This window comes from Acanthopagrus latus, chromosome 6, assembly GCF_904848185.1.
Source record: "Acanthopagrus latus isolate v.2019 chromosome 6, fAcaLat1.1, whole genome shotgun sequence".
NCBI lineage: Eukaryota > Metazoa > Chordata > Actinopteri > Spariformes > Sparidae > Acanthopagrus > Acanthopagrus latus.
Window position 1 is genome coordinate 10,796,163 of NC_051044.1, and position 56,091 is coordinate 10,852,253.

At 42.0% G+C, this 56,091-nt stretch overlaps 3 protein-coding genes across 3 annotated transcripts in view; 1 reads left to right on the forward strand and 2 right to left on the reverse strand.

The window, feature by feature from the left end:
• Positions 1-11,538: 11,538 nt before the first annotated feature.
• st7l (suppression of tumorigenicity 7 like) lies at positions 11,539-30,233 on the forward strand. The gene is made up of 15 exons (XM_037102064.1): positions 11,539-11,833; positions 12,226-12,308; positions 13,592-13,751; positions 13,836-13,890; positions 14,066-14,181; positions 14,384-14,462; positions 14,751-14,839; positions 15,556-15,656; positions 15,799-15,913; positions 16,054-16,126; positions 16,217-16,319; positions 23,326-23,476; positions 23,971-24,063; positions 24,162-24,301; positions 27,160-30,233. Exons 1-15 carry the CDS (start codon positions 11,581-11,583, stop codon positions 27,253-27,255), a joined length of 1,707 nt encoding a protein of 568 aa, XP_036957959.1. The 5' UTR covers positions 11,539-11,580; the 3' UTR covers positions 27,256-30,233.
• Positions 30,234-36,987: 6,754 nt separating this feature from the next.
• Positions 36,988-47,195, reverse strand: LOC119021785 (protein Wnt-2b-A-like). Its single transcript, XM_037102283.1, has 5 exons — positions 46,563-47,195; positions 43,242-43,462; positions 42,109-42,386; positions 40,937-41,195; positions 36,988-38,934 (listed from the first exon to the last, which is right to left on the reverse strand). The coding sequence occupies exons 1-5, from the start codon at positions 46,727-46,729 to the stop codon at positions 38,705-38,707; spliced, it is 1,155 nt and encodes a 384-aa protein (XP_036958178.1). The 5' UTR covers positions 46,730-47,195; the 3' UTR covers positions 36,988-38,704.
• A 5,523-nt stretch (positions 47,196-52,718) lies between these two features.
• The window catches only part of LOC119021876 (CTTNBP2 N-terminal-like protein), a 15,954-nt gene continuing 12,581 nt past the window's right edge, over positions 52,719-56,091 (reverse strand). The window contains exons 4-7 of the mRNA XM_037102451.1: positions 56,073-56,091; positions 54,875-55,063; positions 54,599-54,769; positions 52,719-54,500 (exon numbers count right to left, since the gene is read on the reverse strand). The exon at positions 56,073-56,091 is cut by the window's right edge and continues 89 nt beyond it. Of these exons, the coding sequence (XP_036958346.1) occupies positions 53,580-54,500; positions 54,599-54,769; positions 54,875-55,063; positions 56,073-56,091 (1,300 nt within the window). The 3' untranslated portion in view covers positions 52,719-53,579. The remainder of the gene's footprint in view (positions 54,501-54,598; positions 54,770-54,874; positions 55,064-56,072) is intronic.

A 56,091-nucleotide genomic window follows, 5' to 3' on the forward strand; every position in this document is an offset into this window, starting at 1 on the left:
CTTGTGGAGCAATGTACTCTTCAGCTCTTTGACTCTTTGACTTTGAGTGTGAAACTTCGGTGCTGATATTGCTGACTTTGCTGATTTCAAATCCACCAGTTAAACGAGTGGAAATTGTATCATTAGCTTAATGCAAGTGCTTTATTAATGTCAAGTTTAAAAATTCAGAGATGTAACGAATTCACGCGCTGCTTGGTGTTCACAAAGTTCAACAAGAAGTTTCCCAAGAAGCACGATTAGCAAGCTTTCAGACGCCCGTCTAGGAAAACTGACACGATGGAAACTTTCTGTTTGTATTTTTAGTGCATATTCAAGTTTTCTCGCTCCACACAAAAACACGTGTCCTCTCTCTGTTTCTTCACTTGTGCTGACTGCAGAGGTTTTGACGCCAGGAGATGGTTGAACGGCTGGAGGTGGAAAGTTTCTCTGTGATTGCCTCATAACTGGGTTTACCACTCGGAGGTTTCTCCTTCTGTAACGCTACCCACCTCTTGCCTGCTAACATTAGCATCCCAGCTATCGGTCCGCTCTTGAGCCTGACTGGAAGCGGCTTCATGGGCTGACAACAAAAAGGTCATTGCATTATTATTTGGGTCTGAAGCTCTTACTGGCTCCTTTATTTTCTTCTCCTTTCTTTTTCTTGCGTCCTGATTCATGTTCAGGTCCCGGCATTGCAGGGAAATTCACTCTGACACTGACTAGTTGTTAGTTTAGATCAGTACGTTACTCAGGTCACTTGGTGAGCTGCCTGCTGTGCACTTGCGACAGAGAACATCTTACCTTTAAGTAACACCGAATAAATTATGATTTGTTATTATTACTTTTGTTGTTTGATAAGTAATGGTGGTGAGAATATTGGTCACAAAAAGAAAGTGACTATTCTTGCTTATATTAGGATGAGCATGGTTACTGATGAGCCTCCATGGGACATCTAATGGACCTTCCAAAAGAGAAGCAGCCATTATTTTTCCAGCGCTTAAACTTATGGACGATATTTGCATAGTTATAAACTCGAGATTCTTAAATGAGGGAGATGGAGTGGATGTAATTAAAAGAACCTAAAGTTAAGATTTAACGGCTAATTGAAAACCCATCAGACATAAATTATATTTAAAGTAGAACTTTTTCCTGTATATCTTAAAATGTGTCCGGTGGGGGATCGTTACATCGTTTGTCTGCCAACCTTGATGATGGTTTCGCATTCATTTCAGTCCTCACACTTCAAATTTAACAAGGTCGCAGGCACAAAATGTGAGTCGTGGAGGAGCAGCCACAGGTTTAACACCTTTGTGGCGAGTTATGATCTGACTATCTGAGCTGGTTATTCAAATAGAAAGCACATCTGACTACACATCTGTCACTGCAACTAAACAGTTGTTTAAACTCGGACTGTTTTGCGTCACAGCAGCTCAACTTATAAGATGAACCAGCTCACAGCGTTCTTCATCGCCGCGATCCTTAACGACATCAGACGCGTCTTCTTTCGTGTGTAGCTGTCATACAACCTGCACATGCCTTTTTTCTTCTATTATTAATTTGAGCTTAAATATAAAATATTAACACACGTAGCGCTACGGTTAATTTATTCTCTGGACAGAAACTCATATTAAAACCATTCAAGTCATGTGAGCAAATTCCTGTTTCCTTACACACATAAACTGCTTTTGGAAGCAATGTGAACGCAGCGGCACGATTCACCACTGGTCCAGTTCTCAGCAGAACGAATCTGAACGGTCGACTGTTATTCCAAACACAGGAGTCACAGGTACCGCTCGCCCACAAATCAGCTCTAAAATCTCATTCCTTTTTCTGTTTTATGTGACTTATATGAAAAATCTTTTGAGCAGAAGTGATATAGAAGAGCAATAATGTCCAGCACTAATTTAATACCTTATTACCATAAGCCTGGTGCAATGCATGCATAATAAATTGTTGTATCTTTTACACGGCTCAGGCATATGGTTGGGAGACCGGATTCTCTTCAAACTGCACCAAATTTGCATGATAGGATGTGAGAGTTGGATGGATTTGGGGATTATATGAAACACAGCTTTCATTTCCAGTTCATTGTACTAAGGAGAGGTATCACATTTACACAGATGGCAAGGAACTTGGAAATGCACAGCTTCTGTGAAACACAAAATGTGCACAGGAGGGAGAAGAAAAACAAAAAAAATCACTTCAAAGACAGGATCTATACTGTATTCTATTTTCCACTAAAATAAAACGTGTTTCTCAAGTGTTTAGTGCATTTTTTATTTTTTCAAATGGGCCGCAGGAAGCTTTCTGCAGCTCAGATGGAGCTGATCAATGTCGTTAGCAGTCTTTAAGCCGCATGGTCACCGTCTAGCGATGTGTTTCCCGGGAGGTTACAGGGACCCTGGCAGGAGAATCATGATGTCTATTATGGTAAGCTCATTCTAGAGGTCAGTCTTAGGAACATATTGCAGCACGCTTGAGTAGCATTAGCCTGACAGCGTGTGGCCATCTAACTGTATATTATGGCATTACACTGTGCACTTATGTTTATGCTTTAGGAACAGATAGCTGCGGGACAAAAATATGTTTCTTTAGGGGGTGAAAATGTTATGAACCTCTCCATTATTATGATTATTTTGTTCTTTGCCAAGTAACCTGGTCACCCCTAACCCTTAGCCTGCTCAGTCATCCTCCTGGATCCTCACACTGTACATATATATTATATCATTTGTATCAGATGTTCTATGATTTTGTAGTTCTGTTCTGTGTATGCAACATCTATTGCACATCCAACCGTCCTGGGAAAAAGGAGAATATGGGAAGTTTCTCCTCACTCGACTCGAGGGTCTAAGGACAGGGGGGTGTCGTTGTTTACTGTACAGATTGTAAAGCCCACTGAGGCAATGTGATTGTGATTTTGGGGCTACATAAATAAAACTGATTTGAATTGATTTATGGGCCTTACAAGGTCTTGGTACCACAAAAATTCTCCCCTAACAGCGCTTAATAAATGTGGTCTATTCTTACATAACAAAGCACAAAACCACGAGTGTAGATAGAATCCGAATAATTTTAAAACACAGAATATGATCCCCATTCCAAAGTGAGGCCTCGCTCATAATATCCAGTTCAGTAGTGGTATAGTTAACCCTAACTCCAACAACTAGTGAATTAACAGTATTCATTTTATGTTTGGTTTCATAAGACCTCTTCTCTCAAGTCTTAGTTTGTGTTCAGGATCAACCGACACGTTTTCTTTTCAATACCAATAACGATTAATCGCAGAATACATTTGCAGTAAAAAAAAATTTTAAAAGACTGCTTTCTTTGCAATCTAAGACAAAAATCAAACATATCAATAATCAGAAAAATGTTGAATATCAGCCCTGATAATTAGCTAGGCTAATAATCGATCAATCCCTACTTCTTGTGGTCCATTTTATAAGAATGTGTAAAAACTATGAAACATTGCTTAATGTCATTAAGCTGTGATTGAGAGGTTTTTGAGCCCTGCTTTATAACCGATAAGATGCATGTTAATATGCAACTGTTACCATTCAAATGTAATTGAATTTCCTTGTGTTCTTAATTCTGTGTCTTGGTATTCAATCTTCTGATCTGACACAAGCATTGATCGCATTCTTACTATATGAAACATAAGCAGTCATCGTGGTTCGTACTTTCATATTACAATTTTATTGTGGAATATTTTTCTTGTCACACCAACTAGTAGGAGAAAAAAAAAAAACGGACTTAATCAACTCCCAGACACTTCAGATAGATTTTATCTCTCGTCTTGTGCAGCGTGATCTTTACTCTGCCCCAGATTTTAGTTTCATGTAAAAGAAGAAAAAAAATAAATAAATAAAAGACTCCCACGAATATGAAAGGCAACCTCTCCCCTCGTGCTGTCAGTTTGAATCTGGCTGTTCCTGATGTCTGACTCAGTATCCAACCACAAATACCAGTGGCCAGGTAACGCTGATTTGTAGTGACGTCAAGGACAGAGGATTAGCCGTGTTAATCAGCAGTGTTTTCTCCAGGTGACACTAACGTGTCTCGTTTCGCTGTTAAAGGTCAGAAACACAGCGGTGGAACTAGCTGCGGTTCAATTTGGTGTTTTGTTTTCCGTCAGTATCCGACAGACCTCTTTTCTACTGACAGGAGGGCGTAATGTTACTCCACTGACAAACTGGGAGCCCATGCATGTGTAGAAATGATCTCAATGTGTGACGATGATCTAAAGTTCAGTCCCTCTTTCTGTGTTCGTTCCATTGTTATTTCTGCAGTTGGACTCTGTGGCACCTCACAGAACTGAGACATCACATTTTAATGAACGGTGCATGAACTGGTACAATAAAAGAGGTAATACAACATTTCTTGTAATAGCATCTTCAGTACAAAGTTAAAGTTAACCCTCTGGCCTTTTAATATATCTATAGACAGAGATACAAATGAGCACAGAACACAAATATGTTCATAAAAATTAATGTGTCTATTCTATTTCTTACCTGTTTACATATTGTTTAATTCATTATTTATTCTATTTTACTATTATTATTGTTTTTTGTAATATTGCTGTCCTTCGGCTGCTGTGACACAGAAATGTCCCAGTTTGTGGGACAAATAAAGGAATTCAGATTCTGATTAGTTTGGCAGGTCAATTATTTATTTAAATCATTAGATTAAAAACTTGTGTCCACTCTTCACAAAGACATGAAAATAATAATGTATTTACGATGACTTCACAAGAAGTTCTCAATAGAATTTAAATACCGCCTGCCCGTAGTCTGTAAATGATTTGGCTATAAAAGAAATGCTTTGAAATGAAATAGAATAGAAAATTATGATGAATCGTGCAACTTTTAATATTCCTGTGTAATAATAATATTGGATAAAAGACACATACATCATCTGCTATGCTTGTCCAACAATCCCTCTTTTCGTTCATATATAGAAAATCACCATCTGTCGCATCATTTGTAACTCACAGCTACAGAGGGCAGCTCTTAGTTAGTTGAAATATGAGTTATTTCACTGACGTAGGCTTGAAAACACAAAAGACTCGACTGTGCAAATTATTGATACTTCATATTTATTTCTTTTTATGTATTTGCTTCTATAACATGCCTAAAACAGGATGCGGCGTGTAAACATATATCATATATATTTTCCTTTTGATAATATAGCCCAACTTTAAAATTAATACTTAAAATGTATGTATCACTGATTTACAGGGAATCACTCACAAAATAAATTGATGATAAACTAGCAGGTCATTTTCTAACCTACCCTGCGATTCTTTGTTCATTTTTAAGTTTGTAGTTTTGAGAAATGCAAGTTGAGAGTTTCCTGCGGCTGATAAAATGTTTGCTTTGTCCCAAAAACACATTTTAAGGCTTCAGGCTAAACATGTATTCTACAAACACAGGTCAAGCGAACATCTTCAACTTAAATCATCTCCATATTTGCAAACATGTAGCTGGCAGGGTCCCCCTGATCAACATATCTTGTTCTGGTAACTTCAGTTATTCAGATTGCATTATGGCAGTTTCGTTTCACATGTCTTCTACTTGCCCTATGCAGCGGGGGTGGAGATGGTCTTTTTTCTTTTTTTTTTTTTTTTTTTACATCTGTCTTATATTACCGTCAGTAAAGGCCACACAGACATACCAAAATCATCATATTTCAAATTCTACATATGGGTGTCTGGCTTACATGAAAATGTAGTAAAAACCACTGAGCAGTCAGGAGCCATGCAGGAGTGTAAATCATGTCAAGCGCATCTAAATATTCAAAACTCACTTCTAAACTCAAGGCTGCCCCCCCCCCCCGCGTTTTTCCATTGAGGGTGAACATGCGACTATCACTGTGCACAGCAGCTGAGTGTGTCTCTTTCTTTGTCTCTGTCACTCCGTTTCATGTTTTAGAATTGTATACTTCAAGGCCGATCTAAAGCACAAAGCCCTCTAAAATTAGCTTGCCTGTGAGTCATCTTTGAAACCATCCCATAAAGGTTACATGATTCTCAACAGCAGTGACTGCAATCAAGGTCTGTTGCCAACGATGGGAGACTAAAAACCACAGAGACCCAAGTTCTGTCTTGTTCTTTCACATGCTCTCAGTCAAAACCTCATCAGGTTCTGTGAATGGACTGGTGGGACTCACGTTCAAGGAAATGTTGATGAAGGTTTGTGAGTCAGCGAACTGTTGTGCTGTGGTGTGATTGCGTGTGAGATGGCGCTAAAATGACAATTCTGCAATTTCTGTTTTTAGACAGATAGGTGGTGAGGTTTTATGGATGGCCACGTGTCTTTCTCTTTTTAACTCTTAAAGTGGATCAGATTGACTTGAGTGTTTCATATTGACAACACCTGATAGATGTGGTTCTGAGAGAAAAAGGCTGGATTGCCATTAAATCAATTGCAGACACCCATGTCCCCCTCAAGTTAATTGTGGTAACTGATTCATTACAACTTAGCCTCAGTTGTAATTCATGTAAGTGACAAGCAACTGTGGGATGCAATTAGTTGAACTAATGTTGAACATTGTGTCCCTGCCACCTATTCTAGCTCTAGCATTCAGCTCAAAGCCCCTCTGTGCAGCCTCACATGTTCGCATGTAGGCGCCTTTTTTGACCTTATTCTCAAAAAATTAACATATTTATGAGAATTTGCTCATAAATCTCAGTAATGTGAAGTTCTGCACGTTGGTCTCAGAGACGTTACTCACCGAAGTAGGAATTGATGGGGAAAGAACGCATGATTCACATTCAAAAGATGTGGAAAAAGGTTGATTTTTGCCAAGTTTCACTTACTCGTACATACCCAGATCTGGTGTAGGAGACACCAGATCAGGGTCCTTAAAGGACAGGTCAACCCCAAAATTAAAGATTTAGTCACGGTCTACTCACCCCCATGCTGACGAAAAAGCTGCATAAGTTTCGTTTTCTGCAAAACATTTCTGGAGCTTCACAGCGAGACAGCGTTGCAACCCCCAGCTAAACAACCGAAGTAGAACGAGACAACAGCAGAAAAACAGATCTGAAAAGTCATTTACACCTTTTAAAAGCTGAAATCTTCACTGTAAGCTAAAAGTTAGCGCACGCCCTGTCTGACGTGGGTACACAAGCTTGACTGCATGTGAACGGTATAAACAGCATCAATCTGGGATCTCAGGGCTTCTGTAGACTTGCATGATGCAAGTTAAAACAAGTCTCCATTTACTATATTATGTTCTTTAGAAGAATGCTGCAACACTGTTTTGCTGAGAAGCTCCAGAAATGTTTTGTGGACCACGAAAAACTTCACCAGACTTTCTATCAGCACCGGGGTGCGTAGATGATGAATTCATTTTTTAAATGTTTTAGTGAATTGTTCCTCTTCTTGTGTGTGTGTGTGTGTGTGTGTGTGTGTGTGTGTGTATAACATGCAGACTTACAGATATAATTTGCAATTCCATAAAAGTCAGCCAGACAGTGACAGGGAGAATCAAGAGCTCATTTGATGATGAATAAATATCTCTGTGTTGTATTTCATTGATTTCTGTATTCGCTGCGTGGGCAACACTTTTGTTAATGTTCAGCGTTCATCGCGTGCCCGCGTCTGCCTCCTTGACACCGACGAGCAAAACCAATCCGTCCGAATGTCATTAAAAACAACACGGGGAGACAAAAGGGAGAATGTGAACACGTTCACCTCAGCTCACCAGTGATGTCAGATCTGTCCTCTCGCAGTCCAAACACGAGCAGCTTTATCATCATTAAAGAAAAAAAGGCCATGTCTATGCAGCTCTAACTTTTAGTGCACTTTCAGACTTTCATTACTGTTGTTGTTTGCAGCTGCACACAATTGAACACCTTTCTCAAACTACTGTAACACCTTTCAAGCCTCTGCAGCTATCCATGCACTGGTGTTCACCCACAAAACCTGTGTTTTGTTTTTTGTTTTTTTATCTGTGCACCTTGTCTTTTTATTTCATTGTTACTAAAAATTGCAGCGGGGAGGTGGGGGGGTTACTGTGCCTGCATGAAGGTAATTCATATGTATTATTCATCTCTGCCTCTTCCATTTATACTTACAGTTGGCTGGAGTTGTATGCGGTGAAAAAGCCGGTGTGCGCAGTGGATGAGGAGGCTGCCTGCTGCACTTGTTATTCCACGTTTTGTGTTTTTTTGTTCCCATGTGCCGCGTAATAATGATAACAATATAACAATGATGATTACAATGATGATTACAATGATGATGTTTTGTGTGTTTTCAAAGGGTTTTTCACAATACAGACACATTAGATTCCTCTCCACTGAATTGAGAGAGAGAGACACATCCATCAACAAATGTAAAAGTGTTGCATGACATGTTTCTTCCCTGCGACTGTTTGATTAGTGGCTATCTTCTCATCATGGCCACAATGCGGTGTGAGCTAGTCAGTACTGCAGCAACGAAAACAACAGCGGAACACGTCAACTCGTCCTCACAGATTTGCAGAAATGTTGCTCCATGGTCTGTGGGCCTGTCACGGAGGAAGTCATTTTTCTGCGGCGCCATTGCTTTCAGATGTGGTCAAACGGCACGGTCTCCTGATGCAAAAAAAAAAAAGAAGAAAAAAAAAGAACACACGTTTTCTGAAAATGAAGTGTTTCGAGAGAAATGAGTTGCGGGGGGAGAGTCCCGTCGTCGAGACAAGTAATATAAACTCACAGAGAGAAAGCAGTGTGGGAGACGAGAACCAGTTTCATGAAGTTTGAAGTTTTCCATCAGCAGAGACCACCGAACGCAGAGCTGACAAACGACCAGTCAGACAGAATGTACACATGCAGTACAGTGCAAAGAAAACTTTATTAGTCATTAAAATTGCATTGATTTTAAACCTCTGCCTAGATTATACTTAAATGTTTCCAGCAACCATATTAAAATTCTTATGTTAAGTAATAAAACAATGCCATTAGCCTGAAATACTCTAAAATATGAATATTTTGAACGTTTTTCACATTAAAACCCTCATTTGTTTAAAACAGCTGGCGTTGCGAACAATGTGATCAACAGAACGCCGGGTGTTTTTTTCAAGAGCAGCCTCTTAAGTAATAATGAGAGCGAGAAAATGCAGTGCATTTAAGTGAAAAACCTCGATTAATTATGTATGATCAGACGACTCTTAAAAGCTTTGGGGAGAGAAAAAGAAAGAAACTACATAAACAGAACATGAAGTCCAGGACGGCTGGATGGATACCAGACGTGAAATTGTAAATGAACCTTAAGTATACAGGTGACTGCAGAATGATGAGAGATATTGCTTCTGCGTGGCTGGACGCCGGCTGACCGTTTGTGTGCAGGTCACAACACACTTTGTGCTAAGGTTCTGTCCATTGTTTGCGATTTTTATATCAACGTTTTGTTTCATGTTTGGAATTTAATGTATATGAAATTACATTTTTTGCCCCTTTGCTGAATAAACACTTTGACAGGGCATTTTTCTTGTTATTAAGACGAACACGGAAACTGCGCAAATGTCCTTGGACTCATTTAAATGTATATCTTATTTGACTTGCATTGATGTTTAACTGATATAAGTGCTGCAGTGTGAACACACAGGAAGATAACATTGTTTAGCAGCATATTCTTGCGAGCTACATGTACGTTTTATCAAAGAATGAGTCACTGAGCAGAGGTCATTTGGAAATATCACATCAGCCGGAAATACATTTCAGACATGCAGGTCATGCTATACACTCCAGATAACTCCTGCAGACCTGTCGTATTCCTCTTTTATTCTCCTTTTCTTCACCCCCCCAACACACACACACACACACACACACACACACACACACACACACACACACACACACACCCTTCCTCCCTGTCAGTGGCATCGTGCATGTTTTCACCTCTAAAGTGATTGTACCTGATTTATATGACAGGCCTTTAACCCTGCGTGTGCTTGTCCATCAGCATCAGGCAGAAAACACCCAAGGGCATGTGTGAGCAGGACCAAATCTGGCTCTCTGTCATTCAGTGGCTGTAACCTCCAACTGGAATGCACTCCAACAAATCACATTTATTCCTGCACTGTTAGGGTGTAAGTCAATCACAGAAGGCGAGAAACGCTGCGGGGTTGTCTACATCCAAAAGACATACTAATACCACATACCGGTAATCTAACCAAACTGATTTCACTGAGAAGGTGTACATCTATTGGCATGCAAATCATGAGAATCAATGGGATTGCACTGGGATTGGCAGTTTGAACAAAGCCACTAGATCCAACTCTCAGCCTCAGATGAGCCCGGCAAAGAAGAAAAAATATCGGGTTATTAATTTGCAGAAAATATGGGCTCGGAATGAAAGAGTGTACTTGCCTGCCTTAAAACATGATTTTCTAAGATATGGTAATGAATTCAGAGTCTGCAAAGAAGTAAACAAAAACTGAGCAATGTCTCCACCTCCAGTCAGTAGATGGCAACAGGAGTGAATGTATTAATGCAGTAATGGCCCCACTCACTGGTTTCAGATGGTAGTACAAGGCTGGGAAATCATCCTCTGGAGCGTCTGAGATGATGAATGTCAACAAATATCCCCAAGAGCTCGAGGCCCACATCTATCAAGCTTGTGATTTATTCTAGGCAAAACAAATACAGATTTCAAATGATACTCTATGTGTATTAAATTAGTTTTTAGATGAGAGATTAGGGTTATTTACTTGTCAAAATTACAATTTACAATCTCCTTAGTAAAGGTCAGTGGATCTTTACAGAAGCTCCATCAGTTTTAAGATCTGGGAGATTCGGAATAACACCTGTCATTAATATTATATTGTAATAATATCACAGAGACTTAATTGCCAACAATGGATCCTAGTTAATCAGTTATATAAAACATGTCAAACATCATTGGTTCCAGCTCTTCAAATGTGATGTGTACTATGTTTTATGTGATTGAATATTGGTTATCGTCTGGACCCACTGTTTGACTGTCAGCTCAAAACTACGATGTGATTGCTTTTTTTTTTTTTTTCAAATTCTACAAATAAAATGATCACTTGATAATACAAAAAAAAATCTAAATGACTGTGAGCCAGAGCTGTAATGTTAAGGTGAGTGGTTGAAGATGTGCTCCGACCGATTACTTGAGTAAGCAATAATAAAACATATCTCCCATTCCCAAATTTTCTCAACAGTAAAACTGCAGAAGTACCAGTAAAACATAAAGCAGGCAATAAAAAGTAAAAACACAGTCATTATGCACCTCATTTCAAATTCAAGAAGCATTTTGATGTTTTCAAATATATACAAGCTGGTCTTGATTTTTTTTATTTTTTTTTATTTTAATATAAACACTTCTTGTAACCATAATGTCATGAATAAATATAAAAGTTAAAAGTATTCATAATACATTGTGTATAATATGTATACATTATTTCATAAGCACATTTTATAATCAAAAAAATATCTGTCACTATATTTATATCTTTATTTTCAAACATTTATTCTGCCACTAAAGCAAGATAACTATTAACTATTTGTGTCGTTCACATCTAATTTACTTTAGATGATGAGTAAACTGTGATATTTATAATGTACCGTTATGTGTATGTGTTACTCCGGAAATGGATTCTCCACGAGATTTCAAAATAGAAGTCATCTTACCTCGCGGTCACGTGACCCCACTGTTTACAGGCATCCGGAGAAACATGGAGGACACCGCTGGCAGTAATCCCCAATCTCTCGGATTTACAGAGAAATTAAAATCGTGGCTCTCGTGGTCATGGACGTACGTGTGCTTCATTTGGTTCGGCATGGTGCTGATCATGATATACGTCCTGTGGAGCCCGCTGAAACTGCAGGAAACTCTTACCTCAGGTGAATTAAGGCAACTGCTAGCTAGCTATTGTTAGCCTTCGGGTTTAGCTGGCAGCAAAGCGGGAGCTGCTGGTTTGACAGTTCGTTGTCTCGCTGGTTCGAGGAGGACGCTTTTTTTGTCAGCTTTTTTCTTGCGAGTTTTTGAATATTAATCTCCAGCTCCCGGTTGTGTTATTTTTCCACCAGCAGCTCGTGTTTGCATGGAGTCAACATTCAGCAGTTTGTTGTTTGTGGTAACAAGAATGCTACTTCAGTCATCATGCTGTTATGTGGCTGTGTATCAGCAGCTTTACATACCAGTGTGCATCAATGCAGGCGTATGAGTTTTGTTTTTAATGCGTGGTTTTCAGGTCGGACACTGTATTGACTGTCTTCTCTTTTTCTCCTCTCAGCCTCAGTGTTTTTGAATACACTGACCCCCAAGTTCTATGTGGCTCTCACTGGAACCTCCTCCCTCATCTCTGGACTCATCCTTGTAAGTAATCACCTGGGTAATTTTATCACTCTGTAGCACACTAAATGATATCTGCTCGCAGGATAGGTAGTAGACCCCACTCGCATTCAGGAAACCAAGATTAGAGACATGGTTGTTTTAGTAGAGTGGCACTAACCAAATGCAAGGCTGTAATTAGAAAAAATCTATAACACCCAGGAACATCAACACCAGCCTGTCAGTGTACTTACTGTAAGTGGTTCCTTAACCAGCCATTGCAAGGGGACATGAAATATGGAGCAATGTTGAATGAATCTGAGGCCTAGTGCCAAAAGTGCACAGGTCATATTTGGAAACCTGTTTTACAAACAAAATTGAACGCCATGGCGACAAATGTGTTAAGCACATCCTTCAGAAATAACAAATCACATGGCGGAAGATTTGTTATGCTGTGGTTGGTTGCTTAGTCACACTAATACCATGATCTACTTTTACTTCCTCTTTACACAATATGTCATTTTAGTTTGGTCAGGCACCAGTGAAATAGACACTTTCTTTCTGAAAACAGGACAAAATTGATGAGGCAGTGAAACATGACTGCTCCTGTGAATCCTCCTGGATAATGCTGTTTTTCTTCAAAGATTGCTCATGTCCCTCTGTTACATTATTGCTGTTTCTGTGTCAGTTTGTTTTCTTCTTTTTAAAAATAAGATAACATCCATTCCTTAAATGTGCGGACTCAAATCCTCCACAGAATCATACTTATAATCTGAGTTCACCATACTGTACACTGATGAGAGTGGGCCTGTGTCATTGTTTCCAGAAAGTCTCACTTTCTTCCCGTCCAGTCATAAACATTGACAACGCTTCAACAATAGCTTCATCCTGGAAGGAGTTTTCTAAGGTCCATTTTCAACATTAGTGTTAGTATGAAAGGGGAAAATGCAAAGTCAAGGCTTTGCTGTAAGAAACAGTGAGTGCCCTCATGCTGGCAAGGCTATCTACATCAGGTTAGCAAGACTGCATACAGTGAAATGACAGGCAATATAGAAGATGAACAGGTTTTTTACAGGGAATACATGAAACTCGAAATGACAGCTTATCTTGCTCTCAAGTTCATCGTCATTACAGCCACAGAGCTTTGTGTCTTTTGGGTTTTTAGGCAGTTTGTGGAAAGTTGCACGAGTTAAATTGTGTGTTATCAGCTTGCAATGGTTAACATGACAGAAAAGGTTCAAGAACCATTGAGTAAAGATAGAAATTGCAGCTACGGGAAAAAAGAATACTTGTCTGATCATGTGCTTTCTTGTGTGTTCCCACCACAGATATTTGAGTGGTGGTATTTTCGTAAATATGGGACCTCGTTCATTGAGCAAGTGTCTGTGAGCCACCTGCGTCCTCTTCTCGGTGGAGTGGAGAACAGCTCCACCACCGGTCTGTTTGCATCAGTTAATGGAGAGGCAGAACCTAGGCCCAGTGTTTCAGGTAAATATGTACATAATGCAAACTGTCACAGCAGGATTACTCATATTACTGCCAGCGCTAATAACCGTGTCTTCCTTTTGGTAGAGTGCAAGGTCTGGAGGAACCCTTTGAATCTGTTCAGAGGGGCGGAATACAACAGGTGCGTGCTGATTTTAGAGGCTTGAATCAGATTTAGCTATGTGGAATGCATCGAATACTTTGAACTTAAGCTTTCTGTGCCTGTGGTGCAAGAGACTTCATTCAGTTTAATTTGATTCACTCTCCATGAATAAACTGTAGCAAATCAAATTTATACGTTGCTCTGTGCTCTACAGGTACACTTGGGTAACAGGGAAGGAACCCTTAACATACTATGATATGAACCTGTCCGCTCAAGACCATCAGACCTTCTTCGCAGGAGACACACCGCAGTTAAGGCCAGAAGATGCTGGTGAGTTTCAGCCAGAGACAAACTGAATCAACCAGTTTAGTAAAAAAATGCAGAAAACAGAGATATGGAATTCTGTTTGGTAAATGTTAAGCATGAAGTGCTTTGTCTTTTTTTGTTGTGGATATGTTGACACATGCGGTTAAATGTATCAGGACTGTAAAGTCACATCTATAATAAGCTTGAGTTCCTCCTCTCACTACAGTGATGCAGAAAGCCTGGAGAGAAAGAAATCCTCAAGCCAGGATCAGAGCAGCTTACCAGGCCATAGAAATGAACCACGAGTGAGTCCTCCTCTTACACTGTTACATATCATCTCCTTAAACACTGTATCTATAAAAATAACCGTGTCTTCTGAGTAGTATCTCTTGTTAATAATGCAGTAAGAATGAGAGTATATAAATGAAGTGTCTGTGATTGCTCTTTCTTCAACTGAGAGCATAAATACATTTGTGTAATCGAATTGGGACCATTTTATGGGTTATTTTTGCTATCTTTTGATACTCTTGTGTATGACAAAGAAATTGTTATGAGGGATGAGCTGTTATGTTTTACATTCTGTGTGTGTGCAGATGTGCAGCAGCCTATGTTCTCCTAGCAGAGGAAGAAGCCACAACTATTACAGAAGCTGAACGCCTCTTCAAAAAAGCACTAAGCATTGGTAAGAATGTATTAATCTCTCATTGTAGAGTTGCAGGAACACAGCTGACTGATAACTGATTACTGAGTAACTGCGCCGACAACATACTTTGCCACACCCTCTGCCGTGCATTACGTCAGAATGTGCCATGTCACTGTGGCTGCAAGTAGAGCAGACCACATCTGTCCACACCTACCTGTGACGAAGAATGTAACTGCAAGCCAAATATTCCATCAATGCATCTTCGTCTGCGCAAAACCACAAAGATGCGTGGGCTGGAGGTGCTCTTGACATCTGAGGCCCATTGACAGTTCTATCAATGTTACTCATTTTTGAAACTTCTATAGACTTATAAGTCAGAATTAGAAATACTTTGTTGAGCCCAGAGGGTGATAATTAATTTGCAGTTTCTCCTTCTGGAATAGAAATGCCACAACATAGAGAAATGATGTGTGTGTTATGTTTATTAAACTACTGTACATGACAACTCTCTCTCCATATGTATAGAAATAGAAATGCTACTAAAAATGGTAATATGTAAAGATGTGCTCCGTATACTACACTCCAACTACAGTGTAGATGAATAATAATGACATATAACTGTGGTGCTGTAAGTGTAAATGCTACAGTGCACAAAATCACAGGGTAGAACAGCAGTAGAAGAACTGCACATGGTATTGCACAGAAAACTTTTTTGCTTATTAAATCTTTTATATGTTCTGTTTTTCCATCCACAGCTGGAAAAGATATCAACTTATTGGTGTACATTAAACGCAGACTGGCAATGTGTGCACGAAAACTGGGAAGGATTAAAGAAGCAGTAAAAATGATGAGAGATGTGAGTATACATCAAAAACTTGCACCTCATAGTGATAACCGCTGTAGTGTGTGATTTGTCAAATGACTCCTGCAGCTGCTGAGGCGACATGTTTACTGTATTTACAACAACTAAGATGGTGTGATGTTTTATCTCTTCACAGTTAATGAAGGAGTTCCCACTGTTGGGGATGTTAAATATACATGAAAACCTCTTGGAGGCGCTTCTAGAGCTTCAGGCATATGCTGATGTCCAAGCAGTCCTTGCCAAATATGATGGTAAAGCTGAATGAAAAAAATCTGTCATTCTTTTAAAGTTATCATAATGTGTTTTGACAGAAATAAGCTCTTTGCCAAAGAATCTGTCTTCAAAATATGCGACCGATGTCGCTTGACCCCGATTTCTTCTGCCATTGCAGACATCAGCTTGCCAAAATCAGCCACTATATGCTACACATCTGCACTGTTGAAAGCACGGGCTGTATCAGATAAGTATGTCGCATCATCATTCAGCATGTTTTATATAGCTGCAGGCTTTAATCCCTGTATGAGCAGTGTGTCATATGAGGTGTTCTGTCATAGGTTCTCTCCAGAAGCCGCGTCAAGGCGAGGGCTAAGCACAGCAGAGATGAACGCTGTAGAGGCCATACACAGAGCCGTCGAGTTCAATCCACACGTGCCAAAGGTCAGTCATTAGACTAATGAGTCTCTGATAAACTCTGATGGTTGTTATGGGCCACGGAAACCCAGTGATTAATTAAAGGGGGAGTAGTTTTTAAACCTGGGCCCTGTGTAGATGATTCATACTTGCCAAACATTTTCAATAAGGTCCAGTACATCACCTCTGCTGGCAGCCACGACACGGCCGCAATTTAATCCTTTGGCGCAGCTCCGGCTGTCAAATTTTGATATACCTTTTAGTTCAAGAGTAAGAGATCCTCTTTGGAACCAGAAACTCTAAATCTTACTCAAGGAGAGGTCTTGCTCTGAAATCTTGCAAGAGGCTGAGTTGTTGCTGTAAGATTCTGACTAACCATTCTACCGTCGTTTCAGAGTGAGACTTTTGTTTATGGTAACTAAAAGATCTTTGTTAACAAAAATGTTCAACATTTTCCTTAACGTTGATGTCCATCTGCTGGACCGTTTTTTTTTTTCAAAATTTTTGGTAGGTATGAATCATTTACATATCAAAACATGTAAATAACGGCTCCAGGTTCAAAAATACCAACATTTTTAGTCGTCAGTCATTGTGAAAACCATTCTATGCATGTGGCATTCAAATGTTCATCAGTATAAAACCTTCACAAAAGTTATTACCTGAATGATAAATGGTGAGTATTATTTAGTTAACATTATTTGTTATTTGGGTATCATCAAAGATGAGTCACAGCAGCAGTAACAAGTAGTTCAACTTTGAGATATAATCTTCATATCCAGACATTCTTTATACTTTCACACCAGCAGGTGTCAGTGTAGATCTTTGTACAGTGCAGCCCTTCAATTATGTCATCACCTATAGTGTCAGATTTAGACCATAAATCTATTCGTTCTCCATATAAGTGATTTGAATCAAATCCAGTTGAACAAACTGCTGTCATATAGTTGAGAGGTGTATTTGCCGTAATCACAAGACGATAGAGCGTTTTTGGAATCGTGCCTGCATTATTATTTTTCGCAGGTTGCTCCGTTTGAATTTTTGGCCCTGAAAGAAAGTGAGTGTTTCTGATTTCGCATAATAGAGAACAGATTTTTATACAGCTAGAGCAGGAAGAACATGGGATGACAACTGGATATTTCCCTGGCCTTTCACATCAGTTCCCACAGGATTAGATGTCACACATGCTCACACAATATCATACACAACTAGTTGCAGCAGAGTTTTGTCTGAGTTTAGCCTTTGTAGTGTGGTGTTGTTTCATCTCATGGACTCTTTTTTTCTGAGAGAGAGAGAAAGAGAATCAGTGTGTGTTTGTGTGTGTGAGGGGTGGGGGTGTCAGCCAGCACTTTGATCCGGCCTTTGATTTTTAAAGTGTGGGCCCTCATCTTCAGCGTCTCTCCAACTGCTCCCTCCCCACTGTGCCCAGAGGCGGCCGTCCTCCCTCCTCTCATCGCGTACCCTCATCCTGTTTCTTATCCTCTCATGTTCCCTCATCCCTTCTCATCCCCTTGTTTGAGCCAAACAGAGTCTGATGTTTTGCCACCTCTGCCAGCTTGATCAAAATGACCTCTGTGATTTTAGTTAGAATAGTTAAATTACATTATGAAATTTGTAACACACCTTTCCCAGAGGATTAGTGGAGGGCTCATCTTTCAGCATTTAACTGGGGCTATAAGGTGGGGGGGGCTTTGTGTTGTCTGGCATGTCTGAATGATGAGTGCACCTGTGTCTGTGGCCTTTTTAGACAGGGGCTGGCCCCTAAAGTCGGATCTGCAAAGGACTTTTGTACAAAAGTTGAATGGAGCCTAATTCTGTCCTATTGTGTAGATAGTGTAGAAAAGTGCTCTATCAAGTAGGGCTTTATCAAATTATACTTTAATTAGAGACACATTGTTTAGGATCCTTTGATTCAAAGTAATAGATTAAAATGTCAGAAATTGAGATAAATAATCGTAATCAACAACATGAGCGGATGTTAATGCACAAAGGCACGTTTTAAAAGATTGAGAAGACAGGGCTGTTTCTAATGAGCCCTCCTCAAATTGCTAATATCATTAATCTTTGGAAACAGATAAGATACTTGTACTCCAGACGGTACTCCATGCAAGCCTGCAGGCTCCGGACAAAAAAAAGGAAAATTCCCTGAAGCAGATCGTACAGCTCATCGACAGTGTTAAAGGGGATACACTTAATTATTTTGTACTGTGCAAGCAAAAATAAGTAATAATCAAGCAAGATATTAATGAATAAACTACATCTGTGTAATGTGACAGGAGATGCGTCGGAGGTGACTGGGTAACAGCTTCTGTGTGTTTGTGTTGCTATAGAGAAGCCATACCAGATGCCAGTGCTGCACTGAACTGAAACAAGCAAAGTAGATCAGATTTAGCAAATCTGAGGCTGTCTGGATTTTTCTGAGTTTCTCAGTCATCATCATCATCATCATCAGTGTACCAGTGGACCGTAGTGACTCAAAGTTTAGGGGAAATTTGCTCAGGACAGGAAAGAAGCCAGTTTGCAGAATAAATCTGGGTAGGGAAAAGGTGACAAAAGAGTTTTTCCTCCCTCATTAACAGCACCTTGAGCAAGACCTTTAATCGCCAATGCCTCAAGTTGGACTGCTCAGCAGATTCAACGGATCAGGATTTCTGTGATCCAATTTTTACTGTTTTTTTTGCTGGAAAAATCTGTTGAAATAAATCTGTCCAGTAATAATGTCCAATGAAAATAATTCCCTCTAAGCCCAATGTTAATTGTGTTGTATTTTTTGGGATTTTACATGTTTGAATGTAAAGGGGGGAGTAAGTGATTCTACAGTGAGATAGTTGATTGTTCAGCCTCATTCCCACTTTGTGAAATAACAACACTTTTGGTTGGTGATGAATTCCTTTAAACATGGATAATATTTGGCCAGAGTTTCTTGGTTTTTTTGTGGGATATGAAAACTTTCAGGACACACAGACCAAAAACAATTTTTCTTTCAACCTTTTTTGAGTAGAGGTTGAAAAAAACTACCAACCTAATGGCCAGTGAAGAAATGAAGGAACATTGTTGGCTCAAGCATTAAGTGTGTGGGTGTGTTATCAAGCTTGCCAAGGAGCTTATATATGAATATCATGTTAGGCTACATCACATGAGCTTATTCAAACTGCTCAATAAAAGCCATACACACACTAAACCCACAACCACACACACACACACACACACACACACACACACACACACACACACACACACACAGCCTTTTTCTGCCCTCCTCCCTCACCAGCTCTCAATTTTGCCTCAATTTACCTCCGTCTCCCCTTTGTTCACTTCTGCTTTCCTCTCCTCCTCATCTTCTTGTCCTTCTCTATTTATCCCCCTCCTCCACCACCCTTTTCTCTGTCCGTCTGCCCATTCCAATCAGCTTCCCCACCAGCCAGTGGTTAAGAAACTGACAGTCTGCCTGATGCTTGGATAGCTGATCAAGTGTTCCTGCTATCTGAATCTGCCTTGCATTTACATTTACTACCACTTCGGTCCATACATGTTCATTTCGAAGCAGCCTGGGTGACCCCATCCCATCTACCTTGCTAGTTTACTCCACTTTGGAAGGCAGTTTCTCATCTCACCTCATTCTGGTTGACATGTTCTCATCCAGAACGCCTGTCAAGGCTCAAAAAAGTGGACGGTTGCTTGGTTTAGCCCTTGAAATTGGGTTTTTGGTTTGTAAATTGAGACAGAGCAGCAGTCCTGGGGTTGTTCTGAATTAAGATGGATGAGGTTTGATTCAGACCAAGAAATGGCGGTTGTTAGGGTTTGCCTCATCCCAGCACAGTTTGGAACAAATGCTGTGAGTTTTTCTGCAACCATCCACACCCTCAGTAGAGGTCGGAGTAGCTGGAAGCTGCGTTTACTGACTGTATGAAATTCTTAATCTTTGTTTGTGTTTCTAACCCGACACCTGTTTGTCTTAAAGTTCTTTCTCTGTACACGTGCATGCTTGTCCGACCCTTATAGAGCAACTACAAGGCTGATGTCATTGTTGCCTGCGTCCCATTGTGAGAGGCAAAGTGCTGCAGATTAGAATCAGAAGGCAGCTTATGAGTTATGCTCTGGGCTTATGACTGGCCAGGGATAAAAGGAGAACACATGAAACTCAATCCCTTCATCAAAGAGGCGACAGGGAGTGGAGAAGCAGACCGAAGAACGAGAGGGTGGGGTTGGGGCGGGTGGGGGGGGCTGGTAGGCCAGCACAGAGGACTGAGGTGTCACCAGGTCTAATGCTGTGGCATGCGAGGAAGGACAGCTGAGCAGCCAGCCGCTCTAAATGGTTAATCTTAAAACACAAGAGGACCCAGACCTACATGAGTGCCATATACTGGTCATTAATTCTCAGCAACAGACTGGCATAGAGAGTGAAATATCTGTAAAATATTTACTGTTATCTGTAAATATCCAGGTTTCATCCAAATAGCAAATTGGCAGATGTGAAGTTTATGATTGGGCCTCATGCCTGTTCCTACGTATGCGTTGTGCAACCAAGAAGTGGTAGGTTTCCTCTTCAGCTGGCTGTCTGCCTCAACACTGGTGCCGGGGGAGTAGTGGATGGTGAAAGGTTTTGTGCTCTGTAGAACGGAGACCAAGACACTGAGGAGGATGAAGGCGGACAGTCAGATGTCTTGGCTGGAGCAGAGAGAGGGCTGATTTAAGTAAGTCAGACAGGATAAGTGAATAGGGCAAACACGCTGCTTCTGGGTGTCTCTAGCTGCCGATGCTTGTAATCGCTACTAGAGGGTGTTAGGATGGAAAAAAAGAGGAGGAGAAGAGTCTACTTGAATGGTTGAGTAAAGTGCAGTGACTGCACTTGTTGGGTGGTCGTGTGCTCGATCTGAGTCGGCATCCATGAAGGGTAAGATGTTCAGCAGGGGGCGATTGAGGAACAGACAACAGAGTACTGAGGTGGGCCTGGCAAACTGTCTGCACACAGAGCAACATAAACAGGAATCTTAACGAATACGGCTAAAGCTCAGTGGTAGTTCGAGCCTGTGATGATGAGGACAGTGTGGAGGATGAATGGGCTCAGGAGCAATGGACGTAATCGTCCAAGCCGATAATCGGTTCCTCAGTAAAGGGCACAGTGTGGTGTTTTGTGGTAAATGCAAGTGTCAGTATGCTAACACAGTTTAGAAAAAGGGACTGAAATCTCGGGTCTGAAAAGTGGAAAGTAGGAGTTGGAAGTAGGAAAAGAAGTTGAATCGTATGTAAGCTTATGGTCTCAATCGTGGGTTTCAAGTCATCTTAAACCCAGAATGATGTTCATTTTGTAAACGCTGGTCCCATTTAGAGTAAAATAGACAGTAAAGTAGGGTATGTTTCAGGGTGTGGCTACCTTGGTGTGTCCTCGGATGATGGACGGACGTTGCCCACCAATTAAGTGAGGCAGCTATCCAGTCTGAGTCCTGGGCTCATGTTTTGAAAGCCAGAGGAGAAAGACAAGGATGAGCCAGGTCGAAGAGTCTGGGCAGGCTGTGATCATGAGGGGGCGAGAGCGGAGAAAGAGGGTAAAGGCAGGGGGAGATGGGAGAAGCAGCGTGGTCTGGCTGGTTAGATGGATGGATGGATGGCTGGCTGGCTGAGCCTGTGACCATGGAGGGGATTAGACAGGATTAACTGTGGGGTAACCTTCCCAAAGTGTCAGTCTGAGATCCAGAGTGCTGTGAAGCTGGCCGCCTGGGAATCCAGCCCAGGGGGCCCCAGCCCCACACATAGGTTTTGTTTAACACAGACCCCTGCCACACTGGGCACCACAGACATAAAGTACATAGAGTGGCAGATTTGTCAAAGTCAGTATACACCAGCTAATGAGTTATCAATCGACAGAGCTAGGTCTTAATTAAAATATGTATCGCATAAGAGGAATACACAATATACACATGTTGTTATTTCTACACGTGCTCCCTGTTATTTCCAAAAGCATACCTGTTCTATAGGTTGTAACTCTTGAATGTGGGACGTTGTCAACGAAGTGAACCGGCTGACTCGCTGGGACAAACTTACACAGTAGGGAAAGGGGGGTGGGGTGGGAGGGGGCAGTTACACATTCATGGAATGAATGTACTGTACTGAAACAATAACACACACTCTGTGGGCTTTGGGAAGCTTTTCCCTCCCACCTTGAACAATTGCAAAATATGGCTGTCAACAAGTACCTCACATGAAGAAAATATGTTTTTAGTCCGCAGAGAGTTAGCCAGAGGGAATTGCACAATAGATTAAGTGATGTGCTGACTGAGAAGCAAGGGTAAGATGTGAATGAAACCATCAAAGCAGTGTGAAATTGTTTTTAACCACAAGGTGGCAGTTATATGGTCAATTGTTTTTTTTTTTGTTTTTTTCATTTTTTTCTTTACTGGTATTTTATTTGTGGTTTGGTTGAGAATGAAAATGTCATCCTTCCTAGTTTAATGTTGCACAACGATTTTTTGCCATTATTTCACAATAAAGACTGTAAGGAAGGAGAGTGGGACAATATGGAACTAATATCTCTGAATGAGTGCAATGGACCGATCTGCTTCAGATGTAACCGCGACCACTTCTGTATGACGAAAGTCACGGCGGCTACTTTTCCAATGGAAACCGCACTCACGCAGGGTCCTATGAAATGTGAGCGCTTGAGTAATGTTAGTTCAAAAGACTGTGACAACATGGAGAGAAAGCAGATTGTGCACAAATAAACATACTTTAGTGAACTCTTGTTCAAATAGTGGAATCACTGCACTCTATCACATTTTGTGACAGCAGTATAAAGTGCACCTGTACTCAACACCTCTGCTAGTAATTACCACGTCCAGGAGCAATACAGCATCAATTGTTTCTGTTTTTTTTTTTTGTTTTTTTTTTTTACTCTATTGATGCTGATATGTTGTGGTTTCTGTCTTGTGACAAATGTACTTGTTGTAAGTCACTTTGGACAAAATCATCTGCTAAATGTACTAAATATAAAGGTAAACGTAATGTTGTTCTTGTATTTCTCCTTCCTCCTGTCCTGCAGTACTTACTGGAGATGAAGAGTCTGATTCTGCCTCCAGAGCACATCTTGAAGAGGGGCGACAGCGAGGCAGTGGCATATGCTTTCTTCCACCTGCAGCACTGGAAGAGGGCAGAGGGAGCCTTAAACCTACTACACTGCACCTGGGAGGGCAGTACGTATCACTGTTACTTCTGCGTTTACGGTCTATTTAATGCAAATGACTTGCACAGTTGACTTTATATAGAGCAGATTATACAATGCCTTGATAGAGATGAGCAATAACTGAGATTCAGAGTATCTTCCCTCCATGCACGCTCCTCAATTTTTGAATTGTGTCATAGGTCGCGTACGCTCAGCACACCCACAGATATTCTATTTGTGATTATACGGGGACAGGATCATCGCTCACACGAAGCACAGGAAGATTGTTATCGTTATATTTTATTAGGATGTTAGTATCTTGTCACTCTGTATAATAGTCTGCCGCTTAAATAATTTACTTTAATGAATATTGTGTCAGCTATTGTAAACAGTCTCTTGTAGTCAAAGTTTAAAATACCAGGGATGTTGTTTAGAACAGTTTTTCACATTGTGCTCTAAAGTCATACTAGGTGCGTTATTCATCTTAATTTAACTTACTATTTACGTCTATGTTTGTCTGCACAGCCTTCCGGATAATTCCCTACCCCCTAGAGAAAGGTCACCTGTTTTACCCATACCCAGGATGCACAGAAACAGCAGATAGAGAACTACTGCCCTGTAAGTACAGTTGCCAAAGCTCACATGCTTTTTTTTTTTTTTTTGTAATCATCTGCACTGGTTAATGACTTCCTCTTTTTTTCTGACCGTTCCTCCAGCATTCCACGAGGTGTCTGTGTACCCAAAAAAAGAGCTGCCCTTCTTCATCCTCTTCACAGCAGGCCTTTGCTCTTTCACTGCCATGCTGGCCATGCTCACACATCAGTTCCCTGAGCTCATGGGTGTCTTTGCCAAAGCAGTAAGTCCTCAAACTACACATCTCAATTTCTTTCTTAAATGTTGCTGTTTTGAACGTTATAGATCTTGATTCAAGTAGTCCACTCTCATCATCACACAAAAGGTTACTGTGTTTTGGTTTTTTTTTTTGCACAGTATAAAGAAAAACGTCTCTAATACCCATTAAGGTGTTTGATTTAGTTCAGACTTTTGCTCTGGATATGTATGCTACTTAGTGCACATTTAATTAGATGGCATTATTTGCATAATTTAAACACCATTTCACCAAAAGTAATTGTCCTAAAGGTGCTATTTGTAAGAAAAGTAGATTTTTGAAGCTCATTCCTGATGCTTCTGGATGGTAGCCGACTCTAATATGTCACCAAAATGAAACAATTTTTAAACTTGTGTTGAAAAATCAGTTTATTAGTTTATCTTTCATTGGATAACACATCATTTACACATTTAAACATAACATTTCGGAAAATATGTTATGTATAAATTTACATGGTGATTACATGTTGGTTGACAAAATGACCTTATTCACCTGTGGTGTCTCCCTTTATTGTACACTTATGTGTGAGTTGGCTGACGGTAACATCGTCAGTTCATCTCTGATCGAGGCCTTTTCTGAGCCTTTCAACCCACTGAACCTTTTAACCCACGATAATTGCTGCTTTCTATCACTGCCTGTACCACTGGAGTCTCATGGGAGTCGCAGGCCTGTAAAGTCTGTGTGTCACGCCAAGACGAGCTGTGGTCTAACTTAAGTTATCAGTGACCACAGTGGAGTAATTTGTGCTTAATGCAGGAAACATCACAGCGTACCTTACGGCCTTAAAGATTTAGACGCTTTAAACATGTGCATGACTTCTTTTATCTGTTTATTTACTATAGAAGCGTTCAGTTGTCTGTTGTAGTCAGCTTGGCAAACTCCCTACTTTGGCTAATCCTTTGTTTATGGTTGCCCTGTTTATTACGAGCTGCCTCTACATAAAGTCATAGACTTGTAGCGAAAACAAGGCCACAGAGAACATTTAGTGCTCCTCCTTTTGTTATGAGAGCGATTGAGTGCAGATAGGACTTTTACAGCAGCCCAGGCGAGCCTGGTCTGTGTAATGTTCAGATGGAGTGCATGAAAACCATCGAGGGAGGAACACAGAGGTCCTCACTGCCTTCTGAGGGAAAACAGATTTCTCTGAATCTGCTGCTCTTGAACAGGAGAGCCAAGCAAGGCAGGACAGCGGTGGTGGCAGTCTGCCTGTCTTTTTATTTATGGATAGCAGACATGTATAGCATAGAAGTTGAATATGTTTCATATATTAAATGGGATTAGTGGAGTACTTGATTTGCACTTGTCTGGCCAGGATGATATGTCCACTTATGGGACTGTTAAAAGTGTCAAGTGTATCAAGCACACCTCAAGTAGCTTCAGAGAGAAACCATATTGTAATATTTTAGAGGACATTTCTCTGTTACCAGCTTACTTAAATCATTATTGTGTGTCCTTAAACATGCTCTATTATACACATAGCTAATAAACTGTGTATGCTAGATCTTAATCTTCGATCTGTATGGATATATGCCCTGCTGGTAATCATAAAAACACAAGTTGTTATGTTTCTTCTAAGCTCCAAAAAGAGTGTTTGTCAGATCAGTTAGAGAATCACAAAATGTTGCTTTTACTTTATAACTGACAGCAGACAATCAACATAATGTCCTAACACATTATGTAAATGATTATCAACAGGAATACAGGTTTTTCTTTATTTAGATTTCAAGTAACAAGAAATTGGGATCACAAAGTTGTACTTGACAGGCGGTTCGGTGCATGTGCGACCAAAATAGCGGCTCTCTTGAGCCCTGAATCTCTGTCCAGACCAGTTAATGGGATGTGTAATGGCTGCTCAGTACATCCGTTCACCTCATTAAAGAGCTCATGATGATGAATATAGGTGTGAATTCCAAGGCACTGAGTTATCCTATTGGTTTACATGACCAGGAAAACGATGTTTGGTAATGGCCAAAATGTGGAGATACTGTTAAAATCTACATTATTGGTCATGTTGTCACATTATCATATTACTACAGAAGCACACACAGTATATTTTTTCATGATTATTCTTCTAGGCTCTTTATTCTTGTTATTATTACATAAGAAAGCTGTTTGAAAGGATGATGATCATTTTGGTGTTAGAGTATCATTTGCCTTCTGCCAGTTTTGTCTATAATTAATTTTGCGTGAAAGTGAACGCGATTGATTGATTGATTGATTGGTTGTGTTAAAGTGTGTTGACGTGTAAATCATGGATTATATGAAGTTTATCTGCAAATCAGATAAGTATTTCAAACTGTCAGCACTGTTTCTGCAAACACATTTTTTAAAAATGGTAACACTTGGATAAATTGCTGCTTTGGCGTTCTCCTTCCCTGAACTGGAGGAAGTTTCAGGATTAGAAGTATAAATATACTCAGCTTTGGACTGCAGTGCTATTATTCAAATGTTTTGCCCCGCCGTCACCTGAAAAAAACCTTGCTCCTCTTCTTCCTGTATTTTATCTCTTTAAAAAAAATTAAGCTTGACCAGCACACCTAGTGTCACATCTGTGTTCTTTCCAGAAAGGACAGCAAATTTATGTCTTTATAAACACATCTGGTTGGGAATTTGGTGCTTTCTTTTTGGTTTTCCTTACTAAAAAACAGTACTTATTTCCCTTTTTGATTCCTAATTGTGGTAACAGAGGAAATGTTTGAGCAGTATTTTTATGAAATGATGAGCTCGTGGGCGTTGTTCGCTTAAACATTTCCTACGAATGGTTGAGAAGCGGAGGTCTCACTGACATTTAGCTGAAGGCTCATTCTGCCTTTTCTCCCTTTCAGTTCTTCAGCACACTCTTTGCACCCCTGGGTTTCTTCGCAGACAAGATGGAAAGCTTCATGCCGTCCAGTTTTTGGCACCAGCTGACTCGAATCTGACCCCGTGTCTCTCTTACACACACATACACACACACACACACACACACACACACACACACACACACACACACACACACACAGTACCACTCCAAACCCTCAGACAAAAAGTGTTTGCTCTCCTGTCTTCAGCATTACTGTCCACTTGCTGCATTGTTACTGATTATGTTAGCTGAGGTTGTATCAACACGGCAATACCACTCTTAAGATGCTCTCCCACACTGTTCCCGCAGCCAGAGTTTTTCCAAGACCGCATTTAGTGAATACCATTTGCAACGATTTCACAGGGTCATTCATTTTGCCGTTATGCTAGCGGTGGCCAATTTAAGGTTTTTTGAAGTATCCCACAAAGCTTGGCTGCAGATCTTTTGAACAGAAATTGAATAAGGAATTTGCCAGAGGTCCTCTTTATTTATTTTTTTCTAAATCATGAAAAGCTAAAAACTGCTTGTTTTTAATCCTCCTCTAACTTCTGTCTAGTCTGATGAGTTTGTCTGAACCAGTGTGTTACTGACAGCAGGAAACAGAAACAACATGTACATGATGGATATCCATTTCTTTTCCCCGCTCTGTAATTCATGTGCATCAAAACGTTCCCCATCAGGTATTTGTGATGGGAACCTGCACGTCCTATCTCAGCCCCTCAGATTTTTTAAAGTCTGTAAGGCCTCCTAAAAAACAGAGCTGTGATTTACAGCCTCCAAGTGCCTGCAGTGTATACAACGGCTCTGCAGTTCAACAGTTGTTGCCATGGCATGACACCTCAGCAGTATATCACCGGGGCAACCGCCGCCCCCACAACATCGAGATGTAAATGGGATCATCACCGGTCACAGTTAGGCCTCCCGTGGCATAACTCATCTGTGCTGATTGCGCTACAGAACGTGATGAGTCACGGTGTTGGTCAACTTCATATTAAAACCAATGAGGGCGCACATCGCAGGAGTCATCCAACGGCACAGGAAATGTACCTTCAGATGTAATATTGTCGCTGTCCAGTCGAAAACCACTTGTCTCCAAAAAAGCCAGCTTTTCATGAGCTCAGAACAAACGGCCACGTTTTCAGCTTTGTGGCAACACATTTCTCAGATGAATCAGTGACTCTGTAAGTGGTTTGTTTGGCTGAAGAAATAGGAGAATTGACTCAACTCATAAAGGAGCGCGCCTTCCTTCAGTTTTTATTAAAAAACACCAAATTTGGAGATCTGTGGTTTTGACTGGACAGAGACGTTATGCAAGATTGGTAGCTCTAAGTAGTACTAATAGCGTTCTTCCATGAGCAAAGTTAAACCTGACGAGCCCTCAGAGAAGCATTTGGAGATGAGGCCAAAATTAACAGACATGCACAGACAAAAAAAAAATCTCTCTCTGCCTTTGACTGGGTCTGTTCATTTTGCCAGAAGTGGTACATGTTTTGATTGTACTGTAACTGGACATTTTTCTCCCCCTGTGAAAGATAAGATTAACTCATCATCTCTGTCTTTAAATGGCTGATAATGTTTAAAATAACTAGCGTTCAAATGTGCCTGGTTTGAAATTATGATAAAGTCTGTAAATGTAATATATGTATTCCCATTAGTCATGACAAATGTCATGTGTTAAGTTTATTAAAAAAGAAAAATGAATTGATCAAAATGTGTTTAACAACTTAGTCGTGGGTGATGGTATAATAACGCATTATCATCACCTTTTTATCACATAAATTGGTTTATTAGGTTTTAAACCACCTAAGAAGGCGATGTTTACGACACTTTGTCAAGATATGTTACTTGATTGTTATGTTATTAGCTCTACAATAATAGAGTAGAGTTCATGCCCCAGGATGTACTTTAAAGGATAAGTTCACACCAAAATGAAAATCAAGTAATTATTCTCTCTCACACCCCTGTTGATGGAAAGTCTGGTGAGTTGAAATGCATTGTCTTAAACAACTGAAGTAGATAGGGATTTGTTTTAAAACATAAAAAATTAAACATAAAAAATTACTGAATAGTTTTTTGAAATGGCTCCATACAGCTTGTCCGGCGTAATCCAAGTCTCCGGAAGCCCTGAGATCCCAAATTGATTTGAACAGATGTAAGTTATGCCCTTTTTAAAGCTGAAATCTCCACCGTAGCTGCTAATCTACAAGAGTTAGCGCACACCGCAACTTACGTGGGTGCATGGGCTTGAACGCACATCGAGAGTGTGATTATTGTCTTTTGAGATCAATCTGGGATTTTGGGAATTCTAGAGACTTGAACTACCTCAATAGGGCACTATTGTGCCATTTCATGTTTTCTTTCAGTTGTTTTGTTACATTTTAAAACAAGTCCCCATCTACTTCAGTTATTTAGGAGAATGCCACAACGCTGTTTTGCTGTGAAGCTCCCGAAATGTTTTGTGGCCCACAAAAACTTTTCATCGGTGTGAGGGTAGGAAGATAATGACTGAATTTTCCCTTTTTTTTGTGAGCTTATCCTTTAAGCGACACACTGACAAACTCCTCACTCCACATGTCAAAGTGCCTTTTAGTGAATAATGATAGTTTAAAGCCAATTTGGTATTTACTACAACTACACTATTGATGTCAAGTTTACTGGCAACTCTGTTAAATTTTGATGGAAGAGTTTGAAAAATAGCAGTGGAATTTATGACAGAATAACTAGAAATAGCAGCCGAGTAACGATGGCAAACATACTTGTGAAAATGTGAACAATGGCAGGCTGGTCATGATGTAATGGTACATAAATGTGTGTGTGTGTGTGCGTGTGTATTGCAAATTTGGATATTTTCAACAACCCTGAATTACAAAGACTGTTCGCATTGACTCTGGCCTATAATAATTGTGTTTAAATTTGTGACACTTGAAATGTCTCATTTTATAGTGTGCAGCCGAAAAATGTAAGAGTACATGCTGAAGACAGGAGAATGTTTGAACAGATGTAACTACCCTTGGATGAGTTTGATTGCAAAACTCACAATAAAAAAAAAAAAAAAAAAATACTCTTCCAGTGTACTTTTTTTCTGTGGTATATATGTTTATTGTTGTTCTGGAGCAATGCTGTGTATTCTCTTAATGAATGTGTACGTACGGAATACTTCCGATTTAGTTGCAAGTACCTGCAATTGGATAAGACACGCTGGGACTGTGAGAAAAGCTTTTTTTTCTGATCATTATTGTGTAGTCAAGTAAACTACGGCATTTTATGCAACAATAGGGAAGCCTTAACACACTATTGTGTGGTGAACGTCACTTTCCTTTATCTTTTAAAGTCAAGTCTGTATTGACAGGGAGTCGGTTGTTCAAGGACAAACGGCTCACTCTGCCAGCCTGCTGCTGCTCCCGGACTATATAAAGCCGAGAGCCATCATGCCCGTCTTTATGATTACACCACTCCAACGCCATCAGCGGATGCTTTTATGTGGCGTGTTCCCAGTGAACCACTGGTGCCATAATCATACTCCGTGCACTCGTGCTTCAAGTGGCGAGCAGCGGTAATGAAAATCGCTGTTGAGGGCTGTTGACGTGTGCTCAAGTGTTTGCTCTCAGTGCCAAAGCGCGGTTTCGTGCGGCATGTCGAAACATGGATTGCTCATTGACCTCTGTAGCAAAGTGCATCACAGTCAGGATAACCGCGGAGGAAAACAGGACAGAATGCAGACACTGAATAGGTTCGGTTTATTTCGTACCACAAGAGATGTTTGAGACATTTATACAACATTTAAGCCCATAGCCAGTAAGATTAGTGGGAAAATGAAGCACTCAGATGATTATTTGGAGCATTTATGTGTGTGTAAAAGCCAGGTAAGTGGTAAACGATACCCCACACAGGCCCGCAAACACTTAAAATCTCCAGCGGACAGATGCAGTCCTGACAGTCCCACTAAAGAAGTTTTTATGTGCTGCCAGCACAATGAAGTAATGAACCAGATCTTTTTTCCAAGTGGCTCCCTGAAGGTCACATACAGTATGAAATATATGTCTTTTCTTTTTTAAAATGTCTCCGATATCAAAAGAACATAACAAAAGGTAAGGTATCTCTGAGATGGCTCCTGACGCCTGACCCCAACCCAATCAAGCATGTCTGGGTTGTCATCCAGGTGTGAGATCTTCCAGATAATGTTCAGAGCCCTACCAGTGCTTTTGATTAAAAAACAGACAGGACATACTCCAATCACACATCGTACGGATTATCAGGAGTATAGCTGCCTTGGCCAGTGCTGTGTAAATCAAGCTAACGTGTTAAGGCAACGTGACAGGTCATGTAACATCGTTGTACCACTGGTACTCCAATCCAACACAGTCTTTGTAATTGTGTGGGATATTTAAATGGCCTGTGTCCTGACCGCTGTTTGGCTCTTACTAGCCTGCTGCTACACTACTTTTCTGCAAGCAACACTTCTAAAAGCGCCTCCAGCTACAAGCACTGAAGCTGAAAACTGCTGTTTCTGTCTGTGGCTTCTTTAAGAAGCTGACTTGCTAATGGTTGAGTCCTATTTTTGCTGGCTCACTCTGAGCAGTTATACAGGCTATCAGATGTAATTTGCACAATCTGCACAAGCTGTTTCCCTGTCACTGTTCCAGCTGGGACTGTGGCAGCTCTTCTTCACTTTGCTGAGGAAAGTGCTGCGATGCCTTTGCCGATGTGCTTGTCTCCAGTGATGTCTCGGCTCTGTTTGGCCTTTTCTGTACTTCTTTCCAGGCTTCATGGTAGACACTAACATAGGTATTTACATTCACATTTGCTCCACGCTTCATTCCTTACAAGCAACAATAAACTATTTCAAGTTTTCAAGCGATGCCACCGTGCTCCTGTGCTAAGGTTTAATGCTTCTGCTGCACTCGACAACTGTAACATTTTTTCTCTGCGTTGGTTGTTTTCTTTTGCTTATCTGTTTGTAGGACGTTGTCTGTCCAAGCCATTTATTTATTTTTATTTTAGTTTAATATGCTCGGACTCAGCTGAAGTGTCTAACTTGTCTCAGTGTCAATACCCATCAGCTGTTGAGTGATAGGTGACGATTTAATGGCAGGTAGATCAATCTGTGACCACACAGTACTGGAAATGCCCCCGTGACACAGCCTCAAAATGTTTAGGGTTTAGGCACCGAAACTACTTGTTTGGGTTGGGAAAGATCTCAGGACTGTCTTTTGTGTAGTAAAACGAGTGGTGTGAAGTCTGCGAGACAATAGCTGGGCCCTTCTCTTTTTTGAGCTCTGGATCATGTGTTAGGGGCTTCAGTCGCAGTAAGCAGATATCTGGATAACTTGGGTCAAAACTTCCACTTCTGTGTGCCAGTCATTGTTAACAGTAAGTTGGGATGTAAGAATGGAGTTGAGAGTCGACGTCTAAGACCTGATTGTTTCGCAAGTAACAGACCAAAAATGATAACGGTCCTCAGATGATTGGAAATGCGCTCCAAGACTACATTTTGGTCAATCCGTTCAGCGTCTCTCACTATCCACATGGACCATTTCCCTGCAGGCGACCAACACCCACTCAAACGTGATTGGTGAATACTCACGCCGAAAACGAAATGCCTTCAAAACCCTAAATCTTGTCACTTGCCAAGTGGTTCTTAGACTGCCAGATGGTTTGTTAATCAGAACCATCTGGAATGGTGCTGCTATAAATTGTTTGATAAAGGGCACCTTGGATCTTCAAAAAATGCTTTGTAGGGTTTATTGGATGAACTTTCTGTCTATCGCCGTCCATCACAGGCTACCAGTCAATAGAGGAGCACTACCCCCAGCGGAGCCAGTAGGTAAACTGGACACTTACCCAAGCCAGTCAAGAAAAGAGCGATTATATCTTTTTAGCTGAAAACAGCTTGCGGTGCTTTTCTTTAAATGAAATACACTCTGCAGTTCTAATAAAACAGATAATAAAGCAGAATCTATGCTAACCTCTTGACTTCGTTGGTCGTCACACCAAAACCAAGACTGCCGTCTCCACCTGATAGTGGTTCATCGTGAGGACGCCGACTGGTTCAACCGTTTTTGCATTTGGCCATGAGCGCACACGCTGAAGCCTGGCAAAACAGATCTGGTGGTTTACAAGGTAAACAGATTCTGCATTCACAGCCAGACATCTCTTAATAAAGATTAAGCTCAACGGACTCTTCCGCTGCGCGACAGGTGGGTAAACGATGGATTCGCTCTTCTCAGTGCACAAGCTGGTGTATTCCCACTGTGGTCTGTGGTGCCCAGTGGGAAAGTAGCCACATGGCAGCTGGTGCTTGTGGCCTATAAAATAGATTTCACATCACGGCGGTTGTCATAGTGGCTCTCTAATGTGGCTTGTAGGGGAAGTTTTATCACCACTTCCCCTTTAGCCTTTACTGTGCAGATCTTGATGGTTGTGGGAAGCAGTGAACGATTTATAATAGTTCTGTATTCACATAATAAATCCAACTGTATGTGACTTGGATGAATGAATCAAAGGATTAAACCATTTGATGTCCAATGTGCATTAACAGCTGTGCTCCCTGCTTAAGTGTCATCGAGAAAGACACTGTACTCCAATATTTACCTTTGTTGTATGTCACAAGGGATATAACCATCAGCTAGATGCCTACAATACAATAATCTTGAGTTATGTTGTTAATTTACACTGCACAATCTTAACTCTGTGTTTCTTTCTCTTTCCCAATGCTTTAGAAACATACTGTGTGTGAGATTTATATCTGGATTTGAGCCTTTCTCCCACAAATGGGTATGATGTCACTTGGCAAGGACAGTGAACACACTATGCTATAGCAGCTATAGTCAAGTCCAATTCCATGTCCACATAAAGCTCTTAATTACTGCCGATTGGGTCGTAAGGGTCATCCTCTCTTCCAAGAGAAACAGTGAAACCTCGGAGACATTTTTGCCAAACATTTTCAACACTTCTCCTAAACAGTCCAGAGTGCAACAGTTTCACAATGTATACATATCAACATATTGCCCATATCACTGTATATCATAGATATTCATCAAGCAATTAGTTGGAGCGCTGTGTTTTGGACTGGACGTCTCTTCGGACAAGTTCAAGGAGAATATTAAACATGTTTACTTATGAATTTGACACAACACTGAATCGTTCCCGATTCATTATGGCGTGTAAGCACAGATTACAACATTTCTCTCCTCTGGTTTCCTGCGAATGTGTAACATCCACGTGGACCACACTGTTAGTCTCTGCGCCCCAGGCCAATTTTAGCTCGGAAATGTTGTTAAACTGAGATGCCCGTTTGATATCACTATGATGGCAGGGAATGCCTGCGATGCCTCCCCTGTTATTTTTACAGAGTTCAACTGGATCGCACATTGTGGGGGGACAAAGCGGCATTGGTACTCTGCGACAGATTTAGTGATCCCAAAAGTGTCATTAATCTACTCCCAATGTGTTGAGCCCAGCTGATTGCTTGGCGGTTTACTTTGAAAAGAAAATCCCCCAATTTTTAAGATTCCATGAAAGTTGATGTTATGCTGTTTACAGACTGTGGGGCTACTACATTATGGATTCAGTTCTGCTGCTATCCTGCCACTCTGCCAGTCCACAGAAGTTTCTGGAAAATACACACAGGGATTACCTGGGGGTGGAGGAGAAACGTTTATTCTTAGATGCACCGCAGTTCTCTCTTGAGAGATTATGTCACTGCAGAAAAGTCAGTGAGTGGAAATTAAAAACAGAATTCTTGACATGATGATCATTTGAGCGATTTCATAAGACTGGCCAGTATGTCACTGATGGAACCACTTGGATTATAAAAGCTACATTATTCCAAATGTTTCAAATAAGGCAAAACTCAGAGAAATCCATATGTTATCTCAAGGTAGAGGATTGTTTTATTTGGTTGCATGTTGCCATAACTTCAAGGATAGAGAACTGAAACATTACCTCAGCAGTGGTGGTTGTCTAATTGTGTTCACCACCAGGGATGCAAATTTGACCAATGGATCTTTGCTTGCATGTTTATTTGCATAACTGGTGGCAGTGTTTATTCAGCCCGAAAGTGACAGATCACTTTACTGTACATTAGCTGCAAGCTAGCAAGCAAAAGCAGGCAGAGGCAGTGTGTGTCTTTGTGTTTTAATTCAGGTAAATCATGACAGACGGTACATTTCACCTGCTCCAGTCGACGGTCAACATTACAATACATGTAATGCACCCGACGATGGCAGTCATCTCTCCACAGCGCTGCTGCAGTCAGGTTTATTTAAGAGCAAAGATTACACTTTTTAAACCCCAAATGTCTATAAGTAATCTCTGAGCTCTCCTCCCGTCAGCAAAAGGCACCAGATCAGAGCAGAATCTGATATGACTCGGGATGTTTATTCCTCCAGAAGGTCTGGCTCTGCACCCGACTTCCTCCTCCTCACCACTCTGGCCGGCCCTCCCCACACAACACCTGGCAAACGTATGTTATTTTGTTTTTGATATCCCAAGTGGCTGCAAGTAGTTACACACCAAAAAAAAATCATCAAAATTTTACGATACATGCAACTGTTTGATATTTACATTTGCAACATTCCGAATCAGAATCAAATCACGAGGTGCCTCGAGATTCCCACCAACGGATAAAACGCAGGAGACCGCATTAGCTGGAAGAGAACGGAAGACCTCTAAAAGAAGTGACAGAGGGTGGATCAACAAGGTTTAATATAGAGCCAGGATGGTATTTTGGGACCTGCATTTCAAAGGTGCAAATACCTCCCAAGACACTAATATAAACTAGGACACAGGTGCACCAAACGCTGACAGGGGAAAACACCGGCATGGGAATAAAAAATGTGGCATCAGCCTTAATTGTGACAGTGAGAAATTCATGGCAACAGCAACGGACGAATATAATTGTTTGTTGGCTGAAAAGCACATCATTATCACTTTCGAAAAGACCCAGATGAATTCACGCAGCCTAACAACCAGTATACTGTAAACCCATAGTACAGATCAGTGCAGGCTCAGTGGTTTCCAATGTGGATTTAGGCATAAAACGTTACATTTCATAACCGACTGTAATCGTCAGTTTGGTGCTTTATTGCTCTCAGTCGAACTGGGGAATTGAAACATCTTTTTTTTTTTTAAGAGCCGGAGCAGCGCAGCAGGTCGGCCCCCACTGTGTGTGAACGGCTCTCACCTTTTCTAATCTCAAAGAAAAACACAGCCGACGTACCCTTCATTTACATTCAAAACAGGCCCTTTTGCTCGCAATTAACTTTTGACTTGTGAACGTTTGACATGGTGTGTGTCGTTTGGCCTTGTTCAAAGCACTTTACTTTGGCTTCCCTCCTCATTACGTGGACTTGAAAAAATGTGTTGACTCTCAGCATCCACAGCTTGTTGTCAGCTTCATTTAGATCTATAAACCCCTCTGAGGGTTGTGTCTCCAATGGCCTCACATGATGTCTGGCTGCATAACCAGATGTTGAAAAAGGCAAACTCGGGGTCCGCGGCTACTTCACTGCTCTTTGCAATGTCTTGGACCAGTTTCACGAAATACTTCACTTCTTACAAACCAGTCGGAGCCAGTGGATATGTGCACAAAGGACCCGAAAGCACAGTTGCTTAAGATTGCATTTTAAAAGTGTTCTGTCACAATGCGATGATAGAAGAAACATGCTCTGCTGGACTCTTAATTAAGACAGTGAGAAAGCAGAGAGAAGAAATTACAACCTAAGATGCACCCCAGCACAGAGAAGCACATACTGGTAAAAGAATGTGTGATAATGACTATTCTGAAAATGGCAACAGGACTTAATACATATTTAAAATCTCATAAACAGAAACTTTGTTTAATAATTTTTTCCTTCAGGTTACAACACATTAGTTTGCTACTGATTTTTACATAGGATCTATGAAAATATAGCAGCGTTAAAATTGTCGTGACACTTTTATTAACGTACAGCGGGCCTTCTAGTTTGAGAGAAGCAGTAGTATGGGTTTATCAGCAGCAGTAATGAAGGTGAGGCCGGTCAAAAGGTAACAGACATCAGAAACCTGCATCAGAACTTCACAGAATGATGTGTAAGACAGTGTGTGTACTGTGCTCATCGAATCAGCTGATCTGTAAAGAACAAGGGATCTAAGTTACGTAGTTGGAGAGTAGCCTTCACGCCTGTACTGCAACACCGAGACACGCTGACAAAATATTTTTAATACAAAGAAAGGAACAAATTCATGTGTTTGTCGAATTTACAAAGGGGGGCAGATAATTAAGAATCTGTCACAGACAGTGTTTGACAACATTTATAAAGGGTTCCCCAGACGCAACAGCTAAAAAAATGCTGTTTTTTTTTTTTTTTAAAGGAATCCAGGAGCTGATTTACCGCCACCTCAAATGAAGTGAGGCCAGAGATCTGATCTCAATTGGCAGTAACGAGAAAATGCATCAAAAATACCAGGTGTAAAACGCAAAGGCAAAGATCGGGTCATTTATTGTCTGCATAACTATCCATATACAGATCTTATTTTAATAGCAGGTGTAAATGGGGTCTAAGATATAAAATCACATATACTGTATTATACAATTTTGGCCATATCGCCGAAGCCCGAGCCTACGGACATTTGTTTGAAGCTGTTGGTGCAGCACTGGGCCAAAAAAAATAAAAATGTTTTTAGCAAAGACAAAGAACTAGAGGTAGAAATTAATAGGTTTTCCTTAAGGCAACGCAGCCAGAATGTGTTAGACAGTTACAGACTGTGGGATACTGAGTGAAACATGTAACCCTTTGAGATATCAGTCCATATGAAGCTTTGTGGTTTTCTGTTGGTGTGTCCATCTGAAAGTCCGTCCTCGCTCTCTCGGTTTGTGGTCAGTTTGTGTTCACAGTGTAATCTTCTGGCCTTACTCAAGTAGGAACTTTTTACGTAAGCTCCGGACTTTTTTTGTTAGTTCATTAGAGTTGCGCTAATTAGCAGCAACTGTCTTTTTGCATTTTTTTTTTTTCACGATTTGTTGCAGTACCATACAATGACTCTATCATTTTAAATGATACAATGTCAATGTTTTCTTTTTATACAATAACTCAAATAATCTTTCTTTCTCTCTCTTAAGGCTAAATATAACTATTATTATCATGTCGATTTGAGCAATGTCACATGCTGACACGGTCTTTACGTACTCTTAAAAAAGCAGACATTACCTCATTATCTCTGCCTGAACCAAGGGTGCATTTTACATCAGAATAATATAATATTCAGCCATTTTGTATCAAAGATCCAAAGTTTCTCTTAAAAAAAAAAAAAAGCTCAACAGATTGTTCTTATAATCACTTGTTAGAGCAGCACACGATCAGTAACTGGGCCTAGTTTCCAGTTCACTATCAAGGTCTGTGAAGTCTCTGCTTCAGGAAGTGTCAATGGATCAAAAGCCGGAGGTATTACAGTTAAGAGATCCCAATAATATATCCCATAATAAAATGCAGTCATTAGCGCGCAGGTTAATGAGTCAGTCGTGACTGTGATTGGTCAGATCCTCCTCCTTAGGTTATGTCCAACCAATCGGGACGCTTGTGCGGCTTGCAGGTGTGGACGTCCACCATGTCCTCGCAGTCGCTGCACTCCACGGCGCAGCACCACTTGAACTTGCACTCGCACTTGGTGACGCGTTTGACGCGCATGGTGTCGTAGCCCCGCCCACAGCACATGACCTCGCAGCCGTCCGTACCTCTCGAGGACTTGTTGCACACTCGGCCTGCAGTGCCCAGGGAGCCTGAGAGAGATGAAAGTATTACTGCAGAGACAATCATAATTTCCCTCAAGCATCAGTAGAAAAAAACATGCTACATATGGACATTAGTATTTCTTACTGGTTTATTTTACTTGTTTAAAACAGAGAAGGGACAAAGGGGACAATCTTATCCTTAAGTAGCCTAACCCTTAACTTTTACAATGGTGAACTATCGCTTCACTCATCTTGGATTTGGTGAGTAGAACAAATGTCTTTACTAGCCACATTCAAATTGAAATAAAACATTTTAATACATAATTATTTAAGACTGACAAATATCAAGAACAGTCATGGTAGTAGCCTCTCTAGTCTACAGGCTCAATCTGAAGCAACATGTATCATCATCCCCTTTTAAATCACCACTCATCATCTTATCTTTCACACTCATCAAGTGGAAACAAAATGTGTTCTACTTAACCAAAAATGTTTTAAAGCTACATCAACTGATTTGACCAAGTGGTAACACAATATTGAGACTGACACTGCAAACATTTCCTAATTTAACCTGAAGCAACAATAGAATTCATTTCAAGTTGTTTTCCTTCCCATCTGATCAGTGCAAGTCCACTATTTACTCTCCCCTAGCTATGTGTTGGATCCCAGAACATTGTGAGGGAAGTCTTGGAAGGGTCTGACATTTTTTCTGTCTTTGTCTGGTCTGTACAGTTTAGTTGGAGCTTTTTTTAACTGATTGGAGATGCATTCGTTAGGTTGCTGAGGGCTGAATTTGTGGGCTGCCTCTCGTGATTATCATTATCGATGAACTTGTCGATCATTATTTTGATAATTAGATTAGTGTTTTGTCAGTAAACTATCAGAAATGATGATCACTTTTTTCTAAAGCCCGAGCAGACATGTTAAAATGGCTCGCTTTGTCCACAACCCAAACAAACTCTCTGTAGTCTCTGAAATGTTTACATTTAAGAAGCTGAAAGGATCTATAAATATTAATTGACTATCTAAATAACCAGCAATTCACTTAATAGTTGACAGTCTATCCATTAATCAACGTATGGCTGCAGCTCTGCTCTGTAGAGCCGAGGGGGACGGCAGGGTTGTCTCTCACATCACACAGTTATTTGATCCGACTGCAAGATAAAAACACTGATAAGCAGTTGTTTTTCGTGGTCGTCCCAGTCACATATCAGCTAAACTCCATTGATGTGGGGAAAACCTCTAGTGACGACATACTTTGGATGTGCAGAGCTGCTAATATTGGCAGCTGACAAGCCTCCGAACACGGGTGGAAAACTGAAACGATGTTTTCCAAAGCAAAATATCACTTTTCCCACACTCTTCAGCTGGGTATTGGATTCCAGACACGCTGACAGAATAGTCTTAGGGCCAAACACAAAGGTGTCCATGTACTCAGGTGTTAAATCTAGGTCTGAGATCAGATGCCGCGTCTAATAACAGAGAATCCCCGAAGTAAAGAGAAAAAGGATAAGGAGAGATATTCCCCTCAGGCTCTTGGGAGTGGAGCTTAATACTGACCAAAGGAAGGATTTGAAATAGTAAGCCCGCATGTATCCTTGGGCTGTGAATTCCTATACAATGGAGATTAGTGGCAAGGAGAGTCATAAGCTCATTTTAAGATCACCTTTTAACAAGTAAACACAGCCCCTCTCCTTTGAGCGAACACACCTTCATTACTCCCTCAGTTGTCAAGCTGCGACCAAGCTCGAAGGAGGAGGAGGAGGAGGAGAAGAATCTGATAAGTTAGTATCATCATGTCCCCCCGCACGTAACGCACGGTGCTATCTTACTTAACATATTAACAGTGAGTTAGTAAACTCCTTCACGCTCTAAAGAAGGAGGCCGGATTGGAGGAGGGAGACGGAGCTTGACAAGACAAAGCAAACGCCAGGAATTAAAGGAGATGTTAAAGGTCAAATCACTGAAGTTTAAGCTGTAGAGGAATGTCAGCGGACGAGTCTCATATCTTCGAGTTTGTAAAAAGCGATTGCTTCATGCTTTCGCTCACCTGCCGCGCGGTCCATGAGACAGTAATCGGGCGAGTTCTCCACGTACACCAGCTCGTTCTTGGTGCTTCCCTTGAAGTCCCTGTCCGCCACCATGAAGCCCGCCTGGTTCATGGTCACCTCGATGGCCGTGTTGTACTTCTTGCGCAGGTAGTCTCCGGTGCGCCTGAAGTCGGACATGGCCAGCCAGCAGGTTCTCAGAGAACAGGAGCCGCTGACCCCATGACACTTGCACTCCAGCTTCATAAAGCGCTTCACTGCCTAGAGCGGGGGTCAAAGGTGACAGGGTGTTAAGCCCATGAAGTTGCCCCCCGGCACGATGTGAAGTGTGATCAGCTCTGCAAGCACAGTGATTGGTTAAATGTTCTTCTCTCTGGTTGGAGACTTTTGAAACAGGATAACTATACTATATATATATATATATATATATATATATATATATATATATATATATATATATATATATATATATATATATACAAATTTACAAATTTGTGATGTTTGCTGTTCAGTCATTTCATCTCATTTCGTTGCCTTTTCAAGATACACCAGCGAGATATTTCACTCCTCCCTCAAAAGCTGAATCTAATGAACGGCATCACAGATTACTGGTGGGCTACATGTTGTCAAGGTGTATTTACTTTTAGTTTTCAATATCCATATTGATGAACTGTGTGTAAATTCAGCACGGAGCCATTTGATGGTTCAAAACAAGACATTTCAAATACATTCTAGTGAGCATTATTTGTTTTCCAAGGTTTTTACGCTAAAACCTCCGCAGAAGAATCAATTATGAAAACTCGAATGGCACTCAGTAGAGTGCATACCTCCGCCAGATATAACAACCCCCTTCGATTCAGTCAATCAAACTCGATATCCTTGTGTCAGTCTGATGGGAAGATGGGAATTTACCCAGGTTTACCATGATTTCCTAAACCCAACAAAGTACTTTTGATGCCTAATCCTCACCAAACAGTGACATAAAAAAGAAAAACAAAATGGAAACTAATTAGTGAATAGTATGTTCCAATCAGGATGCAAATCTCAGTATCCTGAGTAACATCCCACTCGGCCATGTCGACCATGAAGCGATAATGAAAAATTGACCACGTCAGCGTACAAATCTGAAGTGTATTGAATCCCTGCAAGCGTCAACATTAAAGCTGCTGCTCACCATCCGACCGCACCGGTTGTTGTGCAGGTTCATCATCGCCCGAGCGTCCTTGCCCATCCCCTCTCGAGCGTCCACGAAGGCCTTTGCGAATTTGATGCCGTAGTTGACGTTATCGCTGCAGCCGCCCCAGTCGAAGTTGCCCCTGTCGTCGCTGGCTCGCCCTCGCTTGTGGCCGTCGCAGTTGCAGATCTTCAGCTCCCCCTGACTGCAGGCCCTGGTGATGGCGTACACCACTCCCGCTGAGGAGATGGCGTACACGAAGGCCGCCTCTCGGCTGCCTGGGGTGCACAGGAAGGAGAGATGTGGCAATGAAATCAGATTATAACGTTCTATTGTCAGAGAAAATATATTTTTACTGCTACCTCTATTTGATAAATGACAGTGTTTTAAACTTGGTCAGAAACTACTCCAGGTCTGTTCCTGTGTTTGGTAAGATTCTAGATTTTAGTGCCCAGGTTCACTGTGTTCCTGCTCAGTAAAGCAGCCTTTCTCCGGTATATTCCAGACGGCAGGAGCACAGAAATCAGTCCATTTATGGTGGATGGTCCAGACAGAGGTAGCTGCATGTCAGCTATAACATCACAGTCCAGCCGACTCTCCTTTCACCTTTTTAATTTGCACAGATGGCAGCTCTCTCAGTCACTAGGCTCTGTTTTCATTTCAGGCAAGAGGAGTTTTTGGGGGTTATTTGGTCTGGCTTTCCCACCCACCTCCCCGTCCTCATTCCTGCTCACGCAACGGAGCAGAACACAGGCGATATGTCAGGGAGTAAAGCTTTGTCTGGCTGCCAGAAACATCTACCCAAATATTTACATCTCCTATTACTGTTTATACATCACCAGTGTGGTGATCTGCTACTTGTTTTCGGAGAAAATCCACTTTTCCCAATCTTCCCTCACTCTGAAGAGGGTGAAAACAAAACCCCACACCACTTTCTCTTTCTGTTTGTGTTTGTGTTTTCAAGGCAAAGTTGATTTAATAAGACACCTATTAATTCTCCGCTTATCTGGGCAACAGCCGAGACATTTACGAGGATGATTAACTCGAGTGTCACTGGCATAAACAACCGCTGTCACGCACAGGCGGGAGAAACCACACAGATAGAAGTCCCGGTCACACACGAGCAGACTCACTTCGCAGCATCACCCGGCCAAACACCGTGTGGTCGCGGTCCATCGTGCTGCAGTTCCAGCGGTGGTGTCTGAACTGGTGCTGGCACTCTCTGATCCACTCTTTGGCCCCCTCACCGATGGACTGCATCAGGTCCGGGTGCCGCTGGCACAGCTGACGCTGCTTGTTCACCAAGCCAGGAATGTTGTCGCAGATCACCCGAGCACCCAGCGCCCCGATGTACCTATGGGCGCAAGCGCCAACACAGTATAAAGAAATGAGAAGTTAAAGGGGTACTCTGACAAATTTCATAGATTTGACTCAACAGGGACAACATTTTAGTCTAGAGGCTGGACAGTATGTTGTTCTGTGGCTCTGGAGGAGTTTGTCAAGTCTGAGAAAATATCACTTGATTATGTCATAATGATGTGATGAGAGTAATTTCAGCTTGGTCTTTGGCCATTCAGGCGATGTCAACAGAAGGGAAACAATGGGAAAAACACAGATCGTTTCCAAGATCGTTACCGGCTCTGCGAACTGCTTTAAATAGTGGGGATCAGCTGTTTGCTTTGTTAACAGTACCGTGGGTTGTCTGTCAGATCGTCCAGTTCCTGTTAACGCAGCATCTCAAGACCAGCAAGACCAAACCAAACACAGTGTTGGCCACTACTCAGCAAGTCATATGATAATATACAAATTTGTGTCAAGTGCAAAAATAATGTAGTTCTGACCTTTTTTGTTATATCCAAAAGGTCAAAGGTCAACTTCAGTGTGCAACTTGACTGGTGCACGGAGGTGTACAACCATTACGGTATGGATATTACTGTATTTTTATTTATTTGTTTTTTGTCTGTTTTGTAGTATAGTCAACACGATGTGACATAATTACACTGAAAGATATTCAGAGAAATTCTTTGAACTGCAGGGGGACTGTATCATCGCCTCTCACAGTACTGAGTGGAACTACGAAAAACAAGACATGCCAGGGTTAACTTAAGTTCTCTTCAACACAGTACGGACTGTAACATCAAAAGTGTCGTGTCCTCACCGTCTGTTGAGTTAGTTCATTTCTCGTTTGGTTCAAACGACAATTCTGGACAGTTTGTACGTATTATACCTTTAAAGGGGAAAGCTTTGACGTCTCAGGTAATGTGTATTCTGACGCTCACATGTCCAACCTTTACATTGTGTTTGTTTTGAACTGAACAAAAAGGGAAGTGCAAAAATGACAAATCTTCATTTTATTCTTGCCAGACTGTATTTTGATTGCGCCCCGTGGTCGGGTGGAGGAAATAACTGGAACTTCGCTTCTCCGTAAAAAGAAAAAAAAGCAAATTTATCGTTTTTACGCTTTTGTTTTCGTGCAGACTAAACAACCCTCGCCTTTAAAGGGGAGTGTGAGTGTTTCCTGGGAGATAGTATATTGTTGAGTCTCATTCCTGGGGTCGACGAATGAGTCCCACACATGACTCAACAATCAACTATCTTACCCGGGAATCACTCACCCCACCTTAAGTCCAGTTCCTTGATTGGATTCCTGCTTGTGTGCCTATTTTCCCCTCTGCATCCGCACCCCTCGTCCACTTGAGACCCAGATATTCAGGATGTAGGAGAGATTATTAAATTCCTCACGTTCAGTGAAAAGCACCTCTCTCCCTGTGACAGGCTTTTGCCTCCTGCTCCATTCACACATAATCCCTAAACTCCTAAAAGGGCCGATCACATGCTGCTGGTATTGTGACACTGGGGGGGTGTGTGGTGGTGGTGGTGGGGGGGGGGTGCTCTTATCAACAGGACATGAGGACAGTCATCTACAGTGCAAGTGACCGCTCAGGCCTTTCCCTCCCAGCCTCGCAGATCAGCCATACGCAGGCACAGGACCCCCCCACCCCACCCACCCACCCACCACCCTCCCTCTCTAAGCCTGCACGCTCCACTCTCCATCCGGATATCATTATAGTCCCCTAATCGCAGCCACATTTGTGTCGCCTGGCCACCGAGACAGAAACGGACGTAGCAGGCAGTTTCCACTCCCGTTATGGCTGTCCCAGTCCCGTTCTAACTGCGACTATCTGCCCGAGCAGTAAAGCAGAGCAGAGGCGCTACATGTGTTTATTGTGTGCTGTACACACCGGCTGCGCCAAGAGACCCCTGACCGTCTCCAAGAGGACACACACATAGAAAAGGAGAGAGGGGAAGGGGGTCCTGGGCGGCAAAGACACATGGTGCTTATCTAAATTATCACGGTGGTTAAAAATAGGCCCTGACAATACAAACCAGGATTAAATAAGTATTCATCACCCTCTGCCTCTGCAGCTCTCCTTGTGTGTCTTTCTTTTCCTTCCTCCGGAATTTCTCAACAATTTTTAATCAAAGCTTCTTTTTGTTTTTTTTGTTTTTTTCCTTCATAAAAGTATTTGCATAAACACCAAATAGGATAACATGCATTTGGCTCTCTTGGGAAATTACAATTCACAATATTATTGAGGCTACAAAGGGCGCGTTTTTAATCTAAATCCAACCCGGAAAAAAACAGAGTGTAATTGTTGTCGGGGCGCGGGGCCAGGGAGGAAGAGAAATTAGAATTTGGAATCTGCTGCGCTGCGGCTGGTTAAATATAAAGTAGCTGCACATCAAATGCAATTTCTGCAAGTGTGACCTGACACATGAGAACAACTATTTCAGGTGGGTGGGATAACACAGAGAGGTGGAGGTGGTGGTGGTGGTGGTGGTGGGGAGGCATGCTTACACCCCTGCAGGGGTTTTTTTTTTCCTCTCGGCCCCCCTGAGCGTTTAAAACCTCAGGAGAAATCATCAAGGGGACATTTATTCATGCACCAGCGCCTGCACCTGCCACTTACTCTGGGCAAGATGGATGGATAGGGGAGAAGATTCCCCCCACCCCAAACACCATTAATCTTCATAAACGCATGGCACACACTGCTGCTGTGCTGAACATCTCACCTTGCGCTGATGTTTGGAAAGAAAAGAAAATCAACCCCAGCACAAACATTCCCATGCAGAGATGAAAGTGCAACTGGAAATGACAGAAACTGTGAAAATGTAGACTTTTGGGAGGTTTGGTGACAAAAATATTAACATCAAGATGGAAGTTTTAGATCATATTTGTCCAATAAGCAGAAGAAAAGTTTCTTAGCCATTTTCTTGCCTTCATTGCAAGAAAACTTTAAATCTGTGTACCTCACAGATGGACTCATACAATCATTTAGGTTCTGTCTGCATCAGAAAGTTTCCCTGCACTCGCATCCGCGGCTTCAGTTCAGGTTCCCAGTCTCACCAGATGTGCGTTCGGAACAGGGCTCAGCGTCAGCAGATGTACTCACCACCACGACGAATCCACCCTCGGCGTGAAAATGAGCAGGAGCAGAATGAATACGAAGTATATCTTGGAGATGGGTCTGGAGTGATGCTGGCTTTTCGTCCGATGTCTGATCCCCATAGCCCTGCTGCTGTCCGGTAAGCTCCGAGGTAACATGCTTCTTCCCGTCATGTGTTGGCGAAAGCTGCGCGATCAGGTGTGAAAGTCCTTGACGAGCGTCCGCCGTCCATCATCGGAGAGCCGGGGAGAAGTTCAGAGGGAGGAAAAGCGGGTTTTAAACTCCATCGGGAGACTGACGCTGACAGGCACTGTCACTTCATTTGTAGTCTTCAATGTCGTCGGAGATTGTAACAAACGAGCGAGTCGTCTCGGATGTCTTTAACAGAACAAGACAGTCACCTCTCCTCCTCAGCTGTTGCGCACCCAACTCAGTGTCACTGGGGGAAGAAAAAAAAAAAAGCTTCGAGAAGTTGCAGGGCGCAAAATCCGATGCAGCCAAAGTAGTGGAAGTCAAATCAGAGACGAGTCAAGGGGGAGAACTGTTTCCGAGGATGGGGGAGAGACATCGTGCGCACCTTTCCTCCTGTAGCCGGGAATGAAGATGCGCACCGAAAGGCGCAGCGCTCCGCCGCGGTGCCGTCAGCTGTCTGTGAACCCCCTCCTCCTCCTCCTACGTCCCTCCGTCCGCCCTCCACCCCCTTTGTCAAAAAAAATTACAAATAGCGGTATGTGGAGCAACAGACAGCAGGAATGGAGATGTGTATATTTAGTTTGACGGAAAGCAATCCCTGCCTGTGGCGTTTACTGGTTGGAAGTGAACGCATCCAACTTTTTTTTTATTTTTTGGCGCTTCTGAGCGACCGTTAAACACGCAGCCAGTGGGGAGTTCGTGCATTTCACTGTGTACCTAAAAGCATTGTGCAGTATCCCATCCTGTTGTCATACATTTACATTTTATAGAGTTCAGTTTGAGATATGTTTTGTGGACACTTTCGGGTCATATCTGCGCTTTGTTTCTTTATTTTTTTTTTTAGACCAGACAATTTCACACCATTGAGTTCAAACCCATGAATGACCTATGTTATAACACATTTAGTGTTTAAAAGCTGAACTGAACCAAAAAAAAAAACCCCTCCTGTTTTCAGATTATCAATACTGATAATACAAATATTAATGATAATAATATTAAAAAAAAAAAACAAAAACAAAAAAAAACACTTTGCATGGAGTCACTCCTCCACTGTCAGTATTATTAGATTGAATATTGGTGTTTCCGGCCAGTAAAAAGTTGCCGGGTCACCGCTGATGTCAGCCTGTGTCATCGGTGTGGAGGAGAAAGTCTTGCCTGGGAACCTGAAGCTATGAGGGGTCAAGCTTTTCGGCTTCGACACATCATTAAACAGGAACTTGGTGTCTCCGTAGAGACAGGTAATCCTTCCCGGGGGGGCATTTTTAGACATTGTTTCATAGGTCTGTTGGTCTCAGTGCCAACGCCCTTGCAAGTTATAAACCCACTGATTTAAAAAAAAAAACGTTTGCTGTTGCACTGAGCACTCTCAACTGGTGATGTCTACTGAGGCTTTAACTCTTACCAGCTCAGGGTTGAGAAACAGATTCGAAGGCAGGTTCATAACTGTGATTTGCACGGATTTAAACTGCAATAGACACGGTTTCTGCCTCAGTGTATGAAGTCAGTGTTGATTGTGCAGTGTCATGGATATAGAACAATGAAACCATCTTTGTTTTTATTGGTTCCTGGCTGTAGCTGCACAGTTTTGTGTGCCATCTGGCATGCGGTCACCCGGGAAAAGCAAGGTTACTGTCAAAGTATTTCTGTTGCAGGACTAAATGATTGAATTCATTTTCTTTTTTTTAAAAAAATTTGTTAAGTTTGTTTTGTATTTTGTTGTTACTTGCAATTCTAAGGAAAAGGGAAATGATCCTGTTGTCTTTGCGTCAGTGGCGGCAACAGTGATACTGCTTGGAAATTCTGGGGGGAAAAGTTGTCTGTGGCCACTTTAAGGGAAAAAGAAAAGATTTTGCTTCTTGGAAAGCTGCCCGAAGTATTAGTCAGTATGTATGGCCCAAAACACAAAAAAAACCATCTCAAATGGCCTCAACAGGCTTTTCAAACTGCACAGCAGCACCACGTCATGAACCTGACCTGAAGAAAACGACAACTGCTCGATAAACGGACTGCTAACATGTGAGCTGTATGTATCTGGGAAGACTCCAAGCAACTTCTCATGCCAACAAAACTGGTGGGACTTGAGCCACACGACACGAAGACCCACGAAGAGGACCGAGTCCACCATTCACACAGAGGGAAATGAGGCGAGAGTTGAGTGTCCTGGAGAGAGGAAATCCAAAAATCAAGATGTCTGGAGCTGAGGCACCAACATAGGATTCAAGGTGGGAGAGTAAATAGCCCCCCCAGCCCCCCACCCCCCTTCAGCTTCAAGCATTCAAACCTCTCCTGTAATGCCACCATGCATGTTTGCAGTTCAGCTCATATCAACAGTCCCGATCCAGACACAGGTTGGTCTCACTGAGCCAATATGGAAACATATGACCTGCCTCAAGGACATTTCTGGCCCCTGCGACTTCGCCGAGTCACTAGGTTGCCTGTGATGTCCAGAAGGGCAGCTGACGTGTGGTTTTTTAATCGTCTAAGAATCTGATGTTTTATTTTCTGGATCGGTCGACGAGTTGTTTGATCCACTGAAGTGTCAGAAAAGTGTCAGTCACAGAGAAACCAGAGAATAATCACATTTTAAGGAAACGACTCAAATCTATGAAGTGATCCCAAAATAGGTGACTATTAATTTGATTTGCTGACAACTAACATTACAACTGAAGTGTCAAACTGGACAAGAAAGACACTGAGGAGAAGCCATGTGCATACTGTGTGTATGAGAGTGTGTTTATGAGAGCGTGAGGTCAATTTAATCAGTCTAAGTCTGGTGTTTTTCGTCAGAGACCTACAGTATATAAGTTCACTAACAGTGTAGTTGCCTAAAAATACCACAGCACAGAAAACAAGTGTAACGGAGTCATCTTCAGTCCAGTAGGATTCTCCAAAAATATACCTTTTCTTATCAGAGAGTAGCATTTTTTGTCATTATCTTTCAAAACAACAAATAACTGGCCACATTCACTTGATCTACACTAACGTTTCTTAGGCCCTGCTGTCTGTCAGTGGACCTCCTCACTTCTTATTCTGTATCACACACACACACACACTCAGCCCAGCTGTTTGTCCTTCAGTTATGTCATATCTGGATTTGGAGCGACACTCGGATCCTCATTACATGTGACCCCGTCTTTCTTTACCCCGGGACAAGCTATGGATTTTACAGTGACAACTCTATAACAAATTGCTTTACAGGGAGCAGGTGATGGTGGCGATAACGCTCGTCATCCGGCCCCTCCCCTCTCCCTCTGTCTCGCTTTGAGCCAGCTCCAGCTGTGGTCTTTAAGAGGCTCAGTGTGGGGGCCCGGGCTCCTATTCTGGGCCCATCTCATGGCCCAGGGCTAATTTTGGACAGAGAAGAGGGGACGAATGGGGAGGAAAGAAAAAAAAAAAAGAGCGCAAGAGGATAAGAATCAGATTGGAGCCCTGAGAGCTCCAGCACAGATGATTGCTCCAGTGATGATGCTCATCACGCCGTTGTGGATCCGTATCGTTACGGCAGCCATCACGACGGCCGGACGCTGTATTTTTTTTTTTCTGCTTTTGTGCAGCAGCTCTGACACGAGACAGTCGTAAATTTGCAGTTTCAACTCCTGACAGGTTGCGTGCTCCCTCCTTGACCTCAGCTCTGTCATCTCATTCACACGCCATGACACTGCAGCCATGAGACCAATGTGTCTTATTGTATGTCTGCTTTTGTGCACAACGGTCATAAAGCACAGCACCCAGATCCACCCAGGGGGGACATGTGGCTGCAGCACTCCTTTTCAAGTTCAAGTTCAAGTTCAAGTTCATTTATATATATATGTATCGTGCTTTAATCACAAGCATGTCTTTCACAAACTTAAGAACAAATTGCAACAACATAAAATGTTCACGTCCGTGCCAGGAAAAAGGATTTGCCAACTTTTTCTGAGGTTGGGCACTTAGAAAGAAATGTAATCTACTGCTCTGAGATTTATTCTTAGGGGGGAAAAAAAGTTAATTATTACCCCTCTTGTCATGTGGAATCCTAACAGAAGGCGAGCCAAGATCCATTTTGGGTCATGAACCATTGCTTGAATAAAAGTTGAATAAAAAAGGCGTAATTTTGCATCCAAGTCATGCAGCCCAGAGCATGAAGCCAGAGTTTGAATATTAATGCGCACCAAGATGTTTCAGGTCAGCGCAGATATGTAACACGTCTTAGTTTGGCAAAGCGAGGCGTAAGTACTTCTCAAAGCCAAAAAAGAGAAACCAGAATGAGTACTGTACAAGCTATGGGTGACATTTATTGCACTAAATAAGAATGGCTCTAGGATCCCTCAGACTATGACGTCTCCCGCTCGGTGTTGTGGATCGTCTCCCAGTAGAGTAAAACGAGCGGGCCAGTCCTGCTGGCAGTGACAGCAGCGAGGACGTGGCCCCTCACAGCTCATCAACCTGAGCCTGTGTTTATGGAGGTTGAGAAAGACTCGGGGGTGGGGGGAGCTTTGCTGGGGGACCAGGCGTGCCTGCGCTGGATTTGGGATGCGGCCCTGCTGTCCTACACTGGAATGTTAATTAGGTGAGCTGAGCAGAGAAGAGGTGACCCGTCCCGTTAACCATCCAACCCCCCCCCCGACAACCGAGAAGGGGGGGGGATTTAGTGTGACGGAGCGCCCAGTCAGTCGCTCTGAGGCCACACTGACTGATCGAGAGCATCTGTCCCCTGAGTGTGAGAGGGAGACAGAGAGACCATACAATGCCGTGACATTATAGAACACACAGAAGAGCTTTGTGGAGCACATGTGTGTTCTCTGTGCACTTGCGCAATTTTCAAACTCATCGCCACCACCCAGTCCCTCTCATAAGTTGCGTCACTTAAACAACATACCACTAGAGCGCTGTTTACAGTTGAAGCAACACGGGGCGCAAAATAACAAACAGTCCAGTTCGCTTAGTGGTTTCATAACTTATCTTCGCAGCCCAACAGGAGCTCAATGTAAGTCTTCTTTTTAGTGCACAGAAACATTAACCATAATAACATCAGAAATGATATGAATGTCACAGACCCTTTGCTTCCAGAAGACAGCAGAGTAAAGCCAACAATGCAATTCCAAGTCTTTGTATTGTATATTTCATGTTAATTGCCGGTTACTAACACAGCCACAAACAACAGATTGTTGTTACAGTCCACTGGGGATTCAAACAAAAAGAAACAAATCCAGTTTGTTGTGTGTACACGAGAGAAACAGTGCTGGATTTTGAATCTTTGTGTTTTCCCCGCCTGTTGTAACTTACTGAGTGTGGCTTCTTAGCAAGTACTGACCTCTAGAGGACACTCTCCAACAGTACAATACTACAACAAAAATGAATGTGTGTAAGTAATGCATAACCATACTATATTAGAGGAAGTTTGAACCTGAAGAAATAAGCAAATTATTGTCAGATGAATTATAGACACAAACGCTGATGACTTCTTTCTAATCATACACTTTCATAATTTTATTTTATTTGAGAGACATTTATTAAAGTTACACTTGCACTTATTGGCCAACATTTCCTCAGGGAGTATCTTAATCTAATGAAAATACATGCCATTAGATTTTATTTGGCAGGGCAAAGTTTCCTATCCCTGATGGTTATCGATGAGTTTTACTAGCAGATTGTACTGGTCAGGTACAGGTATGAAAAACAGTACAGCCAAAGTTACTGTGATAATAAACGACTTGTTTTAGTCATTTTTCAAGAGCAGTCTCTCTTTTTTCAGCCACTCAAATGAGCTGATTTGCTGATTTCTTGGTCACAATTTATAACTAACTAAATACATTAGAGTTCTGCACATTTGGTCAGATAAAACAAACAAAATCAGACGTTAGAACAGGCATATTTTATTATTTTCTGACTTCTCATAGACCAAAAGGTTAATCAATGAATTGAGAAAATAACACCGACACCATTGCTATATCGCAATATATAATTCCCAATAAAGAGCAGAACACAAGACAATCTTTAAGATTCATTTATTAAATCTGTCACTTTCCAGCTATACAGTACTGTAAAGGATGTGATAATCAACATGGCGACTCTTATGATATTTAAAACCATGGCTGACTATAAAAAACTTGCATGTTTCATAATTGTTCTTTTAAATGACAAAAAGCATGAAATTGATCAGAATCACAAATCTTGAACATGAATATTTTACAATGGTGCCTGCATATAATCTGAAATTATAAGATTATCATAGCTAAGCATACATAAAGCAATACATGGACACAGCTCAATATGACACTGATTGGATTATAAAACTTTAATACATTTAATAGCTAAGGAACATTTATAAAATTAACTGTACATTTTTATAAAAACAACAGCTAAGTACATGTGAGTGCACACTGAGAGGAGACAGTTTAGCATATACTGGTCCAGGGACTACATGTTACATTTGGTCTGAAGATTACTGTTTTTGTGGTAATGGGGCAACATACTTGAGACAAAGCATCGGGGGAATGATTTGGTTTGTATTCTTTGGAAATATAACACCATAGACAGACTTTTGCCACAGTATGGTTTGCCCAACATACAGTATTGGCACATGTGAAACTATCAGCTGTAACTGCTAATTAGTACCTGCAACTGGACCACTACCAAAAATTGTGCCTCATCGCATATTAAAAGAAAAAAAAAAAACCTCTAATAAATACAATTGTAACAGTGTTTTGAAGGGACCTCTGTTCAAATCAGCATCATGTCATGTAAAAAACAATATCTCAATCATAATTATGAGACGTGGATTAAACCATCATGTCACGAGCAGAGTAGCAGCTAGTTATAACTAATTTAATCGACGGATCAAATGATCAGTTAATTAGAGGAAACCACCATGTCCAGTTCTTTGACTCCCTCCTGGCTTGAGGTGAGGCCACAGGTGCCTGAGAGGGCGCTGTCTGAGAAATGGCTGGCAGACCTGGGCACTGTGGCCGGGGAGGGAGGGGCATGGGCAAGACCGGGCTTTTTAGGGGGGATAGGTGGAGGGTTGCCCCTGTCTGCCCTGGGGATGGTGGGTGACCTGATCCCCTGCGGTAGTCCTCCTGCAGCCCTTCCAATGATGGGAGACAAGGGCGCTGCCAGGCTGCGGTAGTCTGTACCGAAGGGGGAATTGTTCGGTGCTGCAAGCTTCGCTGTGACACCCTGCTGGACGGTGGTGAAGCGAGACAGGACTTGAGTGACGGTGCTCCGGGCCATCTGCTTGACCGGGCTAGTTTCCATGGAGGAGCTCGCGGGGGAGACCTCCTTTGGCGAGAGGGGTGGCGCTGCGACCTGTGCCTGAGGCTCCGGTTCGATGGTGCCCTGGAACTTGTGACGAGCGGCGTGGAAGCGCTGGTTGATCCCGGCCTGGTAGGGAGAGTGGTAGCTACCAGGGCTTGGGCTGCCTGGTGGGCGTTTGGCAAGGACAGGCGAGGCGCAGGGGGAGGAAGGAGGAAGAGTGGACGGGGAATTTTCACTCCCGTTCTGTAGGCAAATCTTCTCTGTGTGGACGTTATCTGCACCATTGTGCCCGTTGGTCTCCATCTCCATCAGACAGTGACCGTTGACTTTAGGCTGCACAGGTTGCTGGTTTCTGTCTTCCTCAATGTCCTCCACCTTAATAGTGTCTACTGCTGTTTTTCCTGGAAGAACTTTTGTGGCCCACTCCTTTTCTTGTGCCTCAATGGGAAACGCAGCTCCCTCCCTCACATCTCTCGTCATATTTGCTTCCTCCAGCTTCCTCTTCAGCTCTTCTACCTGATCACAAAATGGAGGAAAAAAGATCAGTTAGTCATAGTGTGTAAAATGTGCAATCTACTGCCACCTGCATGATGAATGTGCTCAAGTGTTCACACCTGTTGTTGTAGCTGACAGCAGTGAGCTTCCTCCTTCTTCAAACGGGAGCGGAGCTGCTCTCGCTCAGTGTCAAACTCAGCCAGCTGCTCCTCCACCCTCGCCTCCATTCTAAGCGCTCTCCTCCTCTCGTCCTCCAGCTCATTTGTCAGGGCCTGACAAGCCTCCTTCTCCTTCGTGAGAAAAACGTGTTCACGCAGTGTAATGTATAGCCAGGCTATATAGGCAACAGAAAGGAAGGACATAAATGTGTGTGCTCAAAATCAAATTAGTATTACCTTGTCCAGTTTACGGCCCAGCTCAGTCAGCCGGTGACCCTCCTCCAGAGCCCTGGCGCTTGCCCACTTGCACTCTTTGGCCAAAGCACAGGAGAGCTGTTTGTGCTGAGCCCGTTCTTCTTCGAGCTGGTCAGTAATCCGCCGCTGTTCTTTCTCCAACCGCCTAACCTGGCTCCGCTCAAATTCCAGCTAGAAAGAAACACATTAAACCAGCCTGTCAAAGGTAATAAACACTGTTTTACTGGTGGATGGTATTTCAGTTTTTTGCTGTGTTCCCACCCAAAGTACCAAACTCGGTAACAAAAAGGGTCCTGCTGTGTGTCCACAGAAGCTGAGGCAAATTAGACCACTCTCCTGCTAAAAAAGCAACGTTTTTGTGCGCAACTACCCAACATTGTCATCAGTCCATGTTGTATACTTTCCTCTGAAACTTCATTTTTTCATCGAAGCACAAAACAAAAAAACTAACTGGTAGTGGGATTGTCCATAAGACTATATCGGGATTTACAAGCTTCACTGACAATTTTCTGCAAATACTTCAAGTTTCAACATTCAACATGTCAAACAAGTGTTGGACTGTTGCACGTGCACTGGGAGGGTCGAACTCACACGTGCCACAGCCCTGTGCTTGGGAGACCAAATCTGTTCAAGCGGAGTTCAAACTCTCCTTCACAAGGGTGGACTTCCACTCACAGAAACTGTTCTGCGTGTTTGTATCACATTCAGGCACCTGGTTTTGAAATTAATTCAGTGTTAAAGAGGAGCTACATTTTCTGCTCTTGAGCGGTCTTTAGTGCCCTTTTTGTCAGTGCAGCTGATGCAAAGTCTTCTTCCTCTTAACATTTTCAAATAAGGACTTGGACGTCAGCTGTCTTGGCAACACAAGAATCACGGAAGTCAGCCCAACTGGTTTGTCACTGCAGATTTTAAAAAATGGTGGCTTAAAGAAGAAAATTCTGTGAGTGCTTGCAATCAGGAATTCATTGCTGCAAGCCGCAACTCTAAAGTTCCTCTACTTTCGGAAAGTAGTTCCTCCTGAACTGGAAACTAACATAGACCATAATCCCTGTAGTAGAAAATGTTCCTAGTCCCTGAGGACATTTCCTGTGTTGGAAACGTGACTTATTAGAACAGTTCTTTTAAAACTTCACTGGCTGACTCTGCAGTGCAATCCATGTGGCTATTAAATCAAAGGCACCTGTTGTTGTAAGCGCTCC

Coding starts and splice junctions, on each gene's coding strand:
- LOC119021785 (XM_037102283.1), bottom strand. CDS start 46,729: ATGACGGGAAGAAGCATGTTACCTCGGAGCTTACCGGACAGCAGCAGG. Junction 41,196..42,108: donor ACAACCGGTGCGGTCGGATG/GTGAGCAGCAGC, acceptor CCCCCGCTCTAG/GCAGTGAAGCGCTTTATGAA. Junction 38,935..40,936: donor TCTCATGGACCGCGCGGCAG/GTGAGCGAAAGC, acceptor CATCTCTCTCAG/GCTCCCTGGGCACTGCAGGC.
- st7l (XM_037102064.1), top strand. CDS start 11,581: ATGGATTCTCCACGAGATTTCAAAATAGAAGTCATCTTACCTCGCGGT. Junction 13,891..14,065: donor AGAGGGGCGGAATACAACAG/GTGCGTGCTGAT, acceptor TGTGCTCTACAG/GTACACTTGGGTAACAGGGA. Junction 24,064..24,161: donor AGATAGAGAACTACTGCCCT/GTAAGTACAGTT, acceptor CCGTTCCTCCAG/CATTCCACGAGGTGTCTGTG.